We start from the raw sequence: 72,089 nt of genomic DNA, 5'->3' as shown, positions 1-72,089 counted from the left end.
CCAGAATAAGAACGCATGTGTTTTCAAAAATAACATATCATGTTTAGTAGAGGCCGATCCTTTGATCAGGCGAGCGGGGGTGCTCATTTTATGACCTTCCCCTCTCGTACCCAAGTTCTTGAGCCGAGGCAACTTTGGTGATGACGGACACGTGGCCTTAGGCACGAGTCAGGATTTCCTAAATTTCCCAAAACAAAATATTTAGGTGGCGACTCTGAAATCTGGCAAAGCAATCCATGTTTGGTGCTTTTTTATTAAAATCGATTTTTTGAAACCAATTGTCGGATTTGGACTCTTTGGTGATTTATCAGTCTTACATTGCACTTTGTAAGATTAGATTCAGAACCGTGACAGGAGTCCGAACTGTAGTAACTAGAACTACAATTCGCGCCCTCTCCGAAAGGGGGGTGCACGGAGCGAGTTGGGGCGGTCTACACCTGCGAGAAAGGAGAAAAAAGTATGTTCTGGACGCAAGGTTGGGCGAACTAAAAAAACTCGGTTGTATAATGTTGTAGTGGACAGTGCTGAGGTTGATAAGGATGTGCTCTCAGATGGGTTTATTTCGATAACTTCTATTATCACTGATATTAATGACTGCTGCTCCCAAGTTCTAAGTACTTATCCAACTACTGGTGATGATGCTCAAAACACAGAGGGTTTGGCTGGCCCTATCCAGCCATTCACCCCATGTTGATGATCAGCTGGAACTGTCAGGGGTTGGGGCGTCCCCTAATAGTCTAGATCTTACGAGGGTTATGTATAACCCATCGTTCTGCTATGGTGTTCTTGATGGAAACCAAAAATAAAGCTCTGAAGATAGATAGAATTCGACGAAGACTTCAATTTCCCCATGGGTGCTATGTTGATCCTGTTGGTCTTTCCGGTGGACTAGCTCTTTGGTGGACGGATGAGATCAAGCTGGATGTCCGTTCCAAGTCTAAGAATCTTATCCGGTGTGTTATCTCAGGCAGTGGGACTCCACCTTGGGTTACGACCTTTGTTTACGCTCCTTCTTAGCCCTATGCCCGGAAAGAGTTTTGGAAACTCCTTATTCAAATGGCGCACGATAATCAGTACCCTTGGCTCATGCTCGGGGATCTAAACCAAGTTGCCTCACTTTGGGAGAAGCAAGGTGGCAATGAATGCAGCAAATCTCAGCTAGCGGATTTCCAAGAGATGATATTCAGGTGTGATTTGGTTAACTTGGAATTCAAAGGCAATGTGTACACCTGGTCCAATAATCAGGTTAGTGCGGCTAATGTTCGGGAAAGACTCGACCGTGGTTTAGCCACAACGGACTAGCGGATTCTATACCCCTTTGCCCAAGTTTCTCATGACATTTGCTTCGGTTCAGACCATTGCCCCTTGATTTTGAACTGTTGTGTGTCCCCCAAAAGAATCCCTAGGTTTTTCAAATTTGAATCTATGTGGGTGACCCACCCTGGGTGTGCCTCTACAATTCACTCGGCATGGCAATGCCCGCACTTAGGGTAAGCAATGTTTCAGCTAGTGCAAAGAATGAAAAGTTGTAGGCGGGACCTCCAAGCATGGAGTAGGACGGAGTTTGGTAACAACAAAATCTTGGCGGAATCTTTGCGACATCAACTCTCTGCTCTTCAAGGGCAACCAATGTCAATCTCCAACTCACGTGATCAAGATAGGGTGAAGTCGGAGCTGGAATCCTGGACTTCAGAATGAAGTTGCCTACGTATCCCGAAGATGGGAATCAAGCCTTACGTAGTTCAGTTAGGGTTCACTCGGGTATTAACACTCTCCTTTTACACTCTAACTTTTGCCAAGGCCGCCCTTCTTGGGTTTTCAACCTTGCGAGCTCAATTTTTCTTTTTTCCAATTTTTTGTGCTCTAATTTTTGCCTAGGTCGCCCTTTTGGGTTTTCGGCCTAACGAGCCTCTCAGGGGTAATATTTCTTCAACTTGTCCATGTTGATTGGTTGGGAGAATTCAAGGCCATCTAGGTCCATAACAATGACGGCTCCACCCGACCAAATAGATTTGATGATGTAAGGACTAGTCTAATTAGGTCTGAACTTGCCCCTAGGGTCATGGATGGAAGCTCAGTTGTCTTTGAGAACCAAATCTCCTTCTTTTAGATTCCTGGACTTAACTTTCTTGTTGAAAGCTCTGGCAATTCTGCATTAATAACCTTGGACATGGTATAGTGCTTTCAGCCTCCTCTCGTCGAACAGCATAAGTTCCTCAAACCTGTTCTGCTGCCAATCTACTTCTACTATCTAGCACCCAGCCATAACTCGCAACGATGGAACCTCAACTTCAATCGGCAGAATAGCTTCCATCCCATAAACTAGAGAATACGGAGTTACCCGAATAGATGTTCGGATTGATGTCCTGTAGCCCCAAAGAGCAAATGGCAACTTGTCTGGCCAGTCCCTATACGTTTCCACTGTCTTCTGTAAAATATGCTTGATGTTCTTGTTGGCGGCCTCAACAGTTCCGTTAGTTTGTGGCCGATATGTGGATGACTTGTGAAAAGCCACATTGTATCTTTCTAACAAGTCGATCACTTCTTTCTTAAAGTGGGAACCATTATCTGAAATGATCTCACTCGGGACCCCATAACAACAGATAATATTATTCCTGATGAACTTGGCTACGTGCGATGCTTTCAGCACTGCGTAGGATTGGGCCTCAACCCACTTTGTAAAATAGTCTATTGCCACCAGGATATACTCATGCCCATTTGACCCCTTTGAAGTAACTGCCCCAATAACATCAATTCCCCAGACTGAAAATGGCCATGGTGAAGTCATGTTGTATAGCTTCGACAATGGGATGTTCATGCGATTTGTATGAATCTAACATTTGTGGCATCGCCGAACAAAACCGATACAATCCTCCTCCATGGTTGACCAATAATAACCCTACCTGAGAATTTTCCGAGCTAGCATTACTCTGCTCATGTGCGAACCGCACTCTCCGTCGTGGATGGCCTCCATTAAGCGCTTCGACTCTTTTACGTCAACACACAGCTTATACATTCCCAAATGGCCTCGTTTGTACAATTCACCCCCGCAGAGATAAACTAAGCAGCCATTCACCATATTGCCCTTATCTTTGGCATTTGCCCCTAGTGGATAAGCCTTCTTCTCCAAGAAGTTCCAGATGTCATGATACCAGGGGTTTTGATCTTGTACTTCTTCTATCGCGGCAATTAACTCGTAGGCCGGCACATATCTCTGTTCAATAATGATTAGACACATCCGAACTCCCAAAGGGATGTCTATCATGGAAGATAGAGTTGATAAAGCGTCAGCGAACCTGTTGTTCTCTCTTAACAAATGCGTGAAGGTTAGCTTCTCAAATGTGGGAATTAAAACATCCAAGGTTTGGTGATAGATTTTCATCCTTTCTTCTTTAACCTTCCAACCTCCTTTCGCTTGAGACACAACCAGGTTCGAGTCCCCAATGACATCCAACTGTTTTTCCTCTAGTTCCAGAGCAGCTTCTAAGCCAGCGATACATGCCTCGTATTCTACTTCGTTGTTTGATACCTTGAACCGGAGTTTGAAAGCTAAAGGTATGTAGGAATTGTCAGGTGCTATCAGCAACACCCCTATCCCATAACCGTACTGGTTGGACGCCCCGTCAAAGTACATAGTCCAAATCTCTTCCTCGACCTGTAGAATAGCCTCATCTAGAAACAAATACTCTACTGCTTCGTCTCCGTCTACCGGGTGATTAACCAGGAACTCAGCTACAACTTTTCCCTTGACAGACTTGTGGGTCATACACTTCAAATCAAATTCGGAAAAAAGAAGCAGCCAACGAGCTAGCCTACCCATAAGTGCTAGTTTTTCGAAAAGATATTTGATGGGATCTAATCTCGAAACCAAAATTACAGAGTGAGCTAATAGGTAGTGCCTCAACTTCCTAGTAGCCCATACCAAGGCCAAGCAAGCCTTCTCCAACGAGGTGTAGTGGGTCTCATATTCCAACATGTTTTTGCTCAGGTAATAGATGGCCTTCTCCACTCTATCCTCAGATTCCTACGCAAGCATGCAACCCATTGTCGTGTTGGTTACTGACAAATACAAAATCAACGGCTTCCCCAGCTCCAGCGATGACAACACGAGTGGGTTTTATAAATACTGCTTAATCTGCTCAAAAGCAATCTAGCATCGACCATCCCATTGGAATTTCTTTCCTTTCTTCAGGAGACCAAATAATGGTTCACAAGTCAAGGTTAATTTTGCAATAAATCGTCTTATGAATTGCACTTTATCCAGAAAGCCTCTCACCTCCTTTTCAGTACTTGGTGGTGGCATTTCTAGGATGGCCTTGATTTTGGAAGGATCAACCTCAATACCCCTTTGTGTAATCAAGAACCCCAGCATTTTTCCTGCTGTGACACCAAAAGTGCATTTCAAGGGATTCTGCTTCAACCAATATTCTCTGATCCGTTGGAAAAATTTCTTCAAGGCGGTGTAGTGGCCCTCTCTTTCCTTAGACTTGACAATCATGTCGTCCACATACACCTCAACCTCTTTGTGGATTATATCATGCAAGATCATGGTTGCAGCCCGTTGATAAGTAGCCCCTGTATTTTTCAGACCGAACGGCATCACCCTATAGCAGTAGGTTCCCCATGGCGTAGTGAAGGCAGTCTTCTCTTTATCCTCGAGTGCCATTAAGATCTGGTTATACCCAGAAAATCTGTTCATAAAGGAGAGCAACGCATGGCCTGCGGTAAAGTCAACCAATTTGTCGATGTGCGATAGAGGAAAGTCGTCCTTCGGACTAGCTTTGTTCAAATCTCTGAAATCCACACACACCCAAATTCTACCATCTTTCTTTGGCACTGGAACAATGTTGGCCAACCAAGTAGGATACTCAGATACTAGCAAGAACCCTGCATCTATCTGCTTGGTGACCTCTTCTTTGATTTTCAAAACCCAATCCAGGCGTATTCTCTGAAGTTTTTGCTTAACGGGTCAGGCCTCAAGGTCAAGAGGGATTCGGTGCTGTACAATCTCAGGATCAATTCCAAGCATGTCTTCGTAGGACCACGCGAAAACATCTTTGAAATCTATATAATAAGAGAGAAGGCTTTTTGAAAATGTATAAAATGTGTATGAGATATATTTTGATTCAATGGTCAATATAAATCCTGATATATATCAATGGCTCAGATCTATATAGTTCCCACCCAAACATTTCTCTCCCTCAGCCTTCCACCTACCCACGTCTCCTCCCCATTCCCTCTTCATCTCTCTCCCTCTCTGTTCTCACCTACTCTCCGCCCCATTCCCTCTTTATCTCTCTCTCCCTGTCTGTTCTTCTTCTTTCCTACCTTCCTTCTTCTGCTGCTCTCCAGTGTTCTGCCTCTCGAACTCGACTCTGCTCTCCAGTCTCACAAGGTAAGATTTCTACCTCCCCCTTCTCTCTCTGTCTGTGTTTGCCTCTCTAGTCTTTTAATAAAGCGACTAAGCGCTCGCATTCCTCCGAAGACAACATGGACCCGATCTGGACCAGACACGGATCCTTCTCAGTACCCACATTAATTGAAATGATTTCATTAACCAGGGGTTTTATAAACCTCTCCTCCTCTCAATCAATCAAATGTTTCAAAACCAGAGGAATTCCTTCCTCATCGTTTTTATCAAAATTTTGAAAGTCATGATCTATGCAATATATTAGTGGCACAGAAAAGTACTCAGAAACAGCAGCGGTACCATTCTCATTAAAAGCTTCCAGCTCATCCAATTCCTCGGTTACAACCGACTCAAAAGAAAAGAAAAAAGACGACCTGGACAAGACAACGACATCCGAGTTATCAACCCCAGGAATACTGGACTCCGACTCAGAAGAACTAGAATCTGATTCCGACTCCACAGACTCTGTGGAATCAGATTCCGGTTCACTGCCTGATTCAGAATTGCTGGACAAAAAGCCCTCCTCGAACTGCCAAATGAGAGAGGGTGTGATAGATGCATCCAGAATACCACCGGAAGGGTCCACATCTGATTGATCTCCAATCATAGAAACGGTGAAGTCATCCCCCAAGCTCTCCGATTTAATCTGAGGATCCGAAAGGAGACAAGACAACGCCACTCCTATCTCAAGTTCTATACCCTCGGACTCCTCCTCTGTACTCTGTTCAGCCTCAGCTGGTAGGTCAACCTGTTCTTCTGCAACTTCATCTCCTTGCAATTGTAGGTCGAAGAAGATCTCAGAGCTGGGAAAATGCCGTTTTTCAGAGTTTAGCCATGGCTCAGGAAAGCCGTAAAATGGGAAATCTTCCCCCTCCCTGACAAAGCGGCCGTTCAAGGTTCCTTGAATTGGTCTATGTACAAGCTTATAGGGCTTCCCACTTTGCTTAGTTTGGCTCTTCCTACCATTTCCTTCCTTTTCTTACCCAGTCCTATTTGGTAGGCGTGTAACCTAGACCAAAAGTATAAGGGGTATGTGGCACTTCGGCCAATACAACAACGCCCTTCCGGCCGCTCCTTCCCAGTCCCATTCTGGATACATGCTGTAACTTATTTATGAGGTAGACTGATTGTGCACTGATGTATAACCTCTCATCAATAGCCATGATATCTTGCACCACTCGAGCCTCAGCCAAGGTGAACCCAGACATGAAAAAATCCTCATCGCCGTGTACAATTCCCAATACCAGTGCAGTGACTTCCAGCGAAGGATGTATGGAAGAATTCTTAAAAACAATAGCTATCCCTTTCCCATGGGAGTACTTCAGCATCTGATGCAGAGTGGAAGAGACAGCTCTCACTTGGTGCAGCCACGGCCGTCCAAGGAGTAAGTTAAAAGTGGCCGGAACATCCAAGACGTGGAACTCAATGTCCTATTGTGTTGGGCCTACCTGCGTTCTGATCCGGGCTATCCCCATCACTTCCCGGCTTGTATTGTCGTAAGCCTGAATCACCTGGGCCATTGGTTCAAAGTCTGCTAGCTTCAAACTGATAGCATAGGTCGTGCGCAACGGACACACATTAATTGCAGACCCAGTATCAACCAAGACGACTGGTACCCACTTCTCTTTACATTCAACAGAGATGAATAGTGGTTTATTGTGCTCAGAGCCCTCAAGCGACAATTCATTATCTGTAAAAGTCAAAATCGGTGAAGGCCCTCCTAGGAAAACCAGTCCCACTAACTGCTCAGGGGTTGTGTCGATAGAGAGCTTAGCCTTATCCATTGCTGATAGGACGGCTTGTCTGTGCACCCTTGAAGCCATGAGCAATCCCCAAATGGATATGTCCGCCTGAATTTTCTTCAGCTGCTTCAGTATAGTTTCTTCTTCTAGCAGTTTATCTTTCTGTTTCTCCGCTTCCTTATCTTTTCCAGATGCTTCTGGTTGGTCCAAGCATGGGGGCTTAAAATACCGTCTGCTCCGAGTCATGTGATCGACTTCCTCGGAATACCATGTATCATCTGGCATATTCTTTCCCCAATCTTCATCTGTGTGAGTAAGATGCAAATCATCATTTTCCCACCACATTCCTCTGGCAACCGACAAGCAACTGTTTGGTTCCGTTGTAAGTATTTCCGCATCCACTACACAGTCAGTCCCCACAGGGCCTTTGGCTTTTCTGACTTTCTAATCATTCTCAGTTCTTTCATGATCGAACCGCTTCAGCGCGGCCTCCTGTTCTGTATCTGCTGTACTAACGCTACTCAACTCCTGAGCACAACTCTTAGTACCAATGCTCTCCGGCAACTTTCCCTTATCGTCGACCGTTCCAGCCGTTGTAGTAGTTCCCATTTCCAGCTGTTCTTGCTTTGGTTGAGACCCCTTATCAACATCCGGTTCATCACTGAGCCACCCCGTATTATCCATTGATCCGTTCATATCAAACCAACCAATCTATACACTCCCCAAATCTTGTTCATCGAAGAACTGTAGATTACTGATGTCCTCCTTGAGCTCGGCTAAGTCATCTAGTCCCTAGCTTGGTCCATCCTCCCGGACTACATTAACCTCCATTCCCGTCAGCAATTCCACCCCTGGTCTGGCCTAACTTGTCGGCACAATGCAGCGGCACAGGTTGTATTCCTCTTCAATTAAGCTCATAGATCCCTCAGGCACTGAACTGACATTTCCATTTTCTACCAAGGTTACCCCGTCTTCCTCTTCCACAGTCACCACCACAGGTTCAGGTTGGGATATGGGCGCGCTCATCATGCATAAGTCTGTGCTTTTCAGGATGAACAGCGCCGGCTTAGGTAGGTAGGAAGGGGTGATGTATATACTGGGGTCATATGGGACGGCCAGTGTTTGGATAAGGTTTATTTGCTGGGGTGGAGGGGTTTGGTTATGTGGTGGGAGAGCATTTGTAGTGACGTTAGGCTTTTAAGGAGGCGCTATCACTTTGTTGTCAATGAGATCCTGAATCTCATGACACAATCTAAAGCATAGATCGGTATCATGACCATGCTGCTGGTGGAAAGCGCAGTACTTGGCCGGGTTGTGTGTAGGAGGGAGGGGATTAGGCAATGGGCGTGGCTCCAGGGGCTTTAGATGTCCCTTTTTGATCAGGACCCTCAAGGCCGCAAATAGAGACATATAGAGTGGGGTGAAAACCCTCTGGCCTCGGGGTTGGTGCTTTGCAAGTTGTGAGGTGGTTTTGGATGTACCAGCAATGAGGGTGGCTGTTTTCGGTGTGGTGGTAACCATACCAACATCAGAAGTCCTTGCAGCTGCATTACTACTCATAGCCACATTAGAACTTCATGTAAAAGCCCTCTTGGGCTGCTCCTTCTCATGGTCTATCAGACCCTATTTCATCGCATCCTCTATCTACACCCCTATCTCATGAAGGTCAGCAAATATAGGCAGAGGTAAGACTATCATCTTTTGTAGCAGCCTCGGTTGCAGATTACGGATGACCATTCTAATCTGGTCCTTTTCAGCTGGCTGGGTGGTCATCATGGAGGCCTTGGCCCTCCACTGAGTGATGAAATCAGAGAAGCCCTCCTTCGGCTCTTGACGAGTTGCTTTGAGGTCACGAGTTATGACCTCGATTTCAGTTTTATAAGAATATTGGGCGATCAAGGCCTCAGCCATCTCTTCCCAGCTCTTCTTCACAGAATCTTCCAACTTAGCATACCAAATGGCCGCAATACCCAACAAGGTCCGGCCAAAGAGAGATAACTTCTACAGTCTAGTCAGGCCCATTAGCTGCAAAATATCTGAAAATAGTCGCAAGTGGACCATAGGATCACTCGAGCCATCAAAGCGGTCTATATATGGCATTTTAAACCTATCTAGCAAGGTTATCGCTTCATCGGTATAGCCATCCTCTATATCTGGGATCGAATTGACACCCTGAGCTCGTTTGAAAAACTTCTCAAGTTTGCTCACTTTCAGCGCGGTAGGGTCGACCTCAAACTCAAACGATGCCTCCATTGGGTAAACCGGTGCTTTGGAAGTCTGTGGTGGAATCAGATCCACTGGGATGTCTGTCATGACCCGAACCCGCCCCCGTGGGTTAAGGACATAACCGGCCAGTAATCATGAGATTACCTACGGCCTCAAACCAAACCAAACGTATTTTAACAAAGTTAACGGGGGCCAAACAGAAGCAATTTAAAACTTTGTCCATAGAGCTGTGCTTACATGGCACATCATAACAAACCATATATATGTACATTAATAACTCATAGCAAAATATGTACTACACAAGGTTCTGTACATACAGGATCATATAAGTCTAAGTCAACCCAAGAAAACTATATACAACATATTCAAATACTTCGCCCACATGACAAAATAAAACAGAATGACAGAAAGGCGAAGACAGGTCTCGTGCGCGAGACGCGAGGGTTGACTCTCCAAAACCTTTGTTGTTCCACACATACTTCACTGGGGCTGGGTTTGGACTTCTCTTGGCTCACCTACAAACACATGAATGAGCGTGAGCGATAGCCCAGTGAATAATATCAAATAAAAGAGTTATACAAACGGTATGTAGAACAACATACTTCAAACGGCCTTGGGCCCAATTCATATTTCTATTTAACATATATATACATAATTTAAGTCAAATGACTGTGGTTCCAAACATACTGGCCTTTGGCCCATTTATCTTCCATTTGTCAAACTGGCCTTTGGCCCATTCAGATTTTCATGCCAAACTGGCCTTTGGCCCATTCAACTTTCATTCATGTCAAACTGGCCTCTGGCCCATTCATGCATGTCAAACTTTCATTTGTGACAAAACGACCTTTGGCCCAATCATTCATGTCAATCGGCCTTCGGCCCAATCATTTATTATAAAAAACATTGTCCACCAATCGAATCAACGAATCTTATAAAACTTACATGGACGTAAGCAATTGGACAATAACACATTTCAGATATCTTTGTTAGATATTACTCACAGTGATCGGCTGATTGATTTACCCTGGAGCTTGACCCTACACATCACATAACACATATGGGTCACAACCGATTCAATCCGTTCTTAATTCACATATTCCTCTTTAGGCTTAATTCTTATCCTTCTAACTCATTTACAATGCTCAATGTATGCCTAAGAGTACTAGAAGTGAAAGGGAACGGAACACAGAATGCATTTTCAAAATTTCAGGAAACAGGGTCCCCGCTCGAGCGTGGACTTCCACACTCGAGCGGACCCATGAGGTCTGCAAAAGTGCTAGATGCATCGAATTTACGCTCAAGCGTGAAATCTAGCGCTCGAGCTGAAGGTCTGTCTACATAGCTCCCCGCTCGAGTGGACACCATGTCTACAAAAAGTTCTGGGAGCACGTATTTCCCACTCGAGCGGCGGTTTCCACGCTCGAGCGGACACCAAAAATTCTGGGTTTTCCAGCAATGTTCTTGAGCCGAAATTTGACATTCAAATGTTCCAAAACACATGATTTCAGTTCAAAAACATGCAAACACATTACATTACATGAGAGTGTAAAAGAATGACACCAGATTGTTCAAAGTCATCATTTAATTCCCACATAGATCGACATTTCTTTCGTATGATCAAAATCCAAAAATTCAAACTTCAAACCAATTCCATAACTTCTTCAATCATGCATGCATGTCAAATTTTGACTTCATTTCTATTACAAATTATGCTCCAAATCATGAAGCTACACAAAAGTACTCATGCATGTAAGGTTTGATGCTCCATTCTTCATATTTAACATGCTACATGCTAGAACACCCAAAATTGTAACAACTATGCACATGCATGTTCATTTTAACTTCAAATTCAGCCCAATCTTAGCCATGAGCTACCATACCACTTGATTTCATAAAATTACATACTCAACTCATAAATCAAGAATTGATTACTCACCTAGGAGCTTCCAACACTCAATGTTCTTTGAGTTTTAATTTCCAATTTCACAATCTTGAATCAAAATGCGTAACTCCTCCTCCTCTCTCTCTAGAACCGGCCCTCTCTCTCCCTCTCTAGAGAAATCTCAGCCCAAATGGATAAAAGAGAGGAATTGAGGGCATTGTGCCCTTTTATGTAAGTCTTACTAGTCAAAATTATTAATATTAATAATTGGGCACTTAATTAATCGTTCTGAATCTAATTATTTTGATTCGAAACAATTTTCAATTAAATTTCACTGTAGGCTCTAAAAATTATGCCAATCACAATGGCGCAATCAATTTCGATTTTTACGGCTGATAAGGCCTTCAATTTAAATTCCAAAGCAGGTAATTAAACAGATATTCCCACGGTGAACAGATAGAAATTCAAAACCACATATTTTCACATAATGGCACACAAAATCATATCAAACACATAATCACATGCATAAGGAGGATCAATTAACATAATACGGAACAGGGGTATCACAATGTCTGCATTTTCCTGGACATTGGCTGTGGGAGCAGGAGCTCTGGGTACTAGAATGTTTGTTGAAGGTGGATGGGATGCAAAAGTTGTTGCTTGTTGCAGCTGTTGCTGCTATAGCCTAGCAATCAACTCAGCCGGCTGGGCTGCAATTTCCGCTTGACAGGCAGCATCCAACTACATATCCTCGATAGTCGGTTGAAGTTGACGCATCATATCTTCCATATTAACTAAGAGGTGCTGATTTATCAGAACTGGTGTGTCCTCCCTTTCTGAAGTAAAAGCAAATAACTAGGTTCGACTGAGCACAAGTGAAGTAGTCAGTAACTGCTGATTTGGCGACTGCTGAACCAGTGAGCTATGTCTAACTCTCCTCCGTCTAGTAGCCGAGGGTAGCGAAGCAAACACTGGTTGTCCTCCAATAAGATTCTCAGATCGGTAAATCCGCCTTACTCGAGTCCAGAGTGCTTGGGGGGTAACTGCCTCGTCTGAAGCAATTGTGAAACACTACCGTGCAAAAAGAAAAATAAAGCAAAAAAGAAACAAAAATCAGAAAACACACAGCACCTCGGCTCAGATAGAAACAACACACAGTTGAAATCTTAAGCTGGATAACTGAACTCAAACACTGATTTCTGCCCCAAATGTTCTGCCTCAAAACTGATACCCGGACTTGTAACTGATATATACATTCCTGCAGAGTTACACTCTAAAAGCACATATCAAGCAAGTGGGAGCCAAAACACCCCTACGATGGGGTCGAGTTACCCTATCCTAATCTCATCAGGAGCTAGGGGTTCACTACACAAACAAGCGGTTTCATACAATCCTGCATTCGAGTGAGCAACCTATCCTGGTTTGGAAAAGTCTCTATGGTTTTCCGACATGCAACTAGGTTGATTGGTCAAAAAAGGGTACCTCAGCAAGACTACCTAATATACCTCTCGTTCCTAACACCGAGAAGTGAAAGGAGGATCAAATGGTACAGCGGTAGTCCAAATCCAAGGGTTGTGTTCCCATCGTGGCAGAGCCCGTAACCAGTCAACCTTTTGGCAAGCTTTTCCAAGTGAGCCTCCGGCAAACCGTTCAGGAATAACAGATGGCAAACACTGTGACTTAGGCACACCAATACAAATGCAAAGAAACACATAAGTGTAGATAAAACAACATGTCATGAGTTCAAGTCAAGTTCTCTAAATTCCCAGTAGAGTCGCCAGAAACTGTGGGCTCACCTTTTTCCGGCCCCCGCCTTTTGGAAAGGGTTTGAAAAGAAAGGCCCTCACAATTCGAACTCTACCTGCGGTTCTAAATCTAGTCTCACAAGTGCAATGTGAAACTGATAATCACCAAAGAGTCCAATCCGGCAAATCATTTTGGAAAATCGATTTTGAATCAAATAATGCCAAAAGTCGCCACCAAAATATTTTGTTTTTGGAAAAATTTAGGGAACCCTAACTCGTGCCAAAGGCCACGTGTCCGTCATCACCAAAGTTACCTTGGCTCGAGGACTTGGGTACGAGTGGGGAAACTCATGAAATGAGCACCCCCGCTCGCCTGATCAAAAGATCGGCCTCTACTAATCATGATATGTTGTCTTATAAACACATGTGTTCTTATTCTGGTTATTAGCTGACTTTACTATGTGACGCACACAAACAAGTATAGACTATATTGCAAGAATTCGAACAAATTCAATTCATGTTTTGTTTTTGAAAATGGTTTGAATTTGCCACCCTCAAGTGGGCTTAAAAGTGCGGATTTGCCACCTCAAGTGGACTTAAAACATGATGACTTGCCACAACAAAGTGGGCGTAAAACTCAAATTTGTTGAATCGTTCCAATTCAAACAACAAGCCTTCATCCACAGGCATTCATGTAGTTTAGCATTTAAGTACATAGCCTCGTGGCAAACATGCGAAACATAGCAATATGGAAATCACACTCATGCATGCAAGTATGCTAAAGCGTAAAACTCACCAAGTACTCCAAGCCAAAACAAAAACTAATTAGAAAAATGCACTACAAGCATACAAAGCAAGCCTCAAGTGACCAAACCAGCTCAAAACAGAGCTAAAACCAGTCAAAATAGTAGCAAAAACTTACTAAGATTAAGGTACAAAAAGCTAGAAAATCATGCTCACAAGTTAAGCTATCTAGGCTTTGCAAACAAGACACAAGGTAGGGAAGCTAACCCCTCCTATTTTGGACTTCAAAACAAAGTTTTTACCACTGAAAATCCTTTGAAATTCAGTGGTTAAAAGGGCCAAAAAAGTTAATTTAAAAGCTTTGAAAGATGGCACAACAACTTAATAATCAAGCAACAAAAATGGTGGACTACTCCTAACTCCAATCAAACCTCGAACCACCATTTTTAGACCATGAAAATAGAGATTTTCAGAGGTCAAAACCAGCCTCAAAACAGTATGAAAAGATGGCAAAACAAGTATTTAACTTAAGCTTAAAACACAAGTATTCTACTCTTGAAGACAAGATACAATTTAGGCACCAAAATCAAGCCAAACCAAGCCAATATGCTCTTCTAAAGCTCAAAGAGGGCCTCAAGTAGCCTCAACTCAATAGTGATCAAGTTTGATCAAGGGCTTATATGCAAAAGTGTAGAGAATTTAGGCTATAAGGCACAAAATATCAAGAGAGAGAGAATTTTTTTGTGTTCAAAATTTTCTAACCCCTCCATATGCAAGGGGGGCCTTGTATATATAGAGAATGCAAAATCCCCTCAAAAAGATCCAGCTACACACGTGTTGGAAGATGCCTCAATCTGTGCAAACCGCTAGCACAAAATATCAGAAAATATCTACTAATGCACTGGTGGCCGGCAGGGCCTCATTGATAGCCGACAAGGCACATCAATGGCCGCCATGGCAAGAGCCATGGCCGGCAGGGCCCAAGGATGGCTGGCAGGCCATGAATAACAACATGCTGAAAGGACCTAAACATGGTCCAAAGATGAGACAGAATGGATGCAGAGTTTGGAAACCTCAAACCTGTGTCGTTCTGCCGCAGACTTCAAGCGCTCAATGAGCAATCAAACTCATTATCGGATGTACCTGCAAGAATATCCAAATCTTGAGGACGGTCAAAAATGGGGTGTCTACACCGGCCAATCAGCAAGCACATCATCGGATTAACAAGAGAAGGTTAACTTGAATTGAAAGGAGAAACAGGTATTTCAGGAGATTCCATCCCTTTTATTCATTCCTACTACATTCTTTGCTCAGTTGATTTGAAAGAATACAACGTTTTGGCTTTGAAAGTATGAGCCTCAAAACATTATGGTAATGTCTGAATTTGCACTATTAAACTCACTTTTGAAAGAAGGTTTCCATTTTGGTCCAAAAATATTTTATCCAAAACAGGTCTTTGGACGGTTTAAAGCTTGATCCTTAGGCTTCTTGCCGTAGAACTCACAAGATTAACACATCTCGTCTTCATTATCGGTGCCCAAGTTTTAAGGCTAGTAAAAAATGGGGTATCTACAACACGTTCTTAGAGGTTTAAAATAATATTTTCAAATGTGTTTTAATGGTGTTCTTGTGTTAAAAATAAAAAGAGTTGAGCCTTGTTCACCCTTATTTGTGTTTTCTCTAAGGGCACGTTTGTTTGGAGAGTTAGAGGGGGGATTGGGATTGGTAGTGAGGTGGAACCTACTAATATTGTGTTTGTTTTGAGAGATGGGAAGGGAATTAATAGTGAGCTCCGAATTAGGATGGGCCTCCCCAAGGGGATTCGAATGAGCTTCCAGGACTTGGTATTAGAAAAATAGTCCGGCGGACTAGAAATTTTTTTTTTATTTTATTTTTTACATGTTGGGAAATTTTTTTTTTGAACATTAATGTTTAATTTTTTATATTTTTTGTTAAGTAAAAATTATTATTTTATTTGTTTTATTTTTTTTGGAAATTTTTTATTTTATTTTTATTTTTTTAAATTTTTTTACATGTTGGGCATTTTTTTTAAAACGTTAATGTTTAATGTTTTTGTATTTTTTTTATTTGTTTTATTATTTTATATAAAAATAATTTAGCAATCCCTACACTAACAACTATCATCAAAACAAACATAATTTTACTTAATCCCCTCACTATCAATCCCCTCCATTCTACCTCTGAAAACAAACGGGGCCTAAATAGGTGCAAAACTATCTTTTCTACACTGATCTCTCATAATTTCCAAACGTACACCTTCAATTCAAATTTTTTATTTTAATATAAATTATTTATCATGTTTTCATCACAATAGATGTGAAAAATTATCCATGGTTACCCTCTTTTTTTACTTTCTCTCTTATTTCAAGCTTTGTGCTTAAAGAACCAATTTTTCAGCCCACTTGCGAAAATTCTAGAAAAATGAAGAAAACTCTCATTAACCTCATTTTTATGTCAAAACCTTCCTTTAAGTGTTAGCTTTCATGGGGGAAAAAATTATTCAAAAAGAGTCATTGCTTTGAGAGAAAACTCGATTTTCGTAACAGTCAACGAATTTGGACAGCGCTGGAGTATTTCTTAAATAACAAAAAATCTAGGAAAGTTACTAAAATTATGAAAGATGTTTTGAAAACTAGATAAAATTATACATAAACCATATGAAGGCCAAGTTTAGGAAAAATCTAAAAGTGTCTCTTTAATTGCAATCCTTAAAGTGCACCAAAGCTGGAAATTTACTTTGTTGATGACTTTATGTTCTTAATCTTCATGGATGTGCTTATTTGTTCATTTCTTAGTATGATATTTGCATGTGTTATGGTTGTATTCCTTACTATAATCCTTTGATGATGGCCATGCTTATATGGAAATCATTGTCTCAATAGTTTGTTCTAACTTTACCTTAAAACATCTAACTCAATAGGAAACTTAATTGGGTTGGTATTGGGTTTTTGATCACTTAAATAATGATGAGATAAAATGTGTTAAGTATGGATTGATAGGACATGTATCCTAACTGAAGGTTAAGCCTTGCGCAAGTGGTTGTTTCAAAACCCTTGAATGGACTGGTTTTATTCAAACCCTAGGTACTCTTGACGGATAACGGTGGAGGAGGTTATATATTTTTACAGTCTCTTTTGAGGTCCTTGATTGGCACTACGCGATATCTAGCCGTTGGTAGGCATCCAGGGTAAATTCTACAAACTAGCAAAAGAGGTGGCATACCGAACAACTCGAGTCCAATTCTTGTGGTTGGGAGGATGAAATCTCTTTGAGGGGTTTCTAGATTACTAACAACTAACCTTATAACCCTTTGTTTGTTTACTTGTATGTCATGCTTCATAACTTGTTATGATTGTGGTTGTGTATTGGATTAGGAAAATGGACGGGGTGTGTGTGCGTTTATTGGGCATTCAAAGCTCATGGAATTTCATGCCAAGTGTTGATGAAATTTATGCGGATTACGGCACAACAGAAACATTCGAAGACTTAAGTCTAACTAAGGAGAATAGAAATTTGTAATCATATTTTGAGATGGTAAGTGTTTAAACTTTCAGTGTAATTCATATACAACCTTGTAATTATTACTTCGCTTATATATCTATATAAATTCTATGTAGCCTATCCTTATCTTCCATCAACTCATGTAGACCTTGTGTTAATACCTTGTAAGATCTGTCAAAAATGTAGCTTTGCTATCTAAAGTGGTTGGACTTTGAAGGGAGACTATATTGACTCTTTTAACCTTCCTAGGATCTTACTTGGTTATTAACCAAAGGACTTATTAGTGACGTTTCCTCCTTTTGTAACCTTAGATAAATCCTGTATTTATTTGTTAAAAGATTCTCTAATGCTCCCGATTTTTGGGGCATCACATGAACTGCAAATTTAGAGTGGTGTGCTTCTTCCATGACTTTCTTTTTCAGCTCTGGCATATCAGGAACACACAATCTGCCTTTATATTGAAACAGTTGATCTTTGATTGTGAATCCCGATATTGGCTTTGAATCAATTTCATCAAAAACTTTCTTGAAATATTCATCCTCCAATTGTCTTTGCTTGATTTCTTCTATGATTGATGGTTGGGCTGAAATTGCAGCTAAAACTCCTCCAGTCTCATATAACACTAACTCCACTTCCATTTGCTGCAAGTCTTGTAATATGCCTCCTTACTTGCTGAGTAAATATGCCAAATTCTCCATTGATTTTCAACTAAGAGCATATGTCACGGTATTTGCTTTGTCGGGATGGTATTGGATTTGCAAGTCATAATCCTTCATCAATCCTAGCCACCTCCTTTGTCCCATGTTGAGCTCCTTTTGTGTGAACAAATATTTCAAGCTCCTGTGGTCTATGAACAGTTCACATGTGGCCCTGTACAAATAACAATGCCATATCTTCAATGCAAAAATAACGGTTGTCGATTCTAAATCATGTGCTGGGTAATTCTTTTTATGCAGCTTTAATTGGCATGAAGCAAAAGCAATAACTCTATTATTCTACATTAAGACATAACGAAATCCCTTATGTGATTCATCACTATAAATGACATACCCTTCCATACCTAACAATAGTACAAGGCTTGGAGCTATGATTAGTCTGGTTTGGATCTCTTGGTATGCTGAATCTCTTTCTTCTGTCTCCTCGAATGGCATCCCTTTTTGTGTTAACTAGGTGAGTGGCACTGCTATCTTAGAAAAGTCTTTGAAACATCTCCTGTAGTAACCTACTAAACCAAGGAAACTCTGAACTTCTATTACATTTGTCAGTCTTGGCCAATTCACTACTGCTTCAATCTTTTGAGAATCAACAAAAATACCTTCTTTATCAATAACATGCCCAAAAAATGTCACCCTAGTCATCCAAAACTCGTACTTCTTCAACTTTGCATACAACTTTTTGTTTCTAAGATTTTGAAGGAGCAATCACAAATGTTGATCATGGTCCTCCTCACTTTTAAAGTAAATCAAAACATCATTACTGAAAACTACCACAAATTCATCTATATGGGGTTTGAAAATTCTATTCTTCAAATCTATGAATGTTATAGGGGCATTGGTAACCCCAAAAGGCATAACCAAAAATTCGTAATGGCCATACCTAGTTTTGAATGTTGTCTTCTCAACATTCTTTGCCTTGACTTTGAGTTTATGGTAGCTCGATCTAAGGTCAATCTTTGAGAAGACCTGTGCCCCTTGTAATTGATCATACAAATCATCAGTCCTAGGCAATGGATATTTATTCTTGATGATCACTTTATTTAGCTCATTGTAATCAATGCACAAACAAAGTGTCCCGTCTTTCTTTTTGACAAACAAAACTAGTGCACCCCATAGTGAAGTACTAGGTCAAATGAAACCTTTATCTAACAAGTCTTTGTAGTTGAATTTTCAACTCCTTTAATTCTGCGGGTGACATTCTGTAAGGAGTTTTAGAAATAAGTTACGTTCCTGGTGAAACATCAACTGTAAACTCAATTTCCCTATCAACCAAATCACTTAGTAAATCATCAAGAAATACATATGAAAATTCTCTCACCACTAGGATGTTGTTCAAACTATCATCAGATTCTTGTACGGTTAAAACACTATACAAATAACCTCGACACCCTTTCTTGAGTAGTCGACAGACTTTCATGGATGAAATAAGATAAGCAGGGGGTACTACTCCTTTTCCTTGAAAGAAAAATCCCTCCTCATCTGGTGGTTGGAATGTAACACTCTTTTATACATAGTCTATAGTAGCATAATTAATTCATAACCAATCCATTTCCAAAACAGCATCAAAATGGTTCATGTCAATGGGCAATAGATCAATAGTTAAACTAACACTTCCAATTAATATGTCACAATCCCGATAGATAGATGTACACATTGTACACTCTCCCGATAGTGTAGACACTGACAATAAGAAATCCAAGGGTTCTGATGGTTTGTTCAATTTACTCTCAAATTGACTAGATATAAATGAATGTGTTGAACCCAAATCTATCAAAATATACGCTCCATGAGCATAAATTAAGAGTATACCTAATACAATAGGCTCCATACTCTGAGCATCACCTAGGACTAGTGCAAAAACCCTTGTTTGTCCCACTGGCTCTTTCCCCACGCTAGGCCTTGTGTTTGATTTCTGAACCGATCCTGATGAACTACTTGCACCTCTTGAAGTATTCTGTCGGGCGTCCCATTTGAGTGCATTCAAAACAAGCCCATGTAGCTCGATGCCACACTCCAAAATGATTCTTACCACGATATAGATAAACTGGAACTATTCTGCTCCCTTGGCTAGCACCACTAGTACTCCCTACACTTGGCTTTTTGATGGGTGGATTTGCTAGTCCCTTTCTTGTGTCATATCCTTATCTCTTGTTGAACCATTCTTCGGATTTTTGTTCATCTTTTGCATTTAACTCAACCATAATTACCCTATTCTTCAAATTTTGTTGCTTTATTGTACTCAATGTTCACCATGTGTAGAGGAAATCTTGCTAATTATGTGAACTTGGCATCATATTCTGCTACCTTGCCTCTCATTGTTTTGGTGCTTGAAACTATGATACATTTCTATCTTTGATGGATTGTGGAAAATATTTGTCATAGAAGATCTCTTGAAAGCGGTTCCAGGTAATACCTTCATTTTGATCATTTACCAACATCCACCATGTTCATACCTCCCCCTCCAAAGTAAACGTAACAAGTACAACTTTCTGTACATCTATTCACAAGAAAACTTCAAAAAAATTATCCGTTTCCAATACCCAAGCTTCTATTTTCAACGGATCTATCGCTCCTTCAAACTTAGTTGGCTTTATCTTTTTGTACACTTTGATCAATGCCATTGTTCCCTGATCTAGAAAATTCATTTGTAGAGGTTGTTGTTACTACGATAGTTGTGGTTGTAGTGGTTGTTGTTGTTATGGTTGTCGTTGTTCTTGATTCTTTTGTCTCATAGCCTCTACTACGCCTTCTAACATTCTCTGAAGCCTATTCATACACATGTTTTGATGCTCAAAATAACATATAAGATGTACATCTTATCACAAACACTCATTCTATAGCATAAATGCATTCTTAGCGTTCTTCTAAGGAATCCTATGCTCTAAAAGACAGTGTGTGTGTGTGTGTGTGTGTGTGTGTGTGTGTGTAAACTAGTGCTCTAATACCACTCTATCACGACCCCACCCCGCCCCAAACAGGATAGGAGTGGTGACTGGCCAGTAGTGCCTAACTATAGAAGACCTAGTAAGAAAAGACAAGATTGGACTAATAACATTAGGGCTTATGCGGAAATATTTGTCCATTAATTACCAAGAGTCCATTCAAAGCATGTGCATAAGTCGAATGCAAACAAAACAAGCATGCTTCTCATTTCATTATCTTGATATTTAAAAGTCCAATAGCAAAAAGAAAGGTGCAACATTTACAACACATACTCTTAACGAAAACCAAAACATATATACAAGGCTATCATCTCTAAACCGCAGCTCCCAAAAGTACAAAATAAAAGAAAAAGACTACTAGCTTGACCTCTCTTCCTAAACCTATTCTTCATCGTCACCTACATACATATAAGGGAGAGGGATGAGTCGTTGCCTGGTGAATAGTAATATGGTAAAGTAGTAAGTGAATGAACACCAATGATTTTTTTATAAAATCAAGCACAAGATCATGTTTCAAAGATAATATAATTTTATCAACACAAAACAAGCTTAACTTGTACGTATATACATAGTGATGAACATTATTAGGCTTTCGATTCAAGAGTTCACAACAGGCGGCAAGAGGAGCTCAGTTAGCTAGAGTTTATTGGCATGATTCCCAATAACAAACAAGATCCAAAATGTCATCTTAATACATGATACAAGAGTATAGGATGTTCTTTCATAACAAAACAATATCTTAGCTTTCATAAATATAACATATGTTTTTATTTCCAATCATAGTTTTAATAAACATACCTTCACTACAATACTACTCACAAATGGCTCCTTGAATACTAGGTATTCTCTTCTGAACCTTGACTTACACGAAACAATAACAAGGTATTGAGGTACCAAACAAACTTACACACACATAATAATTCGAGTGTCTAAACTTAACTAAATGTTTTCCTAAACTTCTTTCAAGTGTTAAGCATTATTCTAAGCCTAATTCAAGTCTCAACTAAGTGTCAAATGCATGCTAGGAGTGTCCTATCTGAGAGAGAGGTTTATAAAACAAACTTGTGCACAAAACATGGCATTTCCGCACATACAGGGCTCAAAGGCCACACGTGCTGTAACGCCCTCAAAATAGTACATAAATCCCACATCCAATCTTTCCATAAACATGATAGATAGTTTACATTTCCATACAAACATCAGAGTTAACATTACAAAAGTGTATTTCATATTAATTATAAATGTCTACAAAAATAATAGAATGCCCTGCACGCTTACATCTTTCCAAGTTGTTACTTGGTCAATCAAAAGAAGAGTTCTAACTCTTTTACAAGTAAAGCCCTCGGCTTGCATTTACATATAATCAACAAAATAAATAACAAAGCAGAGTCTTCAACTCCGAAAACCTCCCAAGTAAAGATCTTGAACTTGGCACGTCTCCTGTACCTAAAAATGGTGTCCCAAGTAGGGTGAGCCAAAGCTCAGTAGAGATATACTAAACCCAATATGAGAAATAACTAAAACATTATCGCATAACAAATGATCGACACGTATAAACATTATCATACAACAAATGTTCGACACGTAAATACCAAATCACACCCTTCTCATAGCCCGACAACAATTACGTCCATGCTACCATCCACTATTCAATATCTAACCGAAAAATTTAAGTGAGACTACCACTCGACTTGTTAACTCTTCTGTTACCCATGATTCAAAATGGGACTACATCTCATGTAACTAATACTTCACTTTATAAGGTCTCGGGACTTTCACCTCGGACGCCTCGACCAACTTAATTATCTATGGAGTACATTCCCCAACTCCTCCCAAATAATGATACATATATAATGTATTTAAACATATAACCACCTATGGAGTACATCCCCTATCTTCTCCCAAACATAGATGCACAAATAATGTGTTAAAGTATATGAACACACGTGTGAAGTACATAAATAATGTGTTAAAGTATATGAACACATATGGAGTACATCCCCCATCTCCTGTCAAATAAGTTACATACATAACGTTTTAAAGTATATGAACACATATGTGTGTGGAGTACATCCCCTATCTCCTCTCACACACTAGAGTACATCCCCTATCTCCTCCCAAATAAAGATATATATAATGTATTTAAGCACTTCATCACATACCATATCAATCAATATACATATTTGTTGTATTATTCCAACCATCACATTCAATGACATAACACGTTCGATTAGTTTCAGTTTTCCCTAATCAACATACAGTGTCTACAACAATCAAGACTATCCTCCACCGATAGCCCAAAGCAGTTATCTCTAAACAGATAATAAATTCATCAACAGATAAAATATCGACAATCTCATAGGTGAGTGATTAAATTATCCAACTACACCGTTTACTCCCACAATTTCCCAATTTCATTATTCTCAACTCAATTTCACATTTTCCCAAATTAATTATTCAACATAAATAGGGTATTTTCCTCCTTTTCTCAGTATCAACCCTAAGGTTCAATTTCATCAATTTGACAACAATAACTTCATTTTCCAAGGCCTCTCATACACATAGAGTTTAACATTTGAAAACCCTCTTTTTATAACCACCAAACAAACCCTAACTTTCCCAAAATTACCCAACATTACTAACTAATTAAAATGACTAATTGTAGACGTCCCCGAACGTCCCGGAAGGGAAATCCCGTTCTATTCATTTGGGTTCACTACAGTTCAGGACTCAAAGTCACGGTCCTGTATCTAATCTCACAAAGTGCAATGCAAGATCGATGAATCATCAAAGAGTCCAAATCCAGCAAATCGTTTTTGAAAATAGATTTTTTGAAAGAAGTGCCAAACATGGACTGCTTTGCCAGATACAGAGTTGCCACCTAAGTGTTTTATTTTGAGAAATTTAGGAAACCCTGACTCGTTGCCTAAGGCCACGTGTCCATCATCACCAAAGTTGTCTCGGCTCGGGAACTTGGGTACGATTGGGGAAGGTCACTTCGTGAGCACCCCTGCTCGCCCGATCAAAGATCGGCCTCTACTAACCATGATATCGAGTTTTGAAAACATTATGTGCTCTTATTCCAGTTACTAGCGTAGATTTACTACGTGATGCACACAGCAAACAAATATAGACCGGATCGCCTGAATTGGAACAAAACATCTCATGTTCGTTTTTGAAAGCGGTTTGCTACTCGTAAGTAGGCTAAAATATGGATTTGCCACCCTCAGGTGGGCTTAGAAAACATGATTTTGCCACTCTCAAGTGGGCTTAAAACTTGCAATCGATGAATTGTTCCAATCCAAATAACCCAACCTTCACCCACAGGCATTCAGGCAGTTATATCACATAAGCAGTTAGCCTCATGGTAAGCATGCTATCATGGCAACACTCACAAGCATGCAAGGATGCTAAAGCATAATCACTCACCGAGTACTCCGAGCCAAAACAGAAACTAGTTAATAATCATATGCATGATCCTAGTTTCATGTTAAGACAGCTAATGCAACACATGCAAAATGCAACTAGAAATAGGCTCGGCTATCCTAAGAATGGCATATGAGATGTTACAGATAACACGTATTCAACTCGGAATTGAAATACAATACAGTTAGTATGATGCGCCGAGCCCGGTGCATGCAATACAGATAAATGATGCAAACATGCAAGCATAAGTATGCTAATTGAAACATGCCCTAATCTAACCATCATAAGCTGGTAAATAAAAGGGAGAAAGACGTGGGGTTGGAAGACATACATCACACACACGCACACTTATTACACAATTGCCATCGCTCGGAGGGTACGAATAAATAATACAGTCCGAATAAATAATTAAAGTCTGAATAAATAATCAAATATTACAAAACCCTAATTAATTAACAAATTAACTAGGAAAGCAAATAAATTAGCATGCAAATTCATGGACCGCCTCAGCTCTGTTCCGAATGATGAAAGATGCATGCTCGAGTTGCCTTGCGCAGAAATCCATTGCGATGCCCCGATTCGCCTCTGTTTGCAATTAATCCCGGAATGCTGTGCAAGGCTTTAGAAAGTTACTGATTTCTGATTTGTTGCACCAGAGAGCAAGCAAGGGGCATGGCAAAGTATTTTCACATATGTATGCACACCTCGATCCTCGTGCCACCAATCACGCATCTCGATGCACGATGGTCGAGGAGTCGAATTGCACGACTCGATGTGAAATGAATGCACACATAAACACAACAAGGACTAGACTCCATCATGGTTGATCCGGAGTGTCGGCGACCGGGAATTGAGACACGTTCTGTCACTTGGAGTACGAAACGTCCCTCATTTCCTGTGCTCGGGCTAACTCCTATCCCAAACACAATGCAAATGAGAATGAGATGGCATACACAATGCGACTAACATGTAACCTAGCATACACAATGCTATGGACTAAAATGGCATATACGATGCACGTGATGTAACATGGCATACGCAATGCTCTAACATGCAACCTAGCATACGCAATGCTATGGACTAAAATGGCATACACGATGTACGATAGACTTACACCAACATGAGTGGACCTCAGCCACACTCACATCAATGGCCATATGATAGAAATGAGACAACCGAAACACATGCAAACATGCACGATGCAAGGGATCGATCCTAAGGCATCAAATGCCATTCTACCAAAGCATGGAAAAGGATGCAATATGGCATACAAACACACAAATTCCAGCTCTGAAACATGATATAAAATGGTCCCGAAACATGCAAGCATGGCACACAATGCAAGCTAGATGGCCCGCGTACCGAAACTAGTGAAGTGCATTACTCTAGGGGTACCCAAAACAATGCACTAATGGCAAAATCAACCCCAAACAGACCCTAGGCAAGTCTGAAACAGTGGGAAAATGGCCTAAAATGATAGCTCGGAATGCAGCGAAATGGAGTTCATTCAATGGTCGGTAAATGAGGCATACAAGCCCGACTCTTAAACGCATTAAAAGAGTATAAAACATGACAATATGGCATTCAAACAAGCTTTGAAATATGATGTATAATGGGTCCAAAACATGAACACACCTCAGTATATGTATGTAATGGACCCCGAAACTCAAAGCTAAGCAAGTGTATTAAACCACAAGCATGCAAAACAAACACCATTCGGCCATGAGACCCAAAAATAGAGTTAGGGCAGTCCAAAATATGCACAAAATCAGTTTAAGGCATGGCCAGAATGTGCTAGAATCAAGGGTCAACAAAGCATGCAAAAAAAAGCTAGTGAACCATGATTTACACTATAGCTATATGAAGCACATGAGAGCTCACCAAACCAGCCAAAAACAAAAGTATGCCATGCCAAAATATGCCCAAATAACTACTGAAACTCAGTCAATGCATGTTAGAATGAGGTGCTCCTTTGAGAGGCTGATAAGAGGGTTGTTCAACACATGTATGATGGACACACAAAATGGCAAAATGGCCTCTGGAAAGAGGTTATGAGGGTCCTAAAACCCACCAAAAAGACCCTAAAATTAGTCTAGGAAGCATGCAAATGAAAGCCCCTTTGAAAGGTCTTGGATGGGATTGCTCTACACATGCAAAATAGACACTTCATATGGCAAAATGGGCTCCGGAAAGAGCCAAGGAAGACCGTAAAACTCACCAAATGGGGCCTGAAATGTGACTTCACAACATGCAAGTAGGAGCCCCTTTGGAAGGTCAAAAGGGCCAACAAATAAGACAAGGAGAGAGGGGGTCACCCCCCTCTGATTTTGGCTCTCAAAACAGTGGATTTTCAGTGGCTAGAAGGCCAAACAAATCATGAAACAAAGGCCTAGATGCAAGGCTCAAAACAAGATGCAAACAAGCATACAAGGGGGTAGATGACCCCCAATTCAAAAATTCCCTTAATCAAACTTCAAGAGGGGCTCAAAATAAAACTCTTTTCAGTTTATGACAAATCTCTAAAATGCTTGCAAGCAAGGCTACGATAGGAAGCAAAATAAGCCTACAAAGAGGGATCGAGCATACAAGGAGGTAGATGACCTCAAACAGAAAAGTGTCCTTAATCAAACTTCAAGAGGAGCTCAAAATAAGAAACTTTTCAGTTTAAGACGAAACCCAGAAATGCTTGCAAATAAGGCTAAAGAATGAAGCAAAACAATGCCAAAATGGGGGAAATAGAAACTTACTGTTGTAGAGAAGACCTCCAGCAACTTTTGGACCAAGGTAGTGAGCCTTCAACCTCTGCAAATCAATTCCAAGATGCTTGGATGGATGATGGAGAGGTTAGGCTAAGAGGTGTAGTCTAAATGGCCAAGAACAAGGGTCTTTTGAACACAAGAGAGAGAGATATAGAGAGGTGTATATATGTATGCCTCAACAATTTTTCTGAACCCCAGCAATAGAAGAGGGCCCTTCCCTTTATAGAGGAGAAGGTCTAAAGCTTCTCCAAGAAAATTAAAACCAAGCTTAAACATCCTCCATACACGTGTATAGAGGATGCATTCTGAGGTTTCCAGCTGGCACAGTTGGCTTCAACTCAATAAGACAAAAAAACAGAAAGCTGGCCGACCAGTCTAGGTGGTCGGCCAACCACTCCCCCTGGTCGACCGACCAGGGGTCAAAAGGGTCAAGAAGAAAAGGTGGTCGCCCTACCCATATTGGTGGCCTCCCAGGTGAATGCAACTCAATGGTATAGTGGGAGACCAGAAATTATGGCTCAAAAGTGAAGGAGACCAGTTTCCCGACAAGAAAACTGGCTAGAGGAGAGAGAAAAATGGTCTCCAAGGCAAAAGCTGGTCTCCAAGAAGAAAAGGTGGTCTCCCACCCTTGTACCACCTTCCTAACAATGAAACTAGGGTCCGTGCCAAAAATGAACCCTAACCGATGCAAAACGAGGGTTCGGGGGCCAAAACGCGCAGCCGGGGGCCCCAAAAACTGACTGTTAAGCATCAAAAGTGGCATGTGACCACAAAGGTGGTCTCCCGAGCCACAGTGTCCCTCTAAGGAGAGGAAACAAGGTGTGTGCCAAAAATCGAAGCAAACGGAGGTAGTTAAGCAGTCCCGAACCGAGGCACAAGGCCGATAGCTCCGAAAACCAGAAATTGGTCTCCAAACGGGAAAAATGGCCTACGACCACGAAACGTAGCTTACGGCCACTGAGAGATGGTCTACAAGACCTCTCCCTCCCTTCAGGAAGAGAAAATAGAGAAAACAGGACCTGGTTCGCAAACCGAGGCAAGGCACAAAAAGGTTCCAAAGCCTGGAGGCAAAGTTCTCAGCCGAGAATTTGCAACCTCAGCACGAGCACAATATGCAACATCACCAAGCGCTCAGTTGGTGACGTCTGAGTCTTAAGGTCGGTCAGAAATGGAGTGTCTACACTAATATTTATGTCAAAACTCATAAGAAGGAGTAGATCATCCTTACCTCAAAGTTAGGAGCTCAAAGAAGATAGGGAGAAAAATGAAAGATGCTCCAAATGCGAGATTTTTCAGATCAAAGTGAAGCCCACCCCGAGCACAACCTTTCTAACAAAGGGACTAGGCTAGAAACACACTAGAAGTAGATCAATCCCTAGAGAGAAAGTAAGTGTAGAGAGAAAAGGAGCTGAATCTAGGGTTTTGAAATCAAAAGGGATGAAAAAGTGAAGTGTAATCCCGCTGCTGACTACTGATATAACACAGGCTCACTCGAGCGAAGGATTGGTCGCTCGAGCGACCAGACACAAAGAAAATCTCGCTCGAGCGAAGAAAGTCTCGCTCAAGCCAACAATGCAAAGCTTCAGGTCTGCAACCAGAAGCACGCTCGAGCAAAGAAAAGCTCGCTCGAGCGAAGAACTCCAAAACATAGTTCTCGCTCGCTCGAGCGAAGGAAAACTCGCTCGAACCAAGGATTGCAACTCTCAGGTCTAAACCCATTATTTCAAAACTGAATTTGTGATTTTAGGACCTGACTACACATGCGGGGCTCTCAGACGCACATGCGGAACTGGGCAAATAGGCCTATTTGGAAATTTCTTCATGTTCTAGGCTTTCTTCTCTTAGTTTTAAGGCTAGGGTTCATGCAAACTCAACCTAAAACTTGTAAATTTAATGACAAACATGAACATATGATTGTTTTCCAAATCAATAACATCAAAACATAATTTGGTTTCAAGATTCAATGATCAAAATTCAAATATTGTTGAAAATTTCATTACTTCAACTTTGTACTCAAACCCTTCCTTTTCATTCCTTTAAAACCTACAGTTAGCTTACAAAGTTATTGCAAACCAAGAGAACATGTGAAGATGAAGACCTAAATGCATCAAGAACATCAAAGACTCAATCAAAATGATGATTTTCTAAGCCAATTTTTCAACCCAACCCAACTTTTCTCATTCTTTTCACTCATCTCTTCCTTATTAATTCAAAATTGATCCCAACATTTCCTCAATCTTAGGTGCTAGGAGGGTTTACTACAAGATTTGGAATTGAAATCTTACCTTAGCTTGGTTAAATGATGAGTTTTGGTGAAGTTCTTGAATTTCTCCTCTTTTCTCTCTTCTTTCTCCTATAGATTTTCTTCCCTTCTTTTGCTTTCTTAAGTTAAGATGAGAAAGAATACTAAAGACAAAAACTAGGCAAGACAAAAGGTGAGTTGTATGCTTCACAAATTTGCTTAACTCTTTTACTTAGCTTAGTTAATTAATCAAGGTTAGTACTAATTAATCTAGGTTTAACTTAATCATACTAAACTTAATTAATCGCAATTAGGACTCACTAATCATACTTAATTAATACTAATCCCGATTAGCAAAATAACACATAGCATGTACCGATAGATTTTATGAATATTTTTTATGGATGTTTGTACACTTTATGTTTTTATGAATGCTTAATATTTTAAGAAAAGTGAATCTGTAAACGTACGGCAACTAATGGCTAGACAAATCTAGTTTGTTCAACAATATGACACCGGAATAATCCAAATTGTTTATTAATTTATAATCGAACAAGCCCATCATAAATTTAGAAAGAAAAAATCAACATTTTATGGATAGTGAATCTGTAAACGTGTGACAACAGATAGCTAGACAAATCTAGTTTATTCAGTAATATGACATCAAAGTAATTCAAAAGGAATAGGTATAATGAGAAAAATCTGTAGAGGTTTTAAAACAGATGGTATTTCCCACATAATATAAAATGCACTTCATTTATAAAGAGTGGTGCTATTAGCACCCCATAAATTATTTTGAACCCCCCATTTCTTTGGACCCCCACTTATAAATTTTGAAACCGTTAAAATTTCTTTTCTCTCTCCCCAAATAATACCAAAATTATCCTTAAACATTCCACCCATTGAATGCACACCCCCACACCCCCAAAAAAACCTCCCCTTCTAAAAAAATCCTAACAAAACCCATTAAGAAAAATGAGAGTCTCATCCTTTTCAAAACCTGCGAAGAAGAAAAAGAAGAAGAATATTGTCTTTGCCGATTTAACCATTGTCACAGTTGGTATGCTCTCTCTCTCTCTCTCTCTCTCTCTCTCTCACACACACACACACACATTGCTTCTTCAAAACTGAAACTATCGAACTTGAAAAAATAAAATTTTTGTGAGTGTTAAGAATTTTAACCATTGAAAGTGTTAACAAATTTTCATGTTTGGACCTGCATTCCCAAACAAATAATCTATGTTCGAGAATGTGTTTACGAACAAATAAGTAATGTCCGGGCCTATATTCCCGAACTTGAAAAAATGAAAACTTCTGTAAACGTTAACAATTTTGACCGTTCAATGTGTTAAGAACTTTCCATGTTTGGACCTGCATTCCCGAACATTACTTATTTGTTTGAGAACATCTTCCCGAACAAATAAGTAATGTTCGGGCTTGTATTCCCGAACTTGAAAAATTAAAATTTCTGCAACCGTTAACGATTTTGACCGTTCAATGTGTTGAGAAATTTTCATGTTTTGACCGCTCAATGTAGGTAATCAAATGGTTGCCACCGTTACCGGAATATTACAAGCAAAGGGTTTTCAAGGTTTTAAGGGTGGGTAGGTTTTGAAGGTGGAATTTGGAGAAAATGGATGGGTGATGACGAAGGTGGGTGCTCTTATAAACCCTAATTCATGATGTAGTTGGTGTGTATGTTTAATTGTGAGATAGGGTGTCCCAAAATCAATGATATCATTTGTAGTAATTTTATTTGAGGTTATTATTATATTAAAAAAAAGGCTAAAAATTAAGGGGTCAAATAATTTATGGGGTGCTAATAGTAGCACTCTTTATAAAATGGGTTGTATTTTGGCAAGTTTCCCTTTTCGCCTTTTTGTTTGAAATTATTTAGAATACTGCTATTAGCACCTGCCAAAATTCTTTGAACCCCCCATTTTATAAATTTTTTTTTATTACAATTATACCGTAAAGTAATATTACATTAAAAGACATTATTAAATGGAACATCCACCTATCAATAAGAACTAATACTCTATAATATTGGACACCCACCCCCACCCCCACCCCCAGCTCCAACTCCAACTATACGTATTCCATGTTTGTAAACCCTAAACCTATTACTTTTCATAACCAACCAACATAAACCCTAAACCTATTATTTTTCATAATCATCTTAAATCCTGAACGTGTCATCTTCATCACCATCATCAACGCTATTGATATTGAAAGTTTTGCTTCAAGTATAATGTATACTTCATCACTTAGTTCACTGTGTAGAGCAATGGAGGATGAGGACAACAATTCTAGTGAGACCGGTATTCCATTGGTAAGTTTATCTGTCTGGTATTAATATTCTCGGTCGTTTTCGGTCGTTCTTGTTTCGTTCGAGCTGTTCGGTACTTGTTTGCTAACTGTTAGAATTATGTTTGGTAATACAGTACTGAACATAATCCTTTCGTTCAATACATAGGTTCCAAACATTAATGCAGATAGTTGGTACTGTTGAACCGAATATCATCTTTATTTTCGTCACTGTTGAACTGAACAAAACCATTAGTTTCGGGACTGTTGAAATGAACATCATTTTTTCAATTTTGAAATTACATTCACACGTGTTTTCAGGGTGATGCTTCGACTAGAGGCAGTAAGGTTAATTCAGAACTTGTAATGGATTATAGTAATGAATTTGTTACTCATGGGGTGAGTCTTTGATTGTTTTACAAATAATGTACCTTTTTTATGTGCAATAATTGGTTATTTTAATTTATTTATTTCAGATATTCAAGAGTCGAGATGAGTTAATTCGATGGGCACGTCAAGTTGGAAGAAGAAATGGATTCGTTATTGTCGTGCAGAAATCAGATGGAGGTGGTATTCGAGGTAGGAAGCCAAGACTTAGCTTAGCTTGTGAGAGGAGTAGATCTTATAGGGACATTCGAAAAAATAGCAGGCCTAAGACAAAAAAAGCAAGACTGATTGGTACAAAAAAATGTGAATGTCCTTTTTTATTGAAGGGCAAAAAACTAGCCACAAATGATGACTGGAACTTGATAGTTGTTTGTGGTGTGCATAATCATCCTGCTACAGAATATCTTGAGGGTCATTCTTATGCTGGAAGGTTATCACGTGAGGAAACCTCTTTGTTGGTAGACATGTCGAAGAGTATGGTACGACCAAGTGAGATATTGGTTACATTGAAACAACGTGATGATGCAAATGCTTCCACAATGAAGACAATTTACAATGTACGTCATAGGTATAAAGTTGCTAAGAAAGCTGGGAGATCTCAAATGCAACAACTATTAGGTCAGTTAGCGATGAACAAGTACATTGAGTAGCATAGGAGCTGTGCAGATACTGAGACAGTGACTAATTTGTTCTTTGCACATCCTACTAGTTTGAAGTTGTTACGTGCATTTCCAAAAGTATTGCCAATGGATTGTATTTATATGACCAATCAATATCGGTTGCCCCTTCTGGAGATTGTAGGTGTGACATCGACAGACATGACCTTTTCAGTTGCATTTGCATACCTCCAATATGAGAAAGAGGATAACTATACATGGGCACTTGGTCTTTTGCATAGTGTCATGGATGAAAATACTCTTCCTTCTGTTATTGTCACAGATAGAGAATTGGCCCTTATGAATGCCATATGTACGGTGTTTCCTGCAACTACAAATTTGTTGTGTAGATGGCATATTGGAAAAAATGTGCTTGCTAATTGCAAAAAGATGTTTGAGACAAAGGATAAATGGGAAATGTTTATAATGAGTTGAAATATGTTGGTTATGCCATCGTCTAAAGAAGTATATATGCAACGACTTTCTTTGTTATATAGTGAGTTCAGTACTTATCAAGATGCACTTCATTATGTTACCTCATCTTGCTTGGATCCATACAAGTCAAAATTTGTGGCTGCTTGGACTGACACATTTATGCACTTTGGAAATTCTACAACAAATAGGTAAATATGAACATTTAAATTTATTAGTTGTTTGGTTTTTTATAACATTATTTTTATAGCAGTTTATTTTCATATATAGGGTTGAGAGTTCACATGCAAAACTTAAAAGATATCTTGGATCAAGTCAAGAAAATTTTGAGTCGAATTGAACAAGGATACACAATTTACTTGATTGCAACATAGTGAAATAAAATCATCATTTGAGAAAAGCAAGATAGTTGTGCAACATGATTTCAAACCTACGCAGTTTAAGGAGCTTCGTGGTAATGTCTCAATTACTGCATTAGAGATCATATTGGCAGAGTTTAAACGAGCATCTTCTGTTGGTATTGATATTACTGCATATGGATGTGTTGTTTGACGTACTCATGGTTTGCCATGTGCCCATGAGATACCAAATTACATGAGGGAAAATCGGCCAGTTCCCCTCACTTTGGTTTATTCATATTGGACTAAGCTTGATATGTTGAGTATCCCACACACTGTAAGTGAAGAGTGGACTTGTACACCTGAGTTAGAATTATTTGCCAAATGATTTGAGGAGGTGGATCCAGATGTGAAGAGGTTTTTGTTACAAAAATTGAGGGAGTTAGCCAAACCTGATTGTACATTTTTGATTGAGCCAGAAGTGAAGTCTAATCCACGAGGTCGGCCAAAATTGAAGATTGAGACCTCCACTCGTCGTGAGCCATCTGCGTTTGAAATAGTTGCTTCAGCACAAGATGGTTATTCACCTGGAGTCATTGCCAAGGCGAGTGTAACAACAAAAAAGGTGAAAACAAAGAAGAAAGAAAAGGTACGTGGTTTACTAGTGAGGTATGTAATTGTGTCATGTTGTCTACTTTATTGTCTAACATTGGCATTGGCCTGTGATAGGTTCACCGGCTTCGATCATTGAATCCAAATTGCTTTTTAGAGGCATTCCCTTCTGAATTAGGACGATATATTAAATACGCTAAGGATGTTGCAACAGATGGCAATTGTGGGTTCCGAGCTATTGCTGGTTTGATGGGTTTTGGAGAAGAAGGATGGTTACAAGTGAGAAAAGATTTACTTAAAGAGTTGCATGCACATAGTGACCACTACAGGAAAGCATTTGGATTATAAGAGAGAATCGATGACCTTACCAACATCTTGGCATATTTTGAACCAAACCCTGGGTTGGACCGGTGGATGACGATGCCTGACATAGGTCATCTTATATCGTCTTTCTACCAAGTCGTTTTGGTCCACTTGTCTATGCAACAACGTTTGACATTCCTCCATCTTAGGTCAATACCGACGTCTATTGCCTCTCGCAAGGAGATATGTATTGGCTTTGTCAACAACAACCATTTTGTTCAAGTATTAGTTTCTAATATTTTTGTGCATTCTTGTACATTATAACGGCAAATTTCTTAATAACGACAACATTTTTGTACATTCTAATATATATTTTTTTTTTGTTTTGTAGCTCATTTTGGAGCCTGGTCATCCTATTCCACCCATAGCAACTAACTGGCGGAGGTACCATGACCCTTGTATAGTAGGATGGGAGGTTGCATACAGTTCCAGAGTGCAACATTTCAAATCACTCATTAGTCTAGACGTAGCCACAATCGAAATAGTAGACCTGGATGAGGACTAATGTCATACGAGTGAGCTAGGAAATAGAATTAGAATGGATTTCAGTTATGTAATTAACTAACTTAGAATGGAAAAGAGTGAATTGAAATAGATTTAAGTTATGTATTTTGAATGGATTTAATTCATGTTATTTTCTTTGTTCTAATGAATTGGAATGGTAAACAGTGAATTGAAATGAATGTTATTTTCTATGTTATACTGAATTGAAGTTGATGAAAAAAGTGAATTGGAATGGATTCAAGTTACACAGTGATGAACAAATTTTGTTCGGATATACAGTGCTGACAGGATCATTATTGTTCGACAAAACAGTTCTGAACAAAATACATTTTTTCGGCTATACAGTGGTGAAAAAATTGTTTTTATTCTATTCAACAATGCTGAAATGAGTAGGCCAACAACTATAAAAGGGCTAGCAAGCATTTATGTTCGGCATTACAGTACTAAAAAAACCATATATGTTCGGTATTACAGTGCTAAACGAAGACTACCTATTCGGTATTATAGTGTTGAGTGAGTCAGTTTGATTCGGTTTTACAGTGCTGAACGAAGAGGATTTGTTCGGTTAGTCAGTGATGAACAAAAAATTCATGTTTATTCATTAGTCCAGATTTGTTTATTCAGCGATGACCATAAAGCAATAAACAAACCAATATTTTAAACAAACAAACTATCAAGCCAATTCAAACCATCAAACTAATTCCAAACCATCAAACCAATTCAAACCATCAAACCAATTCTAAACCATCAAAATAATTCATTGAGTGCCCAAAAAGGTATGGTAAAGTCATATGCAAGCCTAGCTCATACTTGTGTCATATACAAACCACCATCAAAATGTATGCCAAAAATTTTTCTCAAATAAACTAACATGTACTAAAGTGTTATCTAACCTTTGTTATACTTGTGTCTAACACCATCAAAAACTCTAACATATGTTTGAGAATAATATTTCAAAATACACATTTAAAACATTTGAACCCAACAAAGACTAAAGTCTAAGACGTTGCTACATGCTTCCTGCGACGAGTGTACACCAAGTTCTCTGATGGTGTATGTTCTTCAGTGGACTGTTGGCCCTCCAAGACTTGTGTTATCTTCTTCATAGCATTGCGTAACATATCTCGGGTGGGAGCTGCTTCATTGTATCCGATTTCGAGCATTGAACGTGAAATGCTTAAGGCACTGTCAATGCGTTGCAAACAATAAAATAAAACTTAACAATTGCCTTAAACAAAATATATATGAAAATGAAAATGGTAAAAATTGACATACAAATTGAAGTTGACGATAATCAGCTGATGTCTCAGTGCGTGGGTTATACTTAGAACGATGTGTCGGGTTTTGAACTTGCACGTGTGAAATGGAAGTAACCAGTCCAAGTAACCTGGCACACAATCCCATGGATGCAAGACTAGAACACTACGAGCTATCTCAAACAACAAGTGATTTTCCCAACTCTCCCAAATCGTATCCAAGTATTTATAGGCAATGATGTACTGTTTTGCAGTGGATCCTCTAGAAGCTCGAACTGGAGCAAGCGGAGGTGAGGGAATAATTTGCACCCTACCAAACTGTCTCAGTACCCTATCTAGATGGTATGGTTCAACAATGTGCATACATTTTAAGCATCCACTATAGTAAGCAACATCAGAAAAAGGATGCTCAATACGCTTAACATGGTATGGATCCCAAATAACCTACAATAGTAAACATTTTATATGTAAGTTATGAATTAGATTGAATAATAGCAAGTAATATGTACATACATTGACAGAAGATTGACACTTACGTCAAGGGCCTCTAATCTGTCGAGGTCCTCTCGCAACCTTTGTAAAATAGACGTTGACAAACCAGATTGGGTGCGAGAAATCCAACGAAAGACACGAGGCTGATCTTCTTTATAATGCAAATTGGGGTGGGGTCTAGCACCAACAAAATGCTCGTAAATCCAAGCTTCCAGCAATGTCATGTATCCCGCCATCTATTTTACGGCATACCTTGTGGCAGTACCCAATTACTGGTATAAAAAAGCCAATGCGGTTGCACCCCAAGCATAAGAAGCAACCGATCGCAAATCCATAAGAAAAGACAAATACACTACCGGAACACGTGTGCCTGTCTTGTCTGCAAATAAGGTACAACCTAACAAATATAACAAATATGCCCTAGCTGCACACTCAATGGTATTATCATTGTCCGTATCAGACACTGACCCAAACCGTTGTCTCAACCATTCTACCTTGATAGACTAGCCCCGTGCTACCTTCAACGCTACATTTGCCTCATCTATTGTTACTCCCAAAGCCTCAACTAGCAGATTTGCAGCGTCAACATTTGATAACTTCTTGCAAGAGACTGATTTACCAATCACTAGAATCCCTAGAATTACACTAACATCATCTAAGGTTGGTGACATCTCACCAAATGGTAGATGAAACGTGTTTGTCTCTGGCTGCCATCTTTCCACAAAGGCCAAAACTACAACTTTGTTTACAAATTTATAGGAGCAACTCACTAAAGACATCAACCCCGAATCCATAATTAAACCATGAAATTTGGACTGTTCATTATCTTCCAAGTTGAATGACCATTCTCCAACTTTAAAACCATGATTTAAGCATTTAAGTATTTCACGTTCCTGCAACATAGAATAAAAAAAAGAAAAAAAAAAGAATTAGTAAAGTTGAAACAAAATTTAAAACATTAAATTAATGTAAGACAATGACTTACATCATTATGCCAAATTTTGGCTGCTACGTGACAATGAAAACTCTTCAAAATTGAAGGATCATATGGCCCTTCAGGAAAAGGTCCAGTAAGAACTTCATTAACTTTTTTAGTTGTATCTGTTGGTTGGTCTTCATAGTCACCCATATCTGTTGGTTCATCACCTAGATCATCACCTATGTGTGTTAGTTCATCACCCAAATCATCACCCATGTCACTCACATTCAATTGATTGCCCCCATCATTTTCAACCTCAACCGTTTTTGCTGGAGCAGCACCTATGTCATTCATGTCATGTTCATTACCTCTACTACCTTGGTCCTTAGTCTTACGAGTGCATTGAGGTCTCTTAGCCACTTTTTGAGAAAGTACAACACTACGTCTCCTAGACGCTGTTGGGCGATCTTGAGCAATTTCCACCATAGCTGTCCACCAAGTACAATTAGATGTGTCATTGAAGCCTATCTTAAATAGGTGTGTCATGACCAATTCAAATAGGAAACAACAAACTAAGATAGTTTCTTACTAAACACAAAATGAATAGACGATAAAAAGCAACTACTAAAAATAAGATATTTGAGTTGGACCAAAATTTGAGAATTGTAATGCATTCGAAGCATGCCAAGAGCAAGGCCATCAAAAACAAAAAATCCTACCTCTTGTTAAGTACTTAAAGAAAAGTGAATTTTCCGAAAAGCTATTGAATTATCCTACCTCTTGTGAAAATATCATACCTCTTGAATTATCCTACCTCTTGTGAAAATACACAAGAGGTAGGATAAGCTGTTGAATTCAAGAGGTAGGATATAATATAATTCAAGAGGTAGGATAAGCTGTTGAATTATCCTACCTCTTGTTAAGTATTACATGCTGTGTATTTTCACAAGAGGTAGCAAAAGCTGTGAATTTTCTTTAAGTACTAATAAGTTGCAATAAGTTGCAACATTAGCCCAAAGCCTGCAGTTGCAATATTATCACATGCATCTCCAAGTTGATATAATGTGCTAAAATTAACACTGTTTTCAAACAGCCCACCTACCTCTTGTTAGGTTTTTGATGTGTATTGTGCTAATTAGAGTTAGTTTATGTGGAAGACAACTAGTACAAGTGTTGTGTGATTATGTGGCTATAAGTTGATGTATGAAAATACATGGAAAAGAAGCTAAAAATGTGAATTAAATAATCTGGTTGGTTGCTGCCTTGAATTAAAATTCAGATGTAACAGAAGTCTAAATTTTCATTTTCTTACTTCTTACCCACCAAACAAATATAAACTTGGAATATATAAGGTACAATATTACATAAAAAAGAACATAACTTTTTTGGCTCAAATAGGATTTAATATTACAGAGTCAAGTGCCCTTTTCTTTGTTGACATTTTCTAATTTGTCATTTACAACAAACAATATATAACAAAAACTAACCTAACCTCACTACTAGTTAATGTATAAGTAATAAAAGTAACACAGAAAGAAAAACAAAAAAATAAAAAACAAAACAAAACAAAAAAAAAATTTAAAAAAAAAGAAAAATTATGAAATGAAAGTACTTCAAAACAAAGGCAAAACCAATGGCAATGGCAATGCCTTACAACAACAGAAAAGGGACAATTTTATACTATATGTACAGTACAGACATAAAAATCTCACACTTAAAAAAGCAACTGGTCCCAACACTCCAAGACAAAGGATCAGCCAAACAAATTTTGTTTTCTTTATGCACAAAGAAAACACAACCAAAATACCCAACACTCCATGACAAAGGACCAGCCAAACATATTTTCTAAAAGACAAAGGGTTCTAATATATTTTTATTTTATTTTATTTCTAGTTGGTATGTAGACTTCTATTACATTATAATATTCAAGCCATCCATTAGATTATAATATTCAGACCTCTATTCCCAAAAAAAAAATGAATTTTATGTAGAATCAGGCCATCCATTACATTATAATATTCTCCCACAATTAGGGTTTTGTGTGGTTGTAGTTTTGGTTGGTAAAGGGTTTTTTGTTTGTATGGTTATGATTAATTGAAGAGAAAAGATAAATAAATTATACCTTTGATGGTAGATGAAAAAGTCTACAGTAATGAATCGTACCTTTCTGTTGAATTTCCAAAAGTGTTGAATTTTCGAAAAATTGCAGCAGCACAAAAGTGTTGAAGCACTTGTAAGAAAAAAGAAAAAAAGAAAAAAAAAAGTAATGTCCCAAGCACTTCAGCAGCAAAATGGATTCAGCCGGTGTGGAGAAGATGAACACAGTAGACCGACGGTCAGGGAAGGAGAGGTATGAAAAATTAGGTGGGTGTCCATTCGATTGTGAAAATATTATGAATATGGGTAGATTTGGTAATAAGTGGGGTGTCCAAAAAAATATTATTAAAATCTAGGGTTTAGGGTTGGGGTCCAAAGAAATAGGGGGTCTAAAGAATTTTGGTAGGTGCTAATAGCAGTACTCATTATTTATTATTGGAGACTTGTATTTTTAGCTTTCCCATTTTACCCCTTTCTTTTGTATTATTTATCAATATTAATGGTATCAATTTGGAAGAAGAGTTTTTCATAATTATGCAAAGATTATTAGTCAATTATGAAACATACATATTTTGGTTTTAGATAAATTACAAATACACTCCTGAGATTTGTTTAAAATATAAAAGCTCCTACAATACTAGAAATTACAACTATTTTTTGTTAGAATTTTTAATTAACAAAATAAACAGAAAAAATGTAAAAATAAAAATAATAATAATAATAATAATAATAATAATAATTTGAAAAAAATTACTAAAATAACTAAAAATTCATCTAAAAATAATTTTTTAAAAATTAAACTAAACTGAATAATTTTTTAGAAGATTTATAATTGAAAATTTTAAATTTATTGCAATAATAGCTTGTGTCTTGCATAGGTCGGAAAATAATTTTTAAAAAATCAAACCAAATCAAAGTTTAATAATGGTACTATATGAACATTAATGTGTAATATCACTATTCAATTATTCCATTCTAATCAAACTTGCTAAAAACATTCACTCTTTGAACTGAAATTTTATCTAATTTATTTATCAATAATTGTACCTTAATCATTTTTAAAAATTGTCATATTATTTCATATATATATATGTACCTTAATATTTTTAAAAATTGTCATATTATTTCATATATATATATATATATATTATACTTTGTACGCTACAGGGAGCCAAAAAGCAACGTCCACCACATACACCGTCAACCCGACGACACGATTGGCATGTAGCTTTGCCAGAGTCTACAAAAATAAATAAATAAAGAGTAATGCTAGAGATTCCAAATATTTTATTAAAAGTTTTATCAAATATCTTATATGGGTGTGGGACTCACACAATGTAGGTCCCATGTGAGTCCCACACCCATGTAAGATATTTGATAAAACTTTTGGTAGAATTTTTAAGAATTCTAGCATTTTTAATAAATAAAATATGAAAAACTGTTGTGAGTTAGGATTATAGGGTGAAAAAGAAAAAAGAAAAAAAAGAAAAAAAAAAGAGAAATAATTGTGTTTTTTCATTGTCAAAAATATTTAGATAAATAAAAACGCAAATCATATGAAAGAGATATATGATTGAGATTTATTTGAATTTGGAGCGACAATATTAGTATTATAACTATTTTATGATGAATTAATTTTGTTCTCATCAAATTTCATAATTTTTTTTTGAAGAAATAAAATAGAGAGACAATTTCTTATCTAAGAAATTATATAATAGAGGTGTGTATTAGACGTATCTTTAGTTATAATTTTTATAATTTTAGTTATGACTTATTAAATTATTAGTTATGATTGATTATAATATTAATCATATCATTATTTTAATTATGATAAAAAAAATTATTTAATTATACTTTATATTTAGTTATAACTTTCATAAAATTTAATTACAACCCTTTTTTTTTTTTACAATAATGTTAGGTCATCCGATAAATCATGACTCGAATCACTCAAAATAACATTATTTTAAATATAAAACGACGTCATTTTAATACATTTGAATCATTCGAATCACACAAATTCAAAACACCAAACAATTTAATTTAATTATGACCCCGTAAAATTGAATCCATCCCACAAATATGATAAGACATAGCCTTACCTGGGCATCTTTCTTACTATATTTCTCCCCAAAAAAAGAGCCAAACATGAAAATAGAGTGATGTTCCTGATGTTTTGTCATCTTTGCCCAATTAATAAACAAAGAATCTGAGCTAAAAGATACAATTTTTGAAAAATGCTTGGGAGCTCTAAAGCTCTAGAGGATGAGTCTTACTTACTAATGCGATGTTTTGGCCTTAAGTTTTTCTTTTTTTTTTTTTTTTTTTTTTTTTTTTCACCTCATTAATAATCAATTAGGGCTCTAAAATTAGTAAAATGAATCATTGTTGACAATTTTTTCCTGCTATATCTATATATATATATATATCCATCCAGTAAAACCATAAAAGCATATTGGTTTCTCGAATTCTAATCAGTTGGTCTGTATCTCTGTGTTTCTTGTGTATCACACTTATTGTTAATATAATCTGTGAGTCTCTCTCTCTGGGTCGCAAGAAGATCTAGCAATGGATGAAGAGTATGACGTGATAGTGCTTGGGACTGGTCTGAAAGAATGCATCCTCAGCGGTCTTCTTTCTGTCGATGGGCTTAAGGTCTATCTCTCTCTCTCTCTCTCTCTCTATTTTTATTTTAGATAAATTATAAATATACATTTAAATTTATTTAAAATACATATTGAATTAATATTATTAATAAATTAAATTATTAATTTATTAATAAAATTGATGATTTGTCGTGAAATTAAAAATTTTAAAAAAGTAAAATTTAATTTTCTAAATCACATAGGTGATTCGTATTTTAATTGAAATAGAATTGTATTTATAATTTATCATTTTATTTTTATTTGTATTCTAATTGCTTTGGGAACTGATTTAGATGCTGTCATTTTTTTGTGATCGGAAATGGGTCTCACTGACTAATCGGTGACTATTCCTTTCCGACCTACGGATCTGATGATGGGTTAACACTCAAAAAGTCTTTAATGTGTTAAATGATTTTTATGTTGTTTTCTGTTGTTGCTGAATTTAAAGTAGTGCCTCTATTTGGGAAGAAATTCCCTGTAGGATCAAAATATAATTTATGAATCCCATGTTTGTTTGCATATGGCTGGATTGAAGTTAGTGTGTTATCTGCTGCTGGTGTGAAATCTGCAGCTCAAGTATTGTTGTGATGCAGCAAGATCAAAATTGATTTTTAAGTGAGAAAAATGAGAAGATGTAAAAGAAACATCAGGCTTCAGTTATGTAATGTCATGCTTTTAAACAATTTTTTTTTTAATAACAATATTCTTTTTGGTAAATTCTAGGGGGATTTGGTGATAGCCCCCTCACTATCTAATTTGTCTTTCAAAAGGACAAGAATTATATAAGTACTTTTAAAACCCCCTAATATTTTAAAACTTGTTTATTTTACTATAATACCCTCATATCTATCAGCTCTCCTATTAAGCCATCTTCACTGTGTATTTCAGAGTAAAATTTTACTCTGTATAAAAGTAAAATTTTACTCTGAATAAAAGTAAAATGTTACACTCTGAAACTAAAGTAAAATTTTACTCTGTATAAAAGTAAAATTTTACTCTGCATAAGAGTAAAATTTTACACTCTAAAACTAAAAGTAAAATTTTACTCTGTATAAAAGTAAAATTTTATCCTGAATAACAGTAAAATGTTACACTCTGAAACTAAAGTAAAATTTTACTCTGTATAAAAGTAAAATTTTACTCTGAAACTAAAAGTAAAATTTTACTCTGTATAAAAGTAAAATTTTACTCTGAAAAACAAGTAAACTGTGAGACTCTGACACTAAAAGTAAAATTTTACTCTGTATAAAAGTAAAATTTTACTCTGGTTCTGTCAAATGAAAAAAACAGAGCAATAGAACCAGAGTAAAATTTTACTCTGGTTCTATCAAATGAAATTAGATCATTCACAACCACTATTCTTCTATTTCTTCACAGTTACTTGCCTCTTTCGTATCACCTTTTTGGCTTCTCTATTATCTATTACATATACACAATCCATATTGTTCACTTACGACACAAAAATTTATCAAAATCAAAAACAATTTTACAACAAAAAGTTGAGAGAACATAGTAACAACTCATCAATAGATCAATTTAAGAACTTAGCAGCACTATCCAAATGAAAAATCTCTCTCTCTCTCTCTCTCTCTCTCTCTCTCTCACACACACACACACAAACACACACATATATATATATATATGAAAAATCTGAAGACCTGTGTTCAAATATGAAAATTTTGAACAGTCGCGCGATTCGTCTCTATACTCTTTCACAATTCGAATTCTTTGTCGAAAACTTGATGTAACAGGTCTCTCTTCTACTAAAAAATATTCAAATCTCCGATCTTAAAGACTCAAAACATATATATATATATACATATATATGTATCAGTGCGATTTGCAGGAACTGTGTTTGATCAACGGTTGCTGATGAGGGATTCGCCGATTCTACAACGGTTCACGTAGGTCGATCTCGGGAGATTAGAGATCGGAATCGTTCATGGTGCACAGATTTGAGTTGAAACCCTATGTCGAAAGAGGGAAGAGAAGCTTGCGGAGGCTCTGGAGGATGATGAAGTCATGGAGAGGTAACGGTCGAGGACGGAGTCGACGGAGGGGTTGCCGAAGGCGAAGGTGTTGCCGGCGTTGGAGAAGGTGATGACGGCGGCTTCGGTGCCGCACAAGTTGCAGAGCTCGCCGCTCTTCTTGAAGAGGCCATCTGTGGAAAGGAAGAGAGTGGGGAAGAGAGTGGGTATAATAGTCATATAAAATATTTAAATAATAAATTTGTCCTTTATGCAAGACTTTATAATTATGAGGGGGTTTAGAAAGTATAATTTTTTTCTTAGTCCTTTTAACAATGAAAGGAAGGTAAAGGGGGTTTATAGCCAAATTTCCCTAAATTCTACCTACACGGCACTTTAGCTTATTAGAGCAACACCAATACTACTCTTTATTTTTCACTAGCTAAATGATGAAAAATGTATATTCTTTGTTTTACCTAACTTTTCATCTATGTGATTCAACACTATTCTTTGTTTCACATATTTATCCACACAAATTAGTTTAAAAGTGCTTCCCAGGACTTTCCAAATGTAGCTAGCCTAGAAGAATCTTGTTGAAATAACTACTGCAGTACCTAGCACATTGGAAAGATTAAAAAATGATGAGATTAGCTAATGCATATATAATCATTTTAAATAAATAGTATATAAGTTTTTTTTTGTGTGTGTGTGTTTAAAAGATGTTTTGGTATGATTGTCAATCATTTTGTTGTAGTTTCGCATTATTTAAAAAAAGAAGGTTCAAAACTCTTTTCGAGTATGGTTCACTGAACAAATTGAGATTGTTCAGTCTTTGGTCTTAAGTTTGTTCTAACTTCTATAGCCGAACATGGTTAATTTATCAATTTTGGTTCGTTTGGTGGGACACAATGGAACAAACTTGATTTGTGCAGCCATTGTTTGTTTGGCCATGTCCCACTGAGCAAACAAAATTTGTTCAACTCTGATTTGCGGAGAAAAATGTGAATGTTGGAAAGAATCAGCAGAAGTGGTGGTCACAGGGACGCTACGGAGGTGGCCATGGCAGTGAGGTTGAGAGGTGGTAACGGCAACTATAATAGTTGAAGATGGAGGAGGTAGGGTTTGAAAGATGGAGGAGTTAGGGTTTGAAAGATTTCAGATATAAGGGGAAAAGAGGAGGTTAGGGATGAGGGCATACGTAGAATAAAAGTGTGTGTAAAGAGATGAAATAAGATTTTTGAATTTTTGAGGGAGGCGTAATTAGAAAAATGGTGTAATGAGGTAGAATCGTTGTGTAAATAAAATTACCCCAATCTTTTCTTTCTTCTTAGAGATTAAGGCATGTGTGTTCCCCCATTCACCTATGAACCTTGTCCAAATGTTGATGATGCCATTTTGCAGAACTTGGTAATCCCTGTTGTTAGGGAATCGGGGAGTCCACAAGTGCATAGGCCCAATCCATCAAGGAGAAACTTTAGAGTCCACTTGCTTAACATCGGGCCCAACATATATTATTTGGAAGTCATACCCACTTGAAAATTTAAGTCTATAAGTGGAGAATTCATCTAATGTATATTAAGACCTATCTTTTTACTCTTAATCCGATGTGGGACTCTCTACCTTCACACATGCTCCAACAATCTCCCCTTTATGTGTGAACCAAATATCAGGTCTCGCCTTGCTCCCCCTTGAGGAGTTTATCTAATGTATATTAAGACCTATCTCTTTTACTCTTTAATCCGATGTGGGACCCTCCACCTTCACACGTGCTTCAACAATCTCCCCTTTATGTATGAACCAAATATCGGGTCTCGCCTTGCTCCCCCTTGAGTTTAATCTATCAACAACAGGTTTATTGTGGATCATATGCACTCCACTTTAATCTTGATCTATAACTCTCCAACATCGAGTCTAACTTGGGCCACCCGTACACACTTCATTGTGAGCCACCATACTCTATTGAGAGCCACCTTTTTGCCATCCAACCTTGCCACGTGCACCAGGAATTTTCTTTGCTCTATCAAGAGTCATCATGGATTTTTCTTGCTCCATTGAGAGTCACCGTGCAAACCTAAGGCCAACAATTACAAATATCAATCAATAATACAATTCTCTATTTCTCTTTATACATCAATTTTAACATGGTATCAGAGCTAGGTTAAGAACCTAGTAATTTCGTTCCACCGGCGGGCGGCAATCTTGCCTTGGCCGCCCGCCGGACAAACCCAAATTTCCTTAATTTCTTCTTTCATGGCAGATTCTTCAACAACTCACCATGATGGATTCATTCACCAAATTTTAGCAGCAACCAAAATCAGTTTTCTGCAGATTTGGGAGGACCCTTCCACCTGAAGTTGTCTGCATAAGCCCTAACCTTCAACAGTGGCGTCTGGTGCTTCTTAACCGTGTATTCCCAACCATGTTTCTCAGCAAATGCTTTGGCAGCTTCTTCACTGTCAAAACTGAGTGCAGCATCGCCAACATTGGCATATGGGTCCCCTATGGATGTCCAACCCATCAATGGATTTTCCCATTTCTGTGTTGACATAAAATTGATCTTCCAGCTTCCAACTTTTCCTGAACCCTGTTGTGTGGCAGTCCGAGCAGGAGAAAGGATTACAACCCTCCTTCGAAGGTGTTCTTCGGGGATGCCAGAGACCTTCCCGATCTCCCCTGGTTTGATCTCAACCAAGGAGTCTGTAGAGAACGGTCTCAATAATGGAACCAAAGTGGATCCATATACACGACGAGCTGGATTCAAGAGACGTTGCAGAGAGTTCGCCATTGTCGCAGATCTACTCTCCCTCTCTCCAGGCTCTTTCCCTCTCTCGGCACCTCTCTCTCGGCAGCTTTGACAAAAAAAAACACACTGATATGCACACTGCTAAACCACCTATTGAAGTGCCAGCACTATCCTTGCACATGGGGGGCACCCACTCATTTCTTTATTTTTTTTCTTTTACTCACCCATGTGACCCGCGATGCAACCTATACTTTTTCTTTTCATTACACTCTTATTCCCCACTTTCTTTATTATATATATATATATATTCCCCACTTTCTTTATTATATATATATATATATCTCTTTTTATTATATTATATTAAAAAAAACAAAACAAAAAAAAAAAAAAAAAAAAATCATCATCTCTCCTCCGTTTGATTTCCAACTCCATTATTTTTATTTATTTTCTTCAAACCACTTTCCTTATTTCCCCCATCTTTCATTTTTGATTTCAAATATATTTTTATTATTTTTTCTTTATTTTTCTTTCACATTCTTTTTAATCTTTTTCCAATTCCCTTCATACCATATAGCTTTGCACACCAAACCATATTTTATTCATCTCAGGGATCCACCCCGATCACAATTTTCACAAAAAAAAAAAACAACAACAACAACAACAACAACACACCACACAACCCCAACAGCTTTGTTTTCTTTTCTGCAGCCAGCCACCAACCGACCTCACTTCTTCGCCTATTCCGCCGGTCTTTTCTTCTTGCCTCCGTCCTGGGCGGCCCTTGACGGTGTTGCCTCCGTGTTTCCCACTCCACTGGGCACGATCACTACTCCCTGCTCCTCCACTGCAGCATAAGGCGGACCTCCAAATCGGAACATAACGGTGGCCTTCCGCTTCAGCTCCTTATTTTCCGCCTTTAGCACACTTATCTCTGCTCGCGCATCCTTATACATGCGTTGGAGCAGAGCCAGTTGGGCGTTTAAATGTTGCACCTCATTTGTCCTACTCTGCAGCCGGTGCGACAAGTTTGTGACCGCAGTCATGGTCTCCACACATGACTTCAGTGTATATTGATTGGCTTTAATATCTGTTTGCCCTGCCATTTTTTGCTCTATAGACCGCATCGGAAAGTTCAACGGAGCAAACCCTGGGGCGCTTGGTTGAGGTTCAGGGGCCACCGCACCAGTTATTTCTCTTGTGGACTCGTTGAGGTCTGGAAAGAGAGTGAGCAGACTACGGGACGAAGAGGCCATTTTCTGGGCAACCGAGTGTTACAGAGTGTTTCAAGATTTGCAGCTCTTAGAGACAATCTCTCAGAAAACGAATATCTCTCTCAGAAAATGAAGAGTTTTTTCAGAAGTTTTTTCACAAAGTTTTTTTGTCTTCGCTTCTGTCTCAAGCACAGCCTCCGCCTCAGTTTATAAAGACCCTGACGAAGAGGCAGACACGCGCATCATGCGCCGCTCGGCGCTCGACGACAACATGGGCGCGCCTTTTGATGGCCCGTCTTTTTATGGCACGCCTTTTGATGGCACGCCTTTTTATGGATTGGGCACGCCTTTTGATGGCACGCCTTTTTTGACCGATTGGGCACACCTTTTGATGGTGCGACTTTTTAGGGGTCCGACAAGACTCTGTAAACTGTCCCGACATTGATTCCGGTTAGCTCCGTCATGGGTCCGACAAGACTCTGTAAACTGTCCCGACATTGATTCCGGTTAGCTCCTTCATGGGTCTGACAAGACTCTGTAAACTGTCCCGACATTGATTCCGGTTAGTTTCTACAAGGGTCCAGCAAGACTCCGTAAACTGTCACAACAACTGTCACAACATTGTCTGCTACAACGGTCCGACATGACCCCATAAACTGTCTTCTACATCGGTCCAACGCCATCCAGTGTCCTTTACACCGTTATGACACCACCATACAGTGTCCTCTACAACGTTATGACACCCCCATACAGTGTCCTCTACAACGTTATGACACCACCATCCAGTGTCTTCACCAATGGTCTGACACGACCATACAGTGTCTCCTATCCTCTTTTATTTTTATGTATTTTCTTGTTTTTGTTACTCTCTCCAAACTCAAGTTGGTTAGTTCCTATCCCCCTTGAGTTTGCGGGGGGCTGTTAAAACCTATCACCTACTTCACCCACTAAACCTAACCCACTACACCACTACCACCTCACCTACTCCACTAAACCCACTACACCACTACCACCTCCACTTCACCTACTCCACCTACCACCTCCACTTTACCTACTCCATCTACCACCTACTCTTCTATATATAGGAATCATTGTAACATTCAATAAATCAACAATTACAAATATCAATCAATAATACAATTCTCTATTTCTCTTTATACATCAATTTTAACAGCCAACAACATCAATGCTCCAGGAGAGCCCACCCATAGATCGCTAACCATTGGCTCTGATACCAGTTGTTAGTGGGAAACTTCAGAGCCCACATGCTTGACATCAGGGCCCAACATACATTATTTAGAACTCATACCTACTTAAAAGCTTAAGCCTATAAGTTGAGAGTTCATCTAATTTATATTAAGACCTATATCTTTTACTCTTAATCCGATATGGGACTCTACCTACACACATGCTCCAACAATCTCCCCTTCATGTGTGAACCAAATATCGGGTCTTGCCTTGAATCCTAGGGTTCATGTGGATGCACACGGTGCTCAAAGAGGATTACAAAGGATGGTTTGCACCTGTTCATGTAGAACTGATTTAAATGCCTGGCTAATCATTTAGGAATTGAGAAACCATGAATTAAACAAGGTGATTAGGTGCTGTCAATATTGCGTGAGAGTAAATGAGCACAAACTGTTTGGTTTGGGAACGGGTTAGTGGTTAATTTGGAGATTGAGTTGATTCACTTATTTTACGTAATTTAGGACCTACTTTTCATTCTGTTAGATACATATTATTTATATAAGGATGGTTAGGTATGTCGTTTTGTTGTTTGTGTTGTTTTTTTTTTGGGTGATTTTCTTGTCTGTATAGCCCAAGGCTGTCTGTTATGTTAACAACTCAGTTAAAGCCCTCTGTTTTCAAACTAGTAAGAAAGTATTCATGTTGTTTAATAATTATAAACAAGTATTCATGTTGTTTAATTATAATAAAAAAATATTCATCCTGGTTGTCATACATACTAAGGTTGAAAATTACAAGGGTAAATTACAAATACACCTCCTGAGGTTTGCTTAAAGTACAGATTGTCCCCTGTGATTTGGAAAATTATAAATGCGTCATTGTTAGTATTTTTTGTTTAACAGAATTAACTAAAAAAATGAAATTCATAATTGCTCTTCTATACAATAATAAAATTACTTAAATTATTAATTGAAACATATTTCTAACATTATTAAAAACTGTTAATTGACTTGATGATTTATTAATAAAATAGGCGATTTGTTACGAATTAGAAATCACAGGGATTGATTCGTATTTTAATCAAATCTCAGAGAGCGTATTTGTAACTTACCCAAATTACAAAGATCTTTAACAAAATACGTTGACTTTATTTTTTAAAATGTGTGCAAATTGTTCAATAAACATTGGTACCATGTTACGTTGAACACTAATGGTTTCGGTCTGAGAAACAGGAATGTGGTATGCCACATTCTCTAAAATGTGGTTCAATAGGGGTTGGTTTATATAGATTTAAGAGGCATAGACACTTTTAAGGTGGCATGTCCATGTTGGACACTGACACTTATCAGACACTTCTTAACTCTCATCTAAATGTTTTCTATTATGTTTTATTTATTTTTAGACCTAAACAAGCTTCAGACGCTTGGGGGCACATGTGTCCATTGCTTAGATACATGAAAACTCATTACAAGTTTAAACAAAATAACTTAGGATACAATGATAAAAGAAAAACAATATAGATTTATAGAAATTAGTGATATGTTGCATATTTTTTTTTTTTTTTTGGTTATCTTTATACTTGTCATATAATAAATATATAAAACTATATATGTTATGCTTGTTCTCCACATGTCGTGTCGGTGTGTCCATTTCGTATTGTGCGACTATGTGTGTGCTTAGTAGATAACACGTTAGAATCTATTTATTTTTTTAGATTTTAGATATTTCTCAATGTTGGAGCAATTTTATATTAACAGGTAGACATCTAATAGAACATGGTCAATTATTCTTTCTAATTAGCCACATAAAAACACACTTCTAGGATCATTATAAATCCCTTATTCTTACAACTTTTCTCATTGAAACTCTAATCTCTCTAAATTTAATTCATTAAATTTGGTTTTTTCTTAACAAAAATGCTAAGAAAATAGATAGGAATAATTTCTCGATTGATTTGGATCACTAAATTTATTGTTTTGGAATGAAAATATGCCATGTTTTCAAATGTTTGCTCCAAAACCTAAATTGATAGGGTATTATAGTTTTCTAGCAAAAGTGTGTTGATACTTGTTCATGGAGTCCTTAGTGCATAATTTGACTTATTTTTTTTATAAAACAAAAAAAAAAGGGAGGGGTGGGGGGATAAAATAAGAATATTTAAAAAAAATAAGAATTTTCTGAAACAAATGTATATAAAATGCATCCAATGGGGGTTGTGTTAAGATTCAGCTTTGAGTCCTTACCTATTTGTCTTAATAATGGATAAATTAACTAAACACATCCAGGATAATGTCATACGGTGTATGTTGTTTGCATATGATATTTGTTTTAGTGGATAAAACTGAGGAAGTAACACTAAAATTAAAATATGGAGAGAAACACTCGAGTCAAAAGGGTCTAAACTAAAATTAGTAGAAGTACAAGTGAATATATGGAATGTAATTTTAGTGACAACAAAAGTAGAAATAATGGAGAAGTAAATATTGAAAACTAAAAGAAAAAAAATATTGAACATTTTCATTATCGATGTTCGTTTATTAATAAGGATTGTGAGGTTGAAGATGATATGAATCGTAGAATTAAAATAGGTTGGCTTAAGTGGAGTGCATTTGACATATTATGTGATCAATGAATATCAACGAAATTGAAAAGAAATATTTATAGAATAGCTATAAAGCTAATGATGCTTTATATACCATACATTTATAAAGCAAGTGTAATTGAGATGAGAATGTTTAAATGGATGTGTGGTAGGATTTGAAAATATAGAATTAGAAATGAATATATTTGTGAAATGGTAGTCGTAGCACCAATTGAAAGAGAATAAATCAAGATGGTTTGGTCATGTAAAACAAAGGCCGATAGATATAATAGTAAGGAAGAGTCATATGATCACGATGAATGATGATGTTAGGGGAAGGGAAAGATCTAAACTGACATGGGATGTGTTAGAAACAAAAGATATGAATCTATTAAATTTAACTGAGCATATAGTTCTTGATAGAGCAAAATGGCGAAAAATGATTTATGTAGCCGACCCTACTGGAACACAAATCTTTGTTGTTGCCCTTTTTTGTGCCTTAAGATGTTACCATCTCATACTTCCATTTATGCTGTAAAATATCATTCCTTAATTCCTTAATCCATTTTTTAAAAATTATTTTTCATTTTATCTCTAAGAACAAGTATAGTGGGCTTTGTACATGTGGAGAGGAGTTGAATAAATGTGATCAAAACCTTGTTATTTTTATCTCCTATATTTTTTTAGAATAAATTACATTAATCTCTTGAGGTTTGTGTTTATTACAATAAGCCCCACTAGTGTGATTAAACTAGACTTGCCTCTCCATTAGAGTTTGTCTAGAAATGGACGTAATAGAAAATTTAAAATTACCAAATCGCCTCAACTCTTAAAACAATTGTTTTATAACAGTAAATTTAATTACCTAATTACCCTCACTCTCTGTTCTTCTTCTCTCCATTCTCTGCTCTCGTCCATTTCTCACTTGTCTCTCTTCCCCCACTGCACAACCTCTGCCTCTTTCCCCACCAACGCTCTTCCCACCACTGCACAACCATTATCCTCTCTCGTACCCCTATCGTACAACCAGTTTGGTGGATGTAGGCTAGCTAGGATAGCCAAACCACTATAATCTTGGTGTTTGAGTCTCTTCTATTCACTCTCTTCATATCTTTGCTTCAATTCTTTGTTGTGTTGTATTTTCATCCTTGAATCATTTATCTACACACTTTGTTGAATCATTGTTCACTAGGTATATCTTACATATTTTTTTGCATCTATTATTTATTTTCAACCCAATTCACCCCCTCCTAGGTTGCCGTAACTGGGTTAATCATTTTATTTACCCTATTGTTGTTTGATCATTAATACTTCACATTTCATGCACCAGGTTCTCCACATGGACAGGAACGACTATTATGGAGGAGAGTCAACTTCACTAAATCTTGTTCAGGTTTATGTTGTCATAGTCTTTTGCAAGATATTCAATACCAATTGCAACTTGCTATAACCAGCTAATTGTCTTGACCAAATTATTAATTTACAGCTGTGGAAGAGGTTTAGAGGAAGTGATAAGCCTCCAGGTCATTTGGGATCGATTAGGGATTATAATGTGGATATGATCCCAAAGGTTTATGTTCTCTCTACTCTATTAACCATTGTATTTTCTTATATTTCTCAACTTTTGAGATATTCTGAGTGATATTTTTCTCAGTTTATGATGGCAAATGGTACTCTTGTACGAGTACTTATTCACACAGATGTTACCAAATATTTGTACTTCAAAGCTGTAGATGGCAGCTATGTCTATAATAAAGGAAAGGTATGACAACAGTGTTTTTTTTTTTTTTGTTTTCTCTGCAAGAAGTTTCAGCAGTTTAGCCCCCATGCTTAATATTATTAATGCACCTTAACTTGTAATAAGCTTTATACAATAGGTTCACAAGGTTCCGGCTACTGACATGGAGGCCATCAAATCTCCTCTTATGGGCATTTTTGAAAAGCGCCGTGCTGGCAAGTTCTTGAGTTATGTCCAAGATTATGATGAAAATGATCCCAAAACGCATGATGGGATGGATTTGACAAGAGTGACAACGAGAGAGCTTATTGCGTATGCTCTTAATCTTTGCTTTAGTGTTTGTCCCGTATATATCTGAAAGGTGTTCTCAATTATTATCTCTGCAATATGCAGTTTTCATTTTTGGATTTTTTGGAAGGTACTTTCTGGTTGGCATTTTCTTATGGGTGTTGTAGTGAATTGGGCATGAAAAATTGAACATGACCTGAAACTTTACCGATTTTGTCAACAAAAAGTTCATTCTGCTTACAGTGCAATTAACTCTTTTTTTTCTGATGGGAAATAGTTACGCCCTTTTGGCATACTTCTCAATTCAGTTTACCCCGTTTTATCAACAAACGATTCCTTCTGCTTACAGTGCAGTTATCTTTCTGACAGGAAATATGGTCTGGATGATAACACTCTCGACTTTATTGGTCATGCAGTGGCACTTCACAGAGACGACCACTACTTAAATGAGCCTGCATTGGATACTGTGAAAAGAATGAAGGTGAAAAATGCATGGGATATATGCTTTACACTCTTTCGGTTGGTTTCAATGGTTAGACTACAAGGTCCAAGTTTTGAGTCTTCGTTAAAATATTTTCTTGCAATGGTGTGACAGCTTTATTCTGAGTCTTTTGCACGTTTTCAAGGAGGATCACCATACATTTACCCATTGTACGGACTTGGAGAGCTCCCTCAGGTTCTTTTGTCTTATTATTCTCTCTCTGTATCTTCTCTTTTTAATATTTTGTATTTTCTTTTTGTACTAACTTTGTTCATTTACTTGGTTTTTTTTTTTAATGTTGACCGTTTACTTTTGTATGGTGATTTGTTCATTCAGGCATTTGCTCGGCTCAGTGCTGTATATGGGGGTACATACATGTTGAATAAACCCGTGTGCAAGGTACTTTTTTTTGTCATGTTTCTCGGTGTTGAAGGTCATTTTCCTTATTTTCTGCAATAAACTTATTTACTTGAAGGTTAGCATACAATTTGATCTTGCTTAAATGCCAGGTAGAGTTCAATGAAGAAGGCAAGGTAATTGGCGTCACGTCAGAAGGGGAAACTGCTAGGTGCAAGAAAGTTGTATGCGATCCTTCTTACTTACCCAACAAGGTAACTCTAATTATAGCCTGATGAGTTTATTCCAGCCTTCCTGCTGCTGGTTGAAATTATTCTGGGTGAAGCCTATAGGTTGCTTGGGCTCATGCAATAGCATGCTAACTACAGCTGTTTATTCTATTTATAAATTATAAGTTCTATTTTTCGTTTTTAAGTATAAATATATGTGATGTGCATAATACATTTGTAAGCCATCATATATTTAGTTTACCATGAGGAGAAGAAGAAGCGGAGAAAAGAGACAGAGGTAGTGTAGGATAATGGGAATAGAGTGAATTAGAGTTCTCAGCCTCATCCTTTTGTATTTATATGAACTTGAGTACAAAAATACCTTTTTAGTCTAAAATGACACTAATTTGCAGTCATAAGAGGGTTTAGATTGAAAAACGCAACTAAACGCTGTGAACATTATCTGAGCTAATATTTTTTGTCATTTTGATAGAAACTAGTTTGAATTTGTGAAGTATGGTGTGTGACAGGTTAGAAGAGTTGGCAGGGTTGCAAGGGCAATTGCTATTATGGGCCACCCAATCCCAAACACCAACAATTCTCACTCAGTGCAGGTTATTCTGCCACAGAAGCAGTTGGGTCGCAAATCAGATATGTGAGTTCTCCTGCATCTTTGAGAAAGAGATGAAATTCAAAATTTCAATTTTAGATTTCTTAACTATGCGAGTACATGTATGGCTTATGTTGCTTATTTAAGATATAAACGGTGGTTTATTCTTGGTAGGGTATAATCTGAACTTTCTTGGGGGACATTGAGATGAGAAGTCCTGTGATTTAGCAAGAGCAATAACCGGGTTTTACTATATATATAAATATATTTTTTACTTCTAATTAGGGAAGCAGACTTAATATTGAAATTAGAGAAGGAACAGCGTACATGCCAAATATTAAGAAAAAATGACCTTTGAGTTTTATGATCACCGTGGCTGGGTGAGGAAGAATATGCTTGTGGTTGGTATAATCAATTGATTAACTGGCAGACAATTTTTTTTTTAATAAGCTTCTGTTCTCTGATTGTATCAAATTAGTGTAGTTTTTGGGTCTTCTGTGGAAATTAAAGCAGGTGATGTAGTCTGTTTGAATGTGTTCATTATCTCTTTTTATGGCTGTAAGAAAAATTGATGTATATTATTGATTGATGTGTATTGATTGATATATGATTCTGTTACAATTGATTGATTATATAGATGTAGGTTAGGTGGTGGTAGGTGAGGAGTAGGTGAGTGTAGTAGGTGAGTGTGTGGTAGGTGATGGTAAGTGTGTGGTAGGTGATGGTAAATTCTAACAGCCCCCCGCAAACTCAAGGAGGATAGAAACTAACCAACTTGAGTTTGAAGAGAGGAACAAAACAAGAAAATACATAAAAATAAAAAAGGATAGGAGACACTGTATGGTCGTGTCAGACCATTGGTGAAGACACTGGATGGTGGTGTCATAACGTTGTAGAGGACACTGTATGGGGGTGTCATAACCATGTAGAGGACACTGTATGGTGGTGTCAGACCGATGTAGAAGACAGTTTATGGGGTCATGTAGGGCCGTTGTAGAAGACAGTTTATGGGGTTATGTCGGACCGTTGTAGAAGACAGTTTACGGAGTCTTGTCGGACCCTTGTAGAAACTAACCGGAATCTATGTCGGGACAGTTTACAGAGTCTTGTCGGACCCATAAAGGAGCTAACCGGAATCAATGTCGGGACAGTTTACAGAGTCTTGTCGGACCCTTGTAGAAACTAACCGGAATCAATGTCGGGACAGTTTACAGAGTCTTGTCGGACCCTTGAAAAAACTAACCGGTATCAAATGTCGGGACAGTTTATAGAGTCTTGTCGGACCCTTTAAAAAGTCGCACCCTCAAAAGGTGTGCCCAATCTTTCAAAAAGCGTGCCATCAAAAGGCGTGCCCAATTCATCAAAAGGTGTGCCGGACATGATGGCGAGGCACGTGGGCGCCTTGGCTTGCGTGCCCGGTTGTCGGCTGGTGGCAAGAGGCGCGCGATGCGCGTGGCTGCCTTGGCTATTTAACCAAGGTTGATGCTGAGGCTGAGGCTGAGGCAGAGAAAAGCTGCGAAAAACCTCTGAAAAAAACTTCGTTGTGCTGAGAGAGAGTCTGAAAAAACTCTTCGTTGTGCTGAGAGAGAGAGTCTGTAACACTCTGTTGCGAGAGATATTCTGTAACACTCTGTTGCCCAGAAAATGGCTTCGTCTTCGTCTTCCCGTGGACTGCTCACCCTCTTTCCCGACCTCAACGAGTCAACAAGAGAGAGAACTGGTGCGGTGGCACTGGAAACTCAACCAAGCGCCCCGGAGTTTGCTCCGTTGAACTTTCCGATGCGGTCGGTGGAGCAAAGAATGGCAGTGCAGTCGGATGTGGAGGCAAATCAGTATACTCTGAAGGCATGTGTGGAAAGCATGACGGCGGTCACAAACTTGTCGAACCGGCTGCAGAGTAGGACAAATGAGGTGCAGCATTTAAACTCCCAGCTGGCTCTGCTCCAACGCATGTATAAGGATGCGCGAGCAGAGTTAAGTGTGCTGAAGGCGGAAAACAAGGAGCTGAAGCGGAAGGCCACCGTGATGTTTCGATTTGGAGGTCCTCCATATGCTGCAGTGGAGGAGCAGGGGGGATTGAATGTGCTCGGTGGCATGGGAAACACAGAGGCAACACCGTCAAGGACTGCCCAGGACGGAGGCAAAAAGAAGAGACTGGCGGCAGAATAGAGAAGAAAAATCCCACCTTGGAATGTGGTTTTTTTTTTTTTTTTTTTTTTTTTATGTAAAAGTGTGATCGGGGTTGATCCCCTGATATGAATAAAAGGAGTTGGATATGCAGTTCGTTTTCTTCGTCTGTCCCTGTTTTTTTTTTTTTGTTTTGTGTTTTTTTTTTTTTTTTTATTTATTTTTTTTTTTTATAATATAATAAAAAGATATATATATATATATATATATATATATAATATAGAAAGTGGGAAACATGATAAAGTAGGCTCGTGGGTGAGAAGAAAAAGAGGGAGTGGAGGATATAAAAAACAAGAAAAGAAAAAAAAAAAAAATAAAGTGGAATATGGATGATGAAAAGTGGGAACAACCCATGTGAGTGGAGGTGGTGTGTAAGGTATTGAAAAACGGAAGTAAAAAGAAGAGAGAGAGATAGTGGCTGAAAAAGGGTCTCATTTGAGTGCTCCAAAAAACAGGTACTTATCTCCGTAGCATTAGAGTATGAATACCCAGGAGTGGTGCCAGACTGCCTTCCGAAAAAAGCCATTCAAAGTTGGTCCTTGTTTGTGGCCAGCGCCTTTTTCGACGGTGTGGGACTGAGCGCACTTGGTCCTGAAGATCTTCTCTCCAGATCTGGAGTCGCCAGGAGGAGCTTGATCGAAAGACGTCATTGTCGACGCCATTCTCTGCCAACCACACTGTTGCTTCCCTTTCAACGTCCATAAACTTAGTTCACTAACAAACCCCCAAAAATTCTTCAATCCCAATTTCCCTGAATTAGGGTTTGGAAAGACTATCAATGGCTGGTGCGCTCGTCGGAGGCGCAGCCTTGGGAGCTGCGTTTGGGGAACTACTGAAAGTTGTCGAGGATGTGGCAATCAAAGCCGTGTATTTCAAGTCCATCGTCAAACGAGTTGAGTCGATCCTGAATCAGATTACCCCAAAGATCGAAGAAATTAAGAATCTAAACAGAGTGTTGGATCGATCGGAGAAAGAAACAGCAATGTTCACTGATCAGTTACGTGATGCTAAAAAGCTTGTGCGAAGTTGCGCCAAGGTCAAGTGGTGGAACTAGTGCGCGAGGTCTTGCTACTCGAACAGGCTCCTCGATTTTGAAAAATCGCTTGTGAAGTTCTTTCAGATCGAAGTGCAAGCGATGCAATTGAGAGACAGAGAGAAGATGTGATGTGCTTAGTTTTCTCATCGTCCGGCGGGCGGCCAAGGTGAGGTTGCCGCCCGCCGGGAAGCAAAAAATACTAGGTTCTAAACCTGCTCTGATACCATGTAAGAAAAATTGATGTATATTATTGATTGATGTGTATTGATTGATATATGATTCTGTTACAATTGATTGATTATATAGATGTAGGTTAGGTGGTGGTAGGTGAGGAGTAGGTGAGTGTAGTAGGTGAGTGTGTGGTAGGTGATGGTAAGTGTGTGGTAGGTGATGGTAAATTCTAACAATGGCATTAAAGAGCGTCTTCGTCCATTTCTATTTGTTAAAGTGATTTTCTATAAATTACAGTGCCTATTCAGCTGTAGCATTTTAATGGTTATCAGTTTGTCTGTGTAATGGTGGAGATGTTGGTACTAATTCCTAAAGAGATGTTGACCGTACGATTTATTCTTCTTGAAAGCTGAAGACCTTACTGGTGTCACATGGATGGGAAAGGAAGGTTGTACATGGAATGTTTATCCTCTTGGAATTCTCCAATATCTATCCATTACTTAATAAAGTCAATTGTTTTAGCTTGGTATTGCAAATGAGCAAATACCGACATTTGAGGTTTTATATCAACTTATAGTTGTCTTATCTAGTCGCTCTGAGATTGTGCAGGTATCTTTTTTGTTGCTCTTTTACTCACAATGTTGCCCCAAAGGGCAAATTCATTGCATTCGTATCAACAGAGGCAGAGACTGATCAGCCTGAGATTGAACTAAAGCCAGGAATTGATCTTCTAGGGCCTGTGGATGAGTTGTTCTTCGATATTTATGACAGATATGAACCAGTCAATGAGCCTTCGCTGGACAATTGTTTTATATCGGCGGTGGGTTTTGTGAAATGCCATTCTTGAACCTGTTTTCATTTGGTAATTTTGCTTATTTATCTCACTGTGTTCAACAGAGTTATGATTCGACAACTCACTTTGAGTCAACAGTCATGGATGTTCTCAATATGTATACCTTGATTACTGGAAAGGTATGAACTAATTTTTTTCATAGCAATGAGTTCCTTGCTCATACAGATTTGTCCCCCTTGGTTCAAGTGTTTGTTATGAGCATATTATGTCTTCATTATGCTTTTATCCATCTATTTCACTATGCTGTTATCCATCTATTTTGTTATGCTGTTATTGTATTTTGATTTGGAGTAATTTATATGTTGGTAAATCATGATTATTGCTTTAAAAAGGTTAAAAACCTAGATAAGGAATTTATTTGACATTGGTGTTCACTTTATGATATTTTTTGTACAAAAATTTTCATAAGATATAGTATTAATTTTGTTCAAAGTACTTGGAAGTTATTTAACTTATGAAATGGGAGATGTAAACAATTAGGTATCTATTTTTTCGTTACAAATATTACTTTTATTTAATTACAACAAAGAAATTTTATTAAGAAGAAGATAGGAAGTGCAAAAGATACAAATGAGAACTAAAAGTGCTCAAAGAAAAAATAAAATAACATCAGCAAAAGCAAGATTACAAATAATAAACAACTTTCAAATCTTTACTAAAGTATCTATTGAATTTTCAGTTATCATTTCATCTTCTGTTATCTCTGCATTTCTTCCTTGGTTCGGTGCAACCACCAGATTGTGTTATGGAGATCTCCTGCATAGTTACAACGAGAGCTTATATAAGAATATATATAAGATTGAAGATAATTTTTTTTTTTTTTTTCCCAGATTGACGATGAATCAAGGGAAGAAATTGTAAGAATCACAAAAAGAAATAGATTTAGAAGCTATTTGATTTTAGTAGATTTGAGGGTATTTCTTGGGTAGTACAAGTGTTTGGGGAGGCTGCCAATTTGTTTGATGTTGGTTTATTTAAAGAAGTATAGGAATGGAGTCTATAGTTTGGATTCAGAAATATTGTATGGTAGCGGTGCATTTCTTGAATTATGAAAATGGATAGGCAACAAGAAGAGTAGGAATATTATCATTACAGTAGGTAATTGAGGAAGTGGATGGTTGCGAATTGTTGCAACTTGCAACGCTTGAAAAGTTGTTGTATGGGGATGTAGATGTTAACAAAGAAGATGAATTTGTATATTATTGAATAATCAACCAAAAGGCTAAGTAAAAATATATAATCTAAACAGAATAAAACCCTAATAACTTAAACTACTAAACTACCCTTAATGAATAATATAAAATACATAATTCACACCCCCCTCCCCCCTCTCTCAAACTGAGGATGCGAGCGTAGAAAGTATCGAAAGTTTGCCAAGAAGAAAATAAAAACGATCAGCAGTGTGAGTCTTCGTAAAAAAATCAGCCAACTAAAGAGAGGAGGGAACAAAAGGGAAAGTAATAGTGCCGGCCTAAAAGTGCTGCCTGACAAAGTGACAATCTATTTGAATAAGCTTTGTCCGCTCATGGAAAATGGAATTATGGGCAATCTGGACAGCACTCTAATTGTCACAATACAACGAAGTCGGACTAGAAGGAGAGACACCCATATCAGAAGGAAGCCACCGAAGCCAAACTATCTTGGAAGTAGCATAAGTCATGGCACGATACTCAACCTCAGCGGTGGAACGAGCAACAACAGACTGTTTCTCACTCTTCTAAGAAATGAGAGAAGCTCCGAGAAAAACACAAAGACCAGAAGTGGATTTGTGATCAGAGATGTCGCCTGCCCAATCAGCATCAGCATAGGCACGAAGAGTCAAGTCCGAAGAGGCAACTAACAGCAAACATTGCAATAGAGTACTACGACGGTAGTGCAGAGTACGAAGTAAGGCAGCCCAATGGGTGGAACGAGGAGCAAAAACAAACTGACTGAGAATGTGCACAACATAGGAGATGTCCAGACAAGTAACGGTGAGATAAACAAGGCACCCAACCAACTCTTAATACAAAATAGGATCCTTAAGAGGAACGCCATCAGAAGCAGAAAACTTAGCATGCAACTCAATAGGAGTGCCGACAATTTTGCCATCAGTGAGATTGGCACGAGAAAGTATATCACGGGCATATTTAGTCTGAGAGAGAAGATACCCAGTGGGAGAAGTAGCAACCTCAATACCAAGAAAATAACGAAGAGACCCCAAATCCTTCATCTCGAACTCCTAAAACAACTGATGCTTAACCTCCTCAATAGTACTAGAATCAGATCCAGTGATGATCATATCATCCACATATAAGAGAAAGAGAACAAGCCCAACAGAAGTGCGAACAAAGAGAGCACAATCATGATGGCTAGGGCAAAAGCCAAGTTGAAGTGCAACAGAGTGAAATCGCTTATACCAAGCACAAGGGGACTGCTTGAGACCATACAGAGCATGGCGAAGACGACAAACAACACCGGGAGGGTGAGAGAGACCCGGTGGAGGGCGCATATACACTTCTTCAGCAAGGCGCCCATTCAGAAAAGCATTTTTGGCATCTAATTGAAACGATGGCCATTGATGGGCAGTAGCAACAAAAATAATAGTGCGAACAGTAGTCATCTTGGCAACGGGGGCAAAAGTCTCATCCTAATCAATCCCATACTCCTAAGAAAAGCCTTGGACAACCAAGCGAGCTTTGTACCGTTCCAAAGAACCATCAGCAAGGGTTTTAACCTTATAAACCCATTTACAGCCCACAACATTCTTGCCAGTAGGTAATGGAACCAAATCCCAAGTCTGAGTGTTAGCCAAAGTAGTTAACTCGTCATTCATGACAGCAATCCAATTTGGATCATGACAGGCTTCCTTGTAAGACCTGGGCTCAAAATAAGTATGAAAACAGGAAAGAAAAGATTAATAGAAAAGGGAAAAATATGTATTACCAAAACCAAACCAATTCGGAGGATAACACTCTCACTTTGGAAAATGATGTGCAGAAGGAGCAAGATCCAAAGAAACAGCTGGAAGGACAGTGGAGGTAGAGGCAGGTGAGCTTGGAAGTGCTTTACAGCACTGATAAACAAGAAAAGGAGCAGTGGAAGCGGGAGCTGGAGAAACAGGGGAGGGAGTAGTTGGCGAGATATCAAGCGTGCTTGTAAGAGGCAAGATAGAGACCTCAAGATTAGAAATAAACTCATCGGGAGAAACATCAAAAGGAAATGGGTCAATATGAACTTATTCATCCTTGGTAATAGGGACAGGGGTGGAAGGTATAGTGTAGTAGGGTAGTTTTTCTAAAAAGGTGACATGCCTAAACACATATAGCTTTTTGGTGGCAGGATCATAACACTTCTGATTAATGCCATACCCTAAAAAAACACATAGGACACTACAAGAACTAAGCTTAGAGCGCTCCCGTTTAGGAAGGAGCATAAAGCATGCAGAATCGAAAACACAAAGAAGAGAATAATTGAGAGTAACACTAAGAAGACGCTCATATGGAGATGAGCCTGAGAGAAGAGGAGTAAGCATCCAATTGAGAAGATATGCAGCACTGCACACAGCTTCTCCCCAAAAGACAGAAGGGACAAAAGATGAGAGCAACAAAGAGCAAGCTATATCTACGAGATGTCGATGTTTGCGCTCAGCTCGACCATTTTGGGCAAGAGTGTTAGAACACGAAGACTAATGAATAGTGTCATTAGTAGCTAAAAACTCCTCAAACTCAGACAAGTAATACTCACCCCCCAAATTAGAATGGAGAACTTTAATGGCGGTGGAAAACTGAGTGTGAATCCTGGAGTGAATTGGAATATATTTTGTAAAAATCAGATTTTTGAGTCATCAAATAAACCCAGGTAAATCGACTGTAATCACCCACAAAAGACACATAATATTGCGAACCACCTTTGGTAATTATAGGGAAAGTACCCCAAACATCAGTATGAATCAATTGAAAAGAAGAAGATGAAATAGAACTATTTTTATTAAATGTAAGAGTAGACATTTTAGCCAGTTTACAACCACGATATCATCAATTGAAAAATTGCCTAAATGTCCAGAACGAACTAGCATCCTTAAACGGTCACTCGACAGATGGCCTAACCTAGAATGCCAAATATAAAATAATAAAGACTTATTATTTAAACAAAAGGAAGACAATGCAGTAGAAGACACGACTAAATGAATATGCAAGTTGTCCAAGATATATAGTTCTCCAACTCTATGCCCAATACCAATTTGCCCTCTTGGATACCCAATCCTACCCAACACAATAAGCAAAAGAGAAAACAACGTCAAAACCGGAATCAGATAATTGACTAATAGAAATAAGACTAAGTAAGAGGTGAGGTACATAAAATACAGGAGAAAGAGACAAATGGGAAAAGGAAATAGAAGCAATAGAGTGTACAGGCATAGAAGAACCATTAGCGGTAACAATAGTGATAGGAGAAGAAGGGGAGACACAATTACTAAGAAGAGATGCAACAGTGGTCATATGATGTGAACAACCAGAATTAAAAATCCACGAAGTGTGAATATTACTTGAAGAGGATGAACCAGACAAACCGAATTGAGTGATAGTCACAATAGAGGCCGAGGACGAAAGGTTTGGATTGGCTAGGACGTTGGACCAGACGAACAACCCTTGGGCTGCAAAAGTTTAGGACAAGCATGTTTTCAATGGCCTTTATGATGACAGAAACTGCACTCATCCATGGAAACCCGAGGCTTAGGCTTAATAGTAACTTGAAATAAAGGAGATGGTGGGGTGGGCAAGAGCGAGGAGTGGCAAAAATTGACTAGGAAGTAGGAGCACCATGAGCCACCTTGAACCGAGTTTCTTCCGGAATAAGTTCAATAGAAGGCAAGGGGGATCGATGTAGAATAGCTCACTAAAGTGGCTCAAATTGATCACGAAGGGCCATAAAAGACTAAACACAACGTTGCTTCTTCCGATACTTAGTATAACTGTCAAGTAACTGCAAATCTAATGGTTCCATTAAAGCAAGTTGATCCCAATAAATAGTCATCTCATTGTAAAACTCCTGAATGGACTTATCTTTCTGACTAACACTGCGAATAGACATCTCAAGTTCATACTGTTTTGCAAAGTTAGACTCAAGATACAAAGTTTTCAAATAGTCCCAAACTTGTTTAGAAGTAGAATACTTGGAAAAATTCATACCAATAGTGGTTTGAACTGAATTATGAAACCAAGTAAGAATTTGTGCATTTTCCTTATCCTATTTTGCAACATTGGCCTCGTGTCTTTGGATTCCGTAGGTCTAACAGTTATATCAATAGCATAGTTCTACATGCCTTTACCCATTATAAAATTTTTCATTTCATGAGACCAATAAGAGGAATTGGCACCATCCAAATTAGCGGTGATAGCTTGCAGTTTGTCATCAACCATATTGTTATAATTAAACAATGCAGTGAAATCAAAGCAGAGTGAAAAGCAGCAGAGGAGGGAGAGAGAGAGAGAGAGAGAGAGAGAGAGATGAACGACCTGTGTGAGATACGCAACCTAGGTCTCCAACTGAACCAGACCAGCGATGAAGGTTCTTAGGGCTCAACAGTAGAACATAGTCCAAACAGTCGAAGTCAAGAATCAGAGAAGTATCGAATCAGAATTAGAGGGAAAAACAAAGTCAAGAAGAGGAACGACTGCATCTGCGTAGTTACAGGTCTGTGTGAGAGGCGACTGCTTCATGTGAAAGGCTAGGGCTCTGATTGAAACAGAGACAGCCACCAGGAGGTGTAGGAGTGTCGAACCAGAATCAAAGGGAAGAACCAGGAGTGTTGAACAAAGATTCTCGAAGGGTGCAAATCGAAGGGTTGTGAACTGCGAACATGGAGAGCTACGAAGACAAAAGTGTGAATTGCAAATACGATGAGATTCTCGAGTTGTGAACTACGAATGCAAGCCTCCAACAAGTCATCGGAAGGTAAATGACAGCTAGGATTGCTGGACCTGCTCTGATACCATGTTAACAGAGAAGACGAATTAGTATATTATTGAATAATCAACCAAAAAGCTAAGCACAAATATAAAATCTAAACATAATAACACCCTAATAACTTAAACTACCAAACTAACCTTAATGAATAATATAAAATATATAATTCACAGTAGACGCCAACAAATCCTTTAATAATGGAGTTGTGATAAATAGGGGAGGTGTCACACCCTGGATTTCCAAGATCCGAAACCAAGAAATAAACTTAAAAAAAATGAATGAAGAAACAATATTTAGTATGCCATATAGGATAAAATATCCAACAATAAACAATATGTCCTCAGGCTTGCATCAATTATATGAATCAAAAAGGCCCTTGACCAACATTCCATGAGAGCTCTGTCCAACCCTTGCACAAGTCCAAGGCCACTCACTGCAGTGGCACGCCATCAATAACTGAAAAAGATTTCATCCACATAGGATGAACATATAGTCTAGTAGAATAACCTTTAACAAGATAATATGTTTCTACATGGGTATGATCATGATGCTATATAGATATAAGGTGCTCTCGATGATTTCTCAAATCAGTTTCAAATTAATATCGGTTTTCATTCTTTCTCAAATCATTCTCAAACAATACAAGTTTTCATTTTCCTCAAACCACCATTTATCACAAGTTCGACAAAATATTATTTCATAATCCAAATCATCCTTTTATTCCGGTAAATCCTACCAAGGTACATGTATCTACTAGTGATCATCGCCAAGTGCCACCTAATCAACCAGTAGGCTACCATGAGCACTACTCTACCAATGGTCATCGCTAAGCACCACCTAATCAACTAGTAGGCTACCATGAATACTACTCTGCTAGTGTCATCGCTAAACACCACCTAATCACTACCAACTTTACGGGTTGTTAACCGGAAAGAGCTTGGCATCTACATCGTGCCGGTTTTTGGTCTTTCACCATGGACTATCAAGCCAAATTATCTCATTCTCCATACGTTACCCGTATTCACCATACCATTACTCAATTGAAATCAGAGTGTTTTAATGAAATCAATGCAACACATGCACTTGCTCAATCCTCATAAAATGTGCTTCGTGCACCTCCGTTCAACGACGGGTTTTCATTTCCATAAGTTCAACAATTCAATAACATAATGAATATGGGTTTTCATCATCCTATTACAAATTAGGGTTTTTTACAAAATTGGAGCTTTCTCATCTCTAAATACGCTCATGCAAGTTTATATAAAGAAAATAAGTTTGATAGTAAAAATACAGAGAAAAACCCAACCCAACTCATACACCCTAAACTCTTATCATGCATTTCCAAAATCTCTACCAAAATTTCAAATTTTCTCTATCAAAATACCACACATACATCTCTAAACTCATATTAGACCAATGAAAGAAAACCCTACCTCTTGAAGAGAAGAGGAGAAGGAAGAAAATGTGAAAGTTAGCGAAATCAAGATTGGCCTGAACCAAATTGAAGCACTTGCCATGCTCTACAATGTTGACGTTATAACTTTGGAGAGATTCTCACTCTAAAACACTCAATCTAAGGTTTAAGTGTGTAACAATGGTGTTGAGAGAAGAGAGAGATAAGAGAAATAAAGAGAGTGAGATGAAGTAAAATGAAGTTGAGGGGGGATGTCTCTCTGCAGAAAAGGGAGAGTGGCTTTAAAAATGCTAGTCTGAGAGGCTGCCATGTCGCAACTTTTCAGCTCCTGCAGTGGCCCCTGCCGCTCGTGCAGCCGCCTCGCAGCTCATGCAGTGAATTATGGGCACTCATGCGGTGAATTATGGGCGCTCATGCGGAGCTGAAGCAGAAATGTTCCCATAGTTGTCTGCTTGTGCGGCCAAACCTCAATCACTCAAAAATGCTACTTTTGGGGACTTACTTTTTTAGTCAATTAGCCAAAAAGTTACTAAATTAGCCAAAAAACCAACAACTCATACCAAAAAGTCAAATATTCTCTTTTCTCTCTACTTTTTGCACATCTTTTCGTAATTAGCCAAAAAGTCATCCCAAACATACAAGTTTTTTTTACCTACCTTTTTAGCCAAATAGCCAAAAAGTTGCTAAATTAGCCTGTTCCCAAACGAGGCCTAAGTCTCCATTTCTCACCCCTATGTTCAAAATAAAATAAAAAGAAATATTATAAGAGTTACAAGCTAAATGGGAATTAATCTATCCCAACCAACTCAACAAAAATGCAATCCATCACCTCAAGGATCCGAAAGTGTACCAGGCATCTATACAAGCGCAGGTTTAAGACCCAGGATGCTACAGGAGGAACAATTCTGAGAGAAACCAGGGGTTGTGAAAATTACGGGAGAGCAGATTAGTTCATTATTCTGACCTATTTAAATTTCCTCTAAAGGAAAACAAAGGAATGGGTGTGGAGCATGATTGGATGGTGTAGAATGTAGTAGGGGAAGGAGAGAAAAGAAACATACAAAGAGGCCACGACCTGAGCACAATTTATTAGTCCAAATTTGAATAATACAATGCAAAATCTAATATTTATATATAGGCCATTAACCCTAATTAAAATAGGAAACTAAATCTTAGCAATATTTGACAACATAACCAAAATATCGTAATTAATAATTATTTAATTTCTAACTAAATAATAATAATGTTAGTAATAATAATAAAATCTACCAACAATAATTGTTGGACCAAAAGTCTCTGATCAACACAATGGGCCCTTGGGCTTCACCTAATGCTTTCAAAGTGGATAATTAACCTCTAACCAATTGAGGGTTGTGCCATCATTAGGATTGTGCTTTCGTATACACAAGGGAGAATCTACATGATTTATGGAAGCAAATTCAGTGGGCTATGAGTAGAATGTTCAAAAACTTTATTTGTCACCCTTTTCAAATCAACAAGGTCGTGATTTTTGGAAGCAATAAGAGAGAGAGTGATACTTTTGTAGGGTACCAGAGGGTGTGTGTGTGTGTGTAGAAGGATTAGTAATGGTCTACAAAGGATAGACATTTCTAAGAAGGTAATGTCCGACATGACACGACACTTGTCGGCCGCTTCCCAACACTTAGACAAACATGAAACACATTACAAGTTTGAATTAAATTACTTAGAATCCAATGAATAATCAAAAATAATGTAAATTTATAATTATTCTACTCCTTTGGACTTCGAAAATTGTTTCCTTGGACTTAAATATTAATATTTATGACATAATAATTTCATAAAATTATATAGTTTACATGTATCTCCCATGTGTTGCATCCTACATTTTTTTTAAATGTTTGTGTCGACCTATTTGTGTCGTGTCACATGTCGCCCGTGTCTGTATAACTGAAATTCATGAAATCAACAAATTTCAGAGAGGGAGGGAGGGAGGGGGAGAGGTGGTTGAATAATGGGTGTTTGGAAGCATGGATATAGATGGAAAGTTGTGCAAAAAATAGCAAAGTGATTGAAGTATGAGGGTGTCATCTTGCATCACGACTGTATCGTGGGCATAATTTTGGGATCATTGTATGTGCAATGAATTATTTTTGCTTTTTATGTTGTTGGATTACCTTCTTAAATAAATCCATGACTCTCTGGGTTGTGCATGCAACAGCTTCAAGGAAATCTTGGATGATTCTATCCTATGTTCTAGATATTGTATAAATACAAAGTTTGGTTAGTTTGACCGCCCATTTCCACATCTCTCCTCCTCACACATTGGGTGCCCTCTCGAATGACCTCTGGAAGAGGATAAAAGAGGGCCGTGGAAATAACAGCTCCCTACTATTTATTAATTCTGTGTTGTAGAGTATCCAAGTTCAATTACTTGTTATCATTTCTTTTGTTGATGCATCTCTTAAGAGTGGCAGTCACCATATTTCCAAATAACTGTCCATCTTGTTTCTTCATTCCTACTGCCTTACAAATGCTTGTCTCTCTATGAACCAAGGCACCACCCTCTCTATCATCCATAATGAATTTGTTAAGGGCTTTAATATTAATTAATAATTTATTTATTTAATTTACATGCTTTTTTTTTTTTTTCCCCTCTGTAGGTTCTTGACCTCAGCGTGGATCTTAGTGCTGCTAGTGCTGCAGAAGAATGAGAAGAAACCTTTTAGTTTGTGCACTGCATGTAATTGTGAGATTTGTTCTTACTGAATTCATTCCATGGGATGGATAGCCACATGTTTTCTTCTTGGGTCTTGTTATTGAGAGTTAGCTCGAATTTATAACTTGGTTTTCTCTATTTCATTTTACAGAACATCATTCATAATCAATCTTTGCTTGTTTTGAATCTTATGTGTAGAATTGAGAATTGCCTCGGTAGCTGAGCGTGTGGATAGTTTAATTGTATAAGGGCATCTTTGGTAGTTTAAGGGCATGTTTGGTTCAGTTTTTTGCGAACTGAAAGCTAATAATCAAAATGCATAAGCTAAAAAAAATAAAAAAAGCTATAAGCAGTCTCATAAGTTACACCAAACATGGCCATAGCTAACTTGGTAGTTGTTGAGCCATTATAACTTAGTGTTGGATCTTGTCTAAGCAGAGGATGCATTATGTTTGCGTGTGCTAAGAGTGGGAATTTTTGACATGATTTGAGCTCTACACGAATTTAGCGAGTTAAAGTTGATTATTTTTTACATGAATACGATTATGACATGAGTCAGTAATATTAATATTAAATAAGTAAGTTGGTGTAAATCTTGCATGAAACAAAGTTGACACGAATAATATATTTAATAAAAAATTAATTATACATTTTAATATTTACTTTTGCGCAGGAGTGTCATCACATTTTTGAATTCCTATGTATTCCTATGTCACGTCAACAGGTATCTAAAATAAGATATTAGACTTAGTTTTTTGTTATTTTTTAAATTGAAGATAATATATTTTTGTCATTTATTTTGTAGTCAACCTAGTAAAAAAATATAATAATAGGATATGATTTCCATAATTTAGGAAATGGAATTGAGTTGAAACTAAATATTTCTATAAATAATTTTATTCAGCAAAGATTAGTTTTATGAAATTTAACTTGAAAATTCACAACACGATAACAACTTTGAAAAATGTTACAATGTGCATCTCTTAAAGGTGCATGTCATAAGAAATGTTAACGATTTTTACATTGAAAATTACTTTTGTGATGGAGGTTATAAATGGTAAAATTATGATACTATGTATGAGAAAATTCTACTTTTGTGGTGGTAGTTACTAATTACATCAGGGATGGAACCAAGATTTCATTATTGGAGAGGCCAAAAGATAAATAAATTTTTTTTTTCACCATATACACAAACACATGTATATAGAATATGATATATAGATTGTATATATACATAGAAAAAAAATTAAATATCGTTGAAGCAATCTCTAATAGATGAATAAGTTTTTTTAGCACAAAATAGAAAGATAATACAAGTTGAGAGAAGAATGAGATATATATTTTTTATACTAGGTAGGGGGCCATTTTATGTATAAAATGATATATATATATATATATATATATATTTAAAATGCCACAACAAATAATATTTTTCATAGAAACAGGATGTCATGACCTTCCATGGTCTTCTCCTAGTTCCGTCACTAGTCATAACCAAGTCGTAATTAATACTACAATAAGTTATAACCAAAAGCGATATGCGTTATAAATTTTTCCTACATATCTTACATAAATATTGGAATAGTGATGCTTGTAATCAAAAGTAAAAAGAATAACAACTAATAGATGTGAAATTGTTGGTTTGAAGGCAAATCTTGATTTTATTTATTTATTTATTTTGTATGAAAAATGAGCTTATTTTTGCCAGGATTGAACTTCATGCAAGAAAAAAAGAAAAAAGAAAAAAAAACAATAAATTGTTAATTACTTACATAGAAAATAATGAATCAATTTGTGCATATATTTATATTATTATAAGGAACAGCCAACAATTAGTGAATAGTTAAAGTGACAATTAATTGTAGAGCTTAATTTAATTAATTATGAAAAATAATAGCAATTCATTCATTTTGTTTTTAGCCTCATTTGTACAACTTTTTAACACTTATTTTGCTTTTGAAGCAAAAATCGAATTAATTTTTTTATATATTCATTTGTACCACTTTTTTACACTTCTCTTTTTATTTTTTTATCAGATTATTGT

The 72,089-nt window shown here is 37.9% G+C and overlaps 3 protein-coding genes and 1 pseudogene across 5 annotated transcripts; 3 read left to right on the top strand and 1 right to left on the bottom strand.

Annotated features, from left to right (window-relative positions):
* Positions 1-31,643: 31,643 nt before the first annotated feature.
* LOC114286245 (uncharacterized) lies at positions 31,644-32,700 on the top strand. Its single transcript, XM_082880873.1, has 3 exons — positions 31,644-31,688; positions 31,985-32,062; positions 32,140-32,700. Exons 1-3 carry the CDS (start codon positions 31,644-31,646, stop codon positions 32,698-32,700), a joined length of 684 nt encoding a protein of 227 aa, XP_082736999.1.
* A 111-nt stretch (positions 32,701-32,811) lies between these two features.
* LOC145795930 (uncharacterized) lies at positions 32,812-34,956 on the top strand. The gene is made up of 5 exons (XM_082880872.1): positions 32,812-33,125; positions 33,513-33,684; positions 33,874-34,125; positions 34,206-34,367; positions 34,783-34,956. The coding sequence occupies exons 1-5, from the start codon at positions 32,812-32,814 to the stop codon at positions 34,954-34,956; spliced, it is 1,074 nt and encodes a 357-aa protein (XP_082736998.1).
* Positions 34,957-41,821: 6,865 nt separating this feature from the next.
* LOC114286271 (guanosine nucleotide diphosphate dissociation inhibitor 2) lies at positions 41,822-70,231 on the top strand. Of its 2 annotated transcripts, none has more exons than XM_028229425.2 (13): positions 41,822-42,374; positions 53,385-53,447; positions 53,541-53,624; positions 53,709-53,816; positions 53,932-54,104; positions 54,450-54,561; positions 54,676-54,756; positions 54,898-54,960; positions 55,071-55,172; positions 55,658-55,782; positions 59,741-59,951; positions 60,029-60,103; positions 69,990-70,231. In XM_028229425.2, the coding sequence occupies exons 1-13, from the start codon at positions 42,288-42,290 to the stop codon at positions 70,038-70,040; spliced, it is 1,335 nt and encodes a 444-aa protein (XP_028085226.2). In that variant the 5' UTR covers positions 41,822-42,287; the 3' UTR covers positions 70,041-70,231. The 2 variants fall into 2 exon arrangements, with proteins under 2 accessions (XP_028085226.2, XP_082734645.1); XM_082878519.1 differs by lacking the exon at positions 41,822-42,374 and adding an exon at positions 44,354-44,542.
* Positions 46,604-47,123, bottom strand: LOC145795187 (NADH dehydrogenase [ubiquinone] iron-sulfur protein 4, mitochondrial pseudogene; annotated as a pseudogene). Its single transcript, XR_014335594.1, has one exon. The product of XR_014335594.1 is annotated as an NADH dehydrogenase [ubiquinone] iron-sulfur protein 4, mitochondrial pseudogene (transcript).
* Positions 70,232-72,089: the final 1,858 nt, after the last annotated feature.

This window comes from Camellia sinensis, chromosome 7 (genome assembly GCF_055761805.1).
Source record: "Camellia sinensis isolate YWXY chromosome 7, ASM5576180v1, whole genome shotgun sequence".
In the NCBI taxonomy this organism is placed as follows: Eukaryota; Viridiplantae; Streptophyta; class Magnoliopsida; order Ericales; family Theaceae; genus Camellia; species Camellia sinensis.
This window is presented reverse-complemented; position numbering and strand designations above follow the sequence as displayed.

Bases quoted from the DNA above. Each gene is read 5' to 3' on its own strand.
- LOC114286245 (XM_082880873.1), top strand. From the start codon at position 31,644: ATGGAGGATGAGGACAACAATTCTAGTGAGACCGGTATTCCATTG. The intron at 31,689-31,984 runs GTAAGTTTATCT...ACGTGTTTTCAG, and splicing joins GTGAGACCGGTATTCCATTG to GGTGATGCTTCGACTAGAGG. The intron at 32,063-32,139 runs GTGAGTCTTTGA...TATTTATTTCAG, and splicing joins ATGAATTTGTTACTCATGGG to ATATTCAAGAGTCGAGATGA.
- LOC145795930 (XM_082880872.1), top strand. From the start codon at position 32,812: ATGACCAATCAATATCGGTTGCCCCTTCTGGAGATTGTAGGTGTGACA. The intron at 33,126-33,512 runs GTTTATAATGAG...ATTGCAACATAG, and splicing joins ACAAAGGATAAATGGGAAAT to TGAAATAAAATCATCATTTG. The intron at 34,368-34,782 runs GTGAGAAAAGAT...TTTGTTTTGTAG, and splicing joins GAGAAGAAGGATGGTTACAA to CTCATTTTGGAGCCTGGTCA.
- LOC114286271 (XM_028229425.2), top strand. From the start codon at position 42,288: ATGGATGAAGAGTATGACGTGATAGTGCTTGGGACTGGTCTGAAAGAA. The intron at 53,448-53,540 runs GTTTATGTTGTC...ATTAATTTACAG, and splicing joins CTTCACTAAATCTTGTTCAG to CTGTGGAAGAGGTTTAGAGG. The intron at 53,625-53,708 runs GTTTATGTTCTC...TATTTTTCTCAG, and splicing joins ATGTGGATATGATCCCAAAG to TTTATGATGGCAAATGGTAC.